Source organism: Spermophilus citellus, assembly GCF_964194105.1.
Source record: "Spermophilus citellus genome assembly, chromosome: 7".
Taxonomy (NCBI): domain Eukaryota; kingdom Metazoa; phylum Chordata; class Mammalia; order Rodentia; family Sciuridae; genus Spermophilus; species Spermophilus citellus.
The window spans coordinates 55,777,319-55,849,407 of NC_138188.1; the positions used below are offsets into that span (position 1 = coordinate 55,777,319).

General features: G+C 37.9%; 1 pseudogene across 1 annotated transcript; it reads left to right on the forward strand.

The window, feature by feature from the left end:
• Window positions 1-8,708: 8,708 nt before the first annotated feature.
• LOC308653289 (ferritin heavy chain-like) lies at window positions 8,709-57,920 on the forward strand (annotated as a pseudogene). Its single transcript has 3 exons — window positions 8,709-8,961; window positions 48,353-48,412; window positions 57,225-57,920. The product of its transcript is annotated as a ferritin heavy chain-like (transcript).
• The last annotated feature ends 14,169 nt before the right edge of the window (window positions 57,921-72,089 follow it).

A 72,089-nucleotide genomic window follows, 5' to 3' on the forward strand; every position in this document is an offset into this window, starting at 1 on the left:
AAGTTAAAAGAATTTGCAGCCAGAAAACCAGCATTGCAAAGCATTTTGAGCAAAACACTACACAAGGAAGAAATGAAAAACAATAACCAAAACCATCAGTGGGAAGTGCCTCAGTAAAGACAGAGGGCGAGGGGAAAGATAATCATGGAGAAACAAACTAAATTTTTTCAAAAAAGGATAAACATTCAAACATGGATGGAAGTTCAAACCATATATCAATAGTAACTCTGAATGTTAATGCCTTAAACTCTCCAATAAAGCGACATAGGCTTGTATCATGGATTAAAAAAACAAATCCAACAATATGCTGCCTCCAGGAGACACACCTGATTGGAAAAGACATACACAGGCTGAAGGTGAAAGGAGAGGAAAAAATATACCACGCACACGGTCTGCATAAGCAAGCAGGGGTGGCCATCCTCATATCCAATAAAATCGACTTCAAGACTAAGTTAATCAAAAGGGATAAAGAAGGTCATTATATACTGTTAAAAGGAACAATTCACCAACAAGACATAACAATTATCAATATTTATGCACCAAATAATGGTGCTGCGACATTCATAAAACAAATTCTCCTCAAGTTCAAGAATCAAATAGACCACTACACAATAATTATGGGTGACTTCAACACACCTCTCTCACCATTGGACAGATCCTCCAAACAAAAGTTGAATAAAGAAACTATAGAACTCAATATCACAATCAATAACCTAGACTTAACTGACATATATAGAATATATCAACCATCATCAAAAGGATATACTTTTTTCTCAGCAGCACATGGATCCTTCTCAAAAATAGACCAAATATTATGCCATAGGGCAACCCTCAGTAAATATAAAGGGGTAGAGATCATACCATGCACTTGATCAGATCATAATGGAATGAAACTGGAAATCAATGATAAAAGAAGGAAGGAAAAATCCTACATCTCATGGAAAATGAACAATATGTTACTGAATGATCAGTGGGTTACAGAAGACATATAAGAGGAAATCAAAAAATTCTTAGAGATAAATGAAAAAACAGACACAACCTATCGGAATCTATGGGACACAATGAAAGCAGTTGTAAGAGGGAAATTCATCACCTGGTGGTCATTCCTCAAAAAAAGAAAAAACCAACAAATAAATGAGCTCACACTTCATCTCAAAGCCCTAGAAAAGGAATAGCAAAACAACAGCAAATATAGCAGAAGGCAAAAATAATTAAAATCAGAGCGAAAATCAATGAAATTGAAACAAAAGAAATTATTGGAAAAATTAACAAAACTAAAAGATGTTTCTTCGAAAAAATAAATAAGATCGACAGACCTTTAGCCATGCTAACGAAGAGAAGAACAGAGAGAACTCAAATTACTAACATACGGGATGAAAAAGGCAATATCACAACAGATGCTACAGAAATACAGAAGACAATTAGAAATTATTTTGAAAACCTATATTCCAATAAAATAGAAGATAGTGAAGACATCGATAAATTTCTTAAGTCATATGATTTGCCCAGAATGAGTCAGGAGGATACACACAATTTGAACAGACCAATATCAATGGATGAAATTGAAGAAGCCATCAAAAGACTACCAACCAAGAAAAGCCCAGGACCGGATGGGTATACAGCGGAGTTTTACAAAACCTTTAAAGACGAATTAATACCAATACTTTTCAAGTTATTTCAGGAAATAGAAAAAGAGGGAGCTCTTCCAAATTCATTCTATGAGGCCAACATCACCCTGATTCCGAAACCAGACAAAGACACCTCAAAGAAAGAAAACTACAGACCAATATCTCTAATGAACCTAGATGCAAAAATCCTCAATAAAATTCTAGCGAATCGAATACAAAAACTCATCAAAAAAATTGTGCACCATGATCAAGTAGGATTCATTCCTGGGATGCAAGGCTGGTTCAATATATGGAAACCAATAAATGTTATTCACCACATCAATAGACTTAAAGATAAGAACCATATGATCATCTCGATAGATGCAGAGAAAGCATTCGAGAAAGTACAGCATCCCTTTATGTTCAAAACATTAGAAAAACTAGGGATAACAGGAACTTACCTTGACATTGTAAAAGCTATCTATGCTAAGCCTCAGTCTAGCATCATTCTGAATGGACAAAAGTTAAAGGCATTCCCTCTAAAATCTGGAACAAGGCAGGGATGCCCTCTATCACCACTTCTATTCAATATAGTTCTCGAAACACTGGCCAGAGCAATTAGACAGACGAAAGAAATTAAAGGCATAAAAATAGGAAAAGAAGAACTTAAATTATCACTATTTGTGGATGACATGATTCTATACCTAGAAGACCCAAAAGGGTCTACTAGAACTAATAAATGAATTCAGCAAAGTGGCAGGATATAAAATCAACACGCATAAATCAAAGGCATTTCTGTATATCAGCAACAAAACTTCTGAAACAGAAATGAGGAAAAACATTCCATTCACAATATCCTCAAAAAAAATAAAATACTTGGGAATCAACCTAACAAAAGAGGTGAAAGATTTATACAATGAAAACTACAGAACCCTAAAGAGAGATGTAGAAGAAGATCTTAGAAGATGGAAAAATATACCCTGTTCATGGATAGGCAGAACTATCATCAAAATGGCAATATTACCAAAAGTTCTCTATAGGGTTAATGCAATGCCAATCAAAATCCCAACGGCATTTCTTGTAGAAATAGATAAAGCAATCATGAAATTCATATGGAAAAATAAAAGACCCAGAATAGCAAAAGCAATTCTAAACAGGAAGTGTGAATCAGGCGGTATAGCGATACCAGATTTCAAACTATATTACAGAGCAATAGTGACAAAAACAGCATGGTACTCCTACCAAAACAGGCAGGTGGACCAATGGTATAGAATAGAGGACACAGAGACTAATCCACAAAGTTACAACTATCTTATATTTGATAAAGGGGCTAAAAGCATGCAATGGAGGAAGGATAGCATCTTCAACAAATGGTGTTGGGAAAACTGGAAATCCATATGCAACAAAATGAAACTGAATCCCTTTCTCTCCCATGCACAAAAGTTAACTCAAAATGGATCAAGGAGACTGATATCAAATAAGAGTCTCTGCGTCTGATAGAAGAAAAAGTTGGCTCCGATCTACATATTGTGGGGTCGGGCTCCAAATTCCTTAATAGGACACCCATAGCACAAGAGTTAATAACAAGAATCAACAAATGGGACTTACTTAAACTAAAAAGTTTTTTCTCAGCAAGAGAAACAATAAGAGAGGTAAATAGGGAGCCTACATCCTGGGAACAAATTTTCACTCCTCACACTTCAGATAGAGCCCTAATATCCAGAGTATACAAAGAACTCAAAATATTAGACAATAAGATAACAAATAACCCAATCAGCCTGTGTATGTCTTTTCCAATCAGATGTGTCTCCTGGAGGCAGCATATTGTTGTATTTGTTTTTTTAATCCATGATACCAGCCTATATCGCTTTATTGGAGAGTTTAAGCCATTAACATTCAGAGTTACTATTGATATATGGTTTCTACTTCCATCCATGTTTGATTATTTATCCTTTTTTGAAAAAATTTAGTTTGTTTCTCTATGATTATCTTTCCCCTCGCCCTCTGTCTTTACCAAGGCACTTCCTACTGATGGTTTTGGTTATTGTTTTTCATTTCTTCCTTGTGTAGTGTTTTGCTCAAAATGCTTTGCAACGCTGGTTTTCTGGCTGCAAATTCTTTTAACTTTTGTTTATCATGAAAGATTTTTATTTCGTTGTCATACCTGAAGCTTAATTTTGCTGGATACAGAATTCTTGATTGGCATCCATTGTCTTTCAGTGTTTGAAATACATTGTTCCATGACCTTCTTGCTTTCAGTGTCTGTGATGAAAAATCCGTTGTTAACCTTATTGGTTTACCCCTGAATGTAATCTGTCTCCTTTCTCTTGTACCTTTAATATTTTCTCTTTGTTCTGTATATTGGATATCTTCATAACAATGTGTGTTGGCGTTGGTCTGCTGTGATTTTGTGTGCTCGGTGTCCTGTATGCATCTTCAATTTGTATATCTGTTTCCGTTTTTATTTCTGGAAAGTTTTCTGTAACTATTTCATTCAACAGGTTACTCATTCCCTTGGTTTGAATCTCTGTACCTTCTTCTATCCCGATGACTCGTAAGTTTGGTTTTTTTATGTTATCCCATAACTCTTGGATGTTTTTCTCGTGATCTTTTACCAGCATTTCTGAGTTGGCTAGACTCTTTTCAAGATGATATATTTTGTCTTCATTATCTGACGTTCTGGCTTCTACTTGCTCCACTCTGTTAGTGATACTCTCAATTGAGTTTTTAATTTGGTTTATCGTTTCCTTCATTTCTAGAATTATTGTTTGATTATTTTTATAATCTCTGTCTCCTGATAAAGATGCTTAACTTCTTCTTTTATCTGTTTATATAATTCATTGTCAATGTGTTCTTTCGCTGCTTGAATTTGCTGTCTTGTATCCTCTTTAAGGTTCCATTCCATCTGTCTAAGGTGTTCCTTGAGTTCTTTATATGACCATTTTTCTGATGACTCTAGGTCCTCCTGAATATTTAGGCTGTCCTGCATTGTTTGTACTCCTTTTCTTCCTTGCTTTTTGAAGCTGCTCATGTTACTTCTTGTTCTGTTTGACTGATGAGTTACTGTTTACTCCTATAAATTTATTAGATGCTTGGGAGGAAAGGTATTAGAAGGGAAGGGAAGAAGTCACTAAAGAGAATGAGAGTAAGCAGGTAGAATTCAAGGAAGGGGCAATAAGATAATTGAAAAGAAATGAAAAGACAAAAGAAGAAAAAATAGGAAATAAAAAAAGAAAAAAAAAATTTTTAAAAATAATGAAAAAAATTAAAATTAGAAGAAAAAAATTTTTTTTAAATTGTAAAAAAAAATTTAAAAAACAACAAGAAAGAAAAATGAAAATGAAAGAAAAACCCAAATCAAAAAAAAAGAGAAAAGAAAAAAGAAAAAAAAAACTAATAAATGCAATCTTAGAGTTTGATTAACTTCTCTTCCAGTAGGTGGCGCTGTGCCCACCAGGCCAAGTTTCTCCTGTCAATACGTGGGAACCAATCACTGTGCAGCAGCTCCTCCCAGACTGGGCGAGTCTCCAATCCTGAGTGCCTAGGGCCTCCTCTTGTGTTTAGTCACTTCCCACTTTTCCTCTAGCCAGGCCCCTCTCACGGGTGCTGCTCACCACAATACTGGCTACACACCAGGTCTGCTGATCCCGGGAGCCCTGTTTTCATGAACGACTGGGTTCACTCTTCCAGTTTGCCATTCCCTCAGACCGTAAGTTTGTAGAGCTTGGGGCTGAGAATCCTCAGCGAATTTTACTTGCCCTCCGTAGCCACGCCCCCGGTAGCTGGTGCAAGAGACCTCAGCTGTCAGCACTTGTGGGAGCGGTAGTTCCGCGCCGCGGGTCCCGCACCACCTCTGATTCCCTCGGTCTGGCTATCATGCTCATTGGAGAGCTGGGAGGGGCCCTTAAGGTTTGCCCGATGTGTGGAGAGGGAAGGCTAGGGAATTACACACCTGTAGCCGCAGGTTTCAATGAAGTTATCTTCTCCGCCGCAGTGTGATGACATCACTTCTCTGCCATGGTGGTATCTCTTGCAAATGGCGACAGTTTGTTTCCCTTTGCCGGGTGACCAATGCAACAGGTGGGTCCTTACTGTCTCTCCCAAGCCCTGTTTCAAACCTGTGGCCACTACCTATGAAGGCTCGGTAGGCATTTACCTCCATAGGATGAGTAGGGCTGACCAGTTGTTTCAGCCGGCTGGATTAGTGCTGAGTCACAGCTGTTTGTCTGCGGGAAGCAGGCGAACGGGAGCTTGAATTCAGCCAATCCGGGCTCAGTGTGTGTTCTGAGAGGCCCAGACTGTTCGCCCCAGATCCACGTCAGCTCAGCATTGCCTAGTGGTCCTGAGCAAACAGATTTAGGTTGTTTACGACTCCCTATGCCTGCTCAGCTGAAGAGGTCAGAGACTTGATCTCTCTGCACCCGCCGCCATGTTGGGATTGGCAGCCATTATGAAGTCCAACAACAACAAGTGCTGGAGAGGATGCGGGGAAAAGGGTACACTTGTTCATTGTTGGTGGGACTGCAAATTGGTGCAGCCAATTTGGAAAGCAGTATGGAGATTTCTTGGAAAGCTGGGAATGGAACCACCATTTGACCCAGCTATTCCCCTTCTCGGTCTATTCCCTAAAGACCTAATAAGAGCATGCTACAGGGACACTGCTACATCGGTGTTCATAGCAGCACAATTCATGATAGCAAGATTGTGGAACCAACCTAGATGCCCTTCAATAGATGAATGGATTAAAAAATGTGGCATTTATACACAATGGAGTATTACTCTGCATTAAAAAATGACAAAATCATAGAATTTGGAGGGAAATGGATGGCATTAGAGCAGATTATGCTAAGTGAAGCTAGCCAATCCTTAAAAAACAAATGCCAAATGACTGCTTTGATATAAGGGGAGTAACCAAGGACAGGGTAGGGACGAAGAGCTTGAGAAGAAGATTAACATTAAACAGGGATGAGAGGTGGGAGGGAAAGGGAGTGAGAAGGGAAATCGCATGGAAATGGAAGGTGATCCTCAGGGTTTTACAAAATTACATATAATAGGAAATGAGGGGTAAGAGAAGAATAATACAAGTGGAAGAAATGATTTACAGTAGAGGGGGTAGAGAGAGAAAAGGGGAGGGGAGGAGAGGAGAGGGGAGGGGGGATAGTAGAGAATAGGATAGACAGCCGAATACATCAGACACTAGAATGGCAATATGTAAATCAATGGAAGTGTAACTGATGTGATTCTGCAATCTGTATACGGGGTAAAAATGGGAGTTCATAACCCACTTGAATCAAACTGTGAAATATGATATATTAAGAACTATGTAATGTTTTGAACGACCAACAATAAAAAAAAGAAAACTGATCAAAGTATGTTCTGTGCATGGATGAATAAGTCACAATGAAACCCACTATTGTATATAATTATTACATACTGATTTTCTTAAAAGGATACATAACAGGGCTGAGGATGTGGCTCAATTGTTGAGCACTTATGTAGTATGCACAAGGCTATGTATTTTATCCCTAGCATTAAAAATAAAAGGACATATGACAAACTTCAAAATCTATACAACATATCACAATATATAAGATATAGTCTGATCTTACTTGACATGAAAAGTGAGAAAAATGTGAACTAGTCTCAAGGGAAAAAACTATCAGTGAAGATCATTTTCTGTATTACTTGATGCTTGAAGCAAACAGAAAAGAATTTTAAACCATCTTTATTAATTATGTTTAACAAAATAAAGGAATACATTTTCCCAATAAATGAAAAAATAAGAAACTCCAATAGAAATTTAAGAGAAATGTCAGAAAAGAATTAATGAAGATTCAAAAACAACATCTGAAATTTTAAAATCATTGGTAGAATAAAATTTTAAATTTACATTTCACAGCAAGTTAACAAACATGATTATTAATCATCAGAAATCATCCAACCTGGGAGAATAGAAAAAAATGCAAAAAATTAATAAAATCTTAGATCAAAGAAACAAACATGCTTTGGGACTCCCAGAAAGAAAAGAAAGAAAGTAATGGAAAAATATTTAAAGATCAAATGGGTAAAATGTTTTTCCAGATTTAGCAAAAAACAAACAGTTTCAACCATTTCAAAGAAATTCACACAAGATAAATATTAAGGAAGCTATACAGAGACACAGAATAATGAAACTGTTGAAAACCAGTGATACAAATAGCACATTACATGAGAACAATGATTGAAGTTTCTGATGATTTATGAATTCCGATGACCAGAGAGCAATGGAACAATATCTTAATGACACTGCAAGTAAAAACCAAAGCAAAGCTGTCAACCCAAAATTCCATCTCCAAAAAAATATCCCTTAAGAATTAAAGCAAAATGTAGTTTTAGAGCTGAATGTTGTGGTACACTCTTGTAATTTCACCTACTTGGGAGACTGAGGAAGGAGGACCACAAGTTTGAGGCCTACCTGAGCAACATTGTAAGATCCTGTCTAAAAGTACTGTAAAATGGACATGAATATAACTCAGTGGAAGAATGCTTGCCTGGCATGTGTGAGGCCCTGGGTTTAATTGCTAGTACCTCAAAAGTTTTTTTTTTCTTTTCAGCTAAAACAAAACAAAAACAAAAACAAAACAAAACAAGAAACCAGGCACAGTGGCACATGCCTGTAATCCCAGTGGCTCAGCAGCTGAAGCAGGAGGATCACAAATTTAACTAAGAAACTAAGAAAGATTCTGTCTCAAAAAATAAAAGAAAAAAGACTGAGGATATGGGCTATGGCTCCATGGTTAAATGCCCCTAGTTTCAATACCTGGTACAAAATAATAATAATAATAATAATAATAATTATTATTATTATTATTATTATTATTATTATTATTATTAATTGTTACCAGTAGACCTACACTATGAGAAATGCTAAATAGGTGACCCTGCTGGTGGAGACTGAAGGGCAATATCACACCCCTGCATCCCCACCACCAGAAAGAGGAACACTGCACCAGCTGTGGTTCCCTATTCACAAACAAGTGGCTCCACCCAAACCGCCTCCATCTTAGGACATTGCAGCCACGGCCATAGCCCTCCCTATGTGGTAATCTCCACCGTGGGGCAATGGACAGGGCCAGGAGGCAGCTGCCTGTTGTAGCACTGCATGCAACACTGCAGCATCACCAAATAGGCTGCCCAATGCAATCGCCCAGCCCATCCCTGCCAGCCCCACTTCTGAAAGTGCTTGCCTCCATTGCGGGACAACTCCACCACCATCTTGGGTTACCTCCACTGCCACCTCCACCATCTATCTGGGGCAGCTTCCACCTTTGGACACTTACTGGGGCCTTGAAGGCCAACATCAAGGTACCTACAGGTTTGACACTACTGTCACCACCAACTATGAACATGGCCATTTCCATCTAAGGACAACAACCGGGACCTGGAAGACCATTAGAAAAGTCTCTGTGGGCCGGATGCACCAGAAGTATCCCTATTAAGTGTGCTAACAGACTTCATCCTGTTGCAGAGGCAACAGGGAGCCTTGCATGGGGTCACCTCTCTTTCTTTTTTCTCCTGCTAACAGCTAACTTCTTTTGATTACTCTTTCACTAGTCCTATAACCTAATACCTCTATATTCTCACATTCTACCTCATAAACATCACAAGCTACACACACACACACACGCACACACACCATCACCCCATTCTTTCACCATTAGAAACTGTAAACCCCTATGAAAACCTACTGGTTATATGGGTAGAAGATAACTGAACTCATCATTTCTGTTTATAGCAACAAACTGTAATTGTCAAAATAAAAGCTACTTGATCTATGGTTGCATATTGGTTGCAATGGATGCTGTAAACATTGATATCCTCCTTAAAGGTGAGGTATTGGTAACGTGCAAAGACACTACAAGATTACAGGGTAGAAACTGCAATACTTCAGAGACGCACTGCAAGAGAGGAAGACACATAAACAACATGAAAAAACAAGAGAATAAAGTGCCTCAAACAAACCAAGATACTACAATAATAGAATTCATTGACAAAATGTCAGAGAAGGAGTTCAGAAAATACATAACTAAAATGACCTGCCAATTAAAGAATGACATAAGTGAGCAAATACAGGCAAAAATTGATCACTCCAACAAAGAGGTAAGAGAGTAAATATATGTAGCAAAAGATTACTTCAAGAAAGACAGAGATTCTGAAAACAAACAAAAATCCTTGAAATGAAGAAAATAATAAACCTAATTAAAACTCAATAGAAATCATCACCAACATACTAGATCACTTAGAAAAAAGAACCTTAGACAATAAAGACAAAATATACAATCTTGTTGAAGATGGTAAGACACCATAAACAGAACATCCAAGAATTATGAGATAGCATCAAAAGACCAAATCTAAGAATTATTGGGATAGAGGAAGGCGTAGAGATTTGAACCAAAAGAATGCACAATCTCTTCAGTGAAATAATGTCCAAAAATTTCCCAAACATGAAGAATGAATTGGAAAAATCAAATAAAAGAGGCTTACAGTACACCAAATGTACAAAATTACAACAGATCTACACCAAGACACAAATTATAATGAAAATACCTAGCCTACAGAATAAGGATAGAATTTTAAAGTCCACAAGAGAGAGGAATCAGAATACATATAGGGAGAGACAAATTCGGATCCCAGCACATTTTTCAACCCAGACCCTCAAAGCCAGGAAATCCTGGAACAACATATACAAACTGTGAAAGAAAATGGATGCCAACCAAGAACCTTATATCCAGCAAAATTAAGCTTCAGATTTGATGATAAAATAAAAAAAAATTTTCCATAAAAAACAAAAGTTAAATGAATTTACAGCAAGAAAAACTGCACTACAGAACATTCTTGGCAAGATATTTCATGAGGAGAAAATAAAAAACAACAATGAAAATATGCAAAAGAAGGAAAAAACAATCAAAGGAGAAACCAAGTCAAGTTAAAAACCAAAAATAAACCAACATGAACTGGAATACAAACCATGTCTCAATAATAACCCTGAATGTTAATGGCCTGAACTTATCAATAAAAAGACATAGACTGGAAGATTGGATTTTTCAAAAGGACCCAACAATATTCTGTCTTCAAGAGACTCATCTCACAGGAAACATATCCAACAGACTAAAGGTGAAAGGGTGGGAAAAAAACAGACCACTCATATGGACTATAGAAACAAGCAGGGATCTCCATTCTCATTTTAAATAAAGTAGACTTCAAGCCAAATCAAAAGGGATAAAAAGGACATCTCATACTTCATACACCAACGAGACATAACAATTATAAATATATGCTCCAAACAATGGAGCATCTACGTGTATCAAACAAACCCTTTTGAACTTCAAGAATAAAATAGACCATAACACAATAATACTGGGTGATTTTAACACATCTTTCTCACCACTGGACAGATCTTCCAAACAAAAACTAAAAAAGAAACTATAGAAATCAATAATACAATCAATAATTTGGACTTAACAGACATATATAGAATATTCCATCCATCTACAAGTGAATATCCCTTTTTCTCAGCAGCACATGGACAATTCTCTAAAACAGAACATATGTTATGCCACAAAGCAAGTCTTAGCAAATACAAAAAAATAGAGATAGTACCCTGTGTTCTATCTGACCATATTGGAATGAAATTAGAAATTAATGATAAAATAAAAAATAGAAGCTACTCCAACACCTGGAAAATAAATAATACACTATTGAATGATACATGGATAACAGAAGACATCATGGAGGAGATAAAAAAAAATTCTTAGAGGTAAATGAGAACTCCAATCCAACATATCAAAATCTCTGGGACACTATGAAGGAGTGCTAAGAGGAACGTTTATTGCATTAAGTTCATTCAATAAAAGAAGAAAAAATCAACAAATAAACAACTTGATATTACATATCAAAGCACTAGAAAAAAAAGTAAAAACCAGTACCAAAAGAAGTAGAAAACAGAAGGGGCAGTTGTTGTAGCTCAGTGGTAGAGTGTTCACCTAGCATGTGTGTGGAACTGGGTTCCTCATATAAAAATGAAAAAATAAATTCCATAAAAATTAATAAATAAAATAAAGGTATTGTATCCATCTACAACTAAAAAAATATTTTAAAAAAAGTAGAAGACACAAAATAAATTGAAACAAAAGAAAACAATTCAAAAAATTGACAAAAAAAGCTGGTTCTTTGAAAACATAAATAAAATTGCCAAACCCTTAGCCACACTAACACAAAGAATGAGAAAGAAAACTCAGATTAGTAAAATTCATGATGAAAAAGGAAATATCATGATCAGACACTATTGAAATACAGAAGATAATTAGAAACTATTTTAAAAATTTATACTCCAGTAAAATAGAAACCTTGAGGACACCAACAAATTTCTAGAGGCATATGACCTACCCAAACTGAACCAGGAGGACATACACAACTTAAACAAATCAATTTTGCAAGGAAATAGAAGACACCATTAAAAGCCTACCAACCAAGAAAAGGCCAGGACCACACAGCATTTCAGCCAAGTTCTACAAGACACACAATACTCCACAAATTATTCCATGAAATTGAAAAAGAGGAACTCTTCCAAACTCATTCTATGAGGCTAGTATAACCCTGATACCAAAACCAGACAGAGACACATCAAAGAAAGAAAATTTCAGATCAATATCCCTGATGAACATAGATGCAAAAAATTCTCAATAAAATTTTGACAAATCACATACAAAAACATATTTTTTAAAAAGTGCACAAATCACATACAAAAACATATTTAAAAAATAGTGCACCATGATCAAGTGGGGTTCATTCCAGGGATGCAAGTTTGGTTCAAAATTCAGAAATCACTAAATCACGTCTATAGACCAAAAGATAAGAATTATATGGTCATATCAATTGAAGCAGAGAAAGCATTTGACAAAATACAGCACACTTTCATATTCAAAACACTTGAAAAATCTTGAATAGAAGGAACATACCTCAATATTGTAAGTTATCTATGCTAAACATCCAAGGCCAACATCATTCTAAATGGAGAAAAATTGGAAGCATTCCCTCTAAAACCTGGAACAAGGAAGGGATGCCCTCTTTCATCACTTCTATTCAACATAGTTCTTGAAACTCTAGCCAGAGCAATTAGACAAGGAAATTAAAGGGAGACAAATAGGAAAAGAAGAACTCAAACTATCATTATTTGCTGATGACATTAGAGGATACAAAAACTCCACCAGAAAACTTCTAGAATTAATTAATGAATCCAGCAATGTAGCAGAATATAAAATCAATACCCATAAATAAAATGCATTTCTATACATCAGTGATGAATCCTCTGAAAGAGAAATTAGGACAACTACCCCATTCACAATAGCCTCAAAAAAAAAATACTTGGGAATCAACTTAATAAAAGAGATGAAAGTCTTCTACAATGAAAACTATAGGACACTAAAGAAAGAAATTAAAGAAGACCTAGGGAGGAAGCCACCCGGCGCCAGCCAAGCCAGACCAGAGGAGGAAGCCGCCATCGCCAAGCCAGACAGGAGGAGAAAGCCCGGCCCCGCCCCGTGTGCTAGTCCGGAGGAAGCCCATCAACCCTTAAAACCCATGAAAGCGGGTGTGGCTACCAGCACGGTTCTGCATCTGATCCAGGTACCCAGTTTCCAACTCCCCCACCCTTAGCTGTAATAACTCAAAATATTTCCCACAAGCTTTTGGGGGTTGTAGCTATCAACGCAAAATAACAACTGTATAGGCACCTGGTTTCTACCTCAGAGACTAGAGTAGGGAAGATACAGGTGGAAGCTCATTTCCTTTCACACTGGCTATACCCACCACCCTGAATACAGAGGCTCAAGCTAGGAATAGACAACGCCACCTGCTGGAAGCAAGGAAAACAGTGTTCTGAGAGACTTTTTTTTCTTTCTTTCTCTCTTTTCTTCTCTATCTTCCACAACTTCAACATATGTGAAACCAAGAACTGGGCATGAACAACCGAATTACCAAAGTAATATAATATAGAGGAATTGCATATACCCCACCTTTCCCCCATTTTTTTCTTTATTTCTATCTTACTTTCCTTTTCCTTCTCTCTTATTTCTTTTCTCTTCCTTGTTATTTTTTTTTCTTTTTTTTCATTCATATTCTCTCTATCCCACTTTCAATCTCCTAACTTTTGCTATCTATACATAGGGTAACTATCTAAATACAGATAGGAGGTTGAGTCTATACATTCTTCCATAAATTACCAGTCTATTGGTTAGAGTTCTCCAAAGGTGCTAAGTTAGTTTAACCTCATACCCTCACTCCTTTCCCTCTAAGCATAACATCCTTCATCTGAAATTAAGTTTTCTATATGCCACCAGATATGGTATGCCTTTTGTGAAACTAATGAATATATTCTTAAGTAATAATTAAAACCAATATCTATAGACTTAGAATCTAACTATAAATGTATTAATAATGAAAATTTGTGCTTAGATGATGTACTGTTGATATTGGGAACTGTTAACATTGTCTTTCTCCGCAAAAGAGGGATTTTGGAGCTATTCAAGAACAATACAAATATATAAGGGGAAAAACATTAACACAACAGTTTCACAAAGCTAGAAAGAATCATGAGCAGTATGAAAAGACAAGGAAAGAAAGGACCACAAACAATACAGGTCAATTCAATATTAGATGAGGTAATATCTGCAGCTGATGGAATGTCAGACAAAGAGTTCAGGATATACATGCTTCAGATGATCTGGAGTCTCAAGGAAGACATTATACAGCAAATTCAGACAATGAAAGATCACTTTGACAATGAATTACATAAACAAATCCAAGAAGCAAAAGATCAACTCTATAGGAAGATAGGGGATATAAAAAACAAACAGAAATCCTGGAAATGCAGGAAACAATAAACCTAATTAAAAACTCAAATGAGAGTATTACCAGCAGAGTAAAACACTTAGAAGATAGAACTTCATACAATGATGAAAAAGTTTTTCAACTTGAAAAGAACATAGACAACTCAATGAGAATGTAAAGAAATCATGAGCAGAACATCCAAGAATAATGGGATAACATAAAGAAACCAAACCTAAGAGTTATTGGGATACAAGAGGGTATAGAGGTCCAAACCAAGGGAATGAGCAATCTATTCAATGAAATAATACTAGAAAACTTCCCAGAATTAAAGAATGAAAAAGAAATCCAAATACTAGAAGCCTATAGGACACAAAATGTACAAAATCGTAAGAGATCCACACCAAGACACAAAATAATGAAGATGCCCAACATACAGAATAAGGAGAGAAACTTAAAAGCCACAAGAGAGAGGAAGCAGATTACATTTAGGGGTAAACCAATCAGGATAACTGCTGATCTTTCAACACAGACCCTGAAAGCTAGAAGATCCTGTAACAAATATTTCAAACACTGAAAGAAAAAAGGTTCCAACCAAGAATCATGTATCCAGCAAAATTAAGCTTCAGGATTGAAGATGAAATAAAAATCTTCCATGATAAACAATAGTTAAAAGAATTTGCAGCTAGAAAACCAGCTCTTCAAAACATCCTTGGCAAAACATTACAGGAAGAGGAAATGAAAAATAACAATGAAAACCAACAGCGGGAGGCAGTACAGTAAAGGAAAAACTCATCATAGAGGAAAAACAAATCATGTTAAGTAACATACATAATCAAATATGGCTGGAAATACAAACCATATCTCAAGAGTAACCCTAAATGTTAATGGCTTAAATGCACCAATCAAAAGACATAGGCTAGTAGAATGGATTTAAAAAAAAAGATCCAACAATATGCTGCCTACAGGAAACTCATCTGATAGAAAAAGACATACAGACTGAAGGTGAAAGATTGGGAAAAATCATATCACTCATACGGACCCCAGAAGCAAGCAGGGGTGTCCATACTTGTATCAAATAAAATAGACTTCAAGCCAAAGTTAATCAAAAGGGATAAACAAGGACACTGCATACTGCTCAACAAGACTTTACGATCATTAATATATACGCCCCAAACAATGGTGCAGCTACGTTCATCAAACAAATTCTTCTCAAGTTCAAGAGTCAAATAGACCACAACACAATAATCATGGGAGATTTTAACACACCTCTCTCACCACTGGACAGATCTTCCAAACAAAAGTTGAATAAAGAAACCATAGAACTCAATAATACAATTAATAGTTTAGACTTAATTGATATATACAGAATATACCACCCAACATCAAGTGGATACACTTTCTTCTCAGCAGCTCATGGATCCTTCTCAAAAATAGACCATATATTATGTCACAAGGAAAATCATATCAATTACAAAGGAGTAGAGATACTACCATGCATTTTATCTGATCATGATGGAATGAAATTGGAAATCAATAATAAAATGAGAAAGAAAAAATTTTACATCACATAGAGATTAAACAATATGCTACTGAATGAACAAAGGGTTACAGAAGACATCAAAGAGAAAATTAAAAAATTCTTAGAGGTAAATGAAAACTCAGACACAACATATCAAAATCTCTAGGACACTATGAAAGCAGTACTAAGAGGAAAATTCATTTTATGGAGTTCATTCCTTAAAAGAAGGAAAAGCCAACAAATAAATGACCTCACACTACACCTCGAAGCCTTAGAAAAAGAAGAAAAAATCAGCAGCAAATACAGTAGAAGGCAAGAAATAATTAAAATTAGAGCTGAAATCAATGAAATCGAAACAAAAGAAACAATCGAAAAAAATTGACAAAACTAAAAGTTGGTTCTTTGAAAAAATAAATAAGATTGATAGACCACTAGCCATGCTAACAAAGAGAAGAAGAGAGAGAACCCAAATTACTAGCTTACGGGATGAAAAAGGCAACATCACAACAGACATAATTAGAAATTATTTTGAAACCCTATACTCTAATAAAATAGAAGATAGTGAAGGCATTGATAAATTCCTTAAGACATATGAACTACCCAGATTGAGTCAGGACAATATAAACAACCTAAACAGACTAATATCAAGTGAGGAAATAGAAGAAGACATCAAAAGACTACCAACCAAGAAAAGCCCAGGACCGGATGGATATACAGAAGAGTTTTACAAGAACTTTAAAGAAGAACTAATACCAATACTCTACAATCTATTTCAGGAGATAGAAAAAGAGGGAGAACTTCCAAATTCATTCTATGAGGCCAATATCACCCTGATTCCCAAACCAGATAAAGACACCTCAAAGAAAGAAAACTACAGACCAATATCCCTAATGAATTTAGATGCAAAAATCCTCAATAAAATTCTGGCAAATCAGATACAAAAACATATCAAAAAGATCGTGCACCATGATCAAGTAGGATTCATCCCTGGGATGCAAGGCTGGTTCAATATACGGAAATCAATAAACGTTATTCACCACATCAATAGACTTAAAGATAAGGACCATATGATCATCTCGATAGATGCAGAGAAAGCATTCGACAAAGTACAGCATCCCTTTATGTTCAAAACACTAGAAAAACTAGGGATAACAGGAGGATATACAATCAATCAATAAGTACATGAAAAAATGCTCACCATCTCTAGCAGTCAGAGAAATGCAAATCAAAACCACCCTAAAATACCATCTCACTCCAGTAAGATTGGCAGCCATTATGAAGTCAAACAACAACAAGTGCTAGCAAGGATGTGGGGAAAAGGGTACACTTGTACATTGCTAGTGGGACTGCAAATTGGTGCGGCCAATTTGGAAAGCAGTATGGAGATTTCTGGGAAAGCTTGGAATGGAACCACCATTTGACCCAGCTATTGCCCTTCTCAGACTATTCCCTGAAGACCTTAAAAGAGCATACTATAGGGATACTGCTACATCAATGTACGTAGCAGCACAATTCACAATAGCTAGACTATGGAACCAACTTAGATGCCCTTCAATAGATGAATGGATTTAAAAAATGTAGCATTTATACACAATGGAGTATTACTCAGCACTAAAAAAATGACAAAATCATGGAATTTGCAGGGAAATGGATGGCATTAGAGCAGATTATGCTAAGTGAAGCTAGCCAATCCCTAAAAAACAAATACCAAATGTCTTCTTTGATATAAGGAGAGCAACTAAAAACAGAGCAGGGAGGAAGAGCGTGAGAAAATATTAACATTAAACAGGGATGAGAGGTGGGTGGGAAAGGGAGAGAGAAGGGAAATTGTATGGAAATGGAAGGAGACCTTCATTGTTATACAAAATTACATATAAGAAGATATGAGGGGAAAGGGAAAAAATCAAGGGAGAGAAATGAATTATAGTAGATGGGGTAGAGAGAGAAGATGGGAGGGGAGGGGAGGGGGGATAGTAGAGGATAGGAAAGGTAGCAGAATACAACAGTCATTAGTATGGCAATATGTAAAAACGTGGATGTGTAACCGATGTGATTCTGCAATTTGTATACGGGGTAAAAATGGGAGTTCATAACCCACTTGAATCAAATGTATGAAATAGGATATGTCAAGAGCTTTGTAATGTTTTGAAAAACCAATAAAAAAATAAAATAAATAAAAAATTTAAAAAAAAATAAAGAAGACCTTAGAAGATGGAAATATCTCCCATGTCTAAGACCGGAAAAATTAATATTGTCAAAATGGCCATACTACCCAAAGTGCTATACAGATTCAATGTGATTCCAATTAAAGTCCCAACATCATTCCTTATAGAAATAGAAAAGGCAATCATGAAATTCATTTGGAAAAGCAAGAGAATGAGAATATCCAAAGCAATCCTTAGCAAGAAGAGTAAAGCAGGAGGCACCACAATAACAGAACTTAAACTATACTACAGAGCTATAGTAACAGAAACAGCATACTAATGGCACCAAAATAGATATGTAGACCAATGGTACAGAATAGAAGACACAGAGACAAACTCACATAAATTTACAGTTATCCCAGACTAGACAAAGGCACCAAAAACATGCATTGAAGAAAACATAGCCTCTTTGACAAATGGTTCTAGGAGAACTGGAAATCCATGTGCAGCAAAATGAAAATAAACCCCTATCTCTCACCATGCACAAAACTCAACTCAAAGTGGATCAAGGACCTAGGAATTAGTCCAGAGATCCTGCACCTAATAGAGGAAAAAGTAGGCCCAAATCTTCATCATGTCAGATGACTTTCTCAACAAGACTCCTAAAGTGCAAGAAATAAACTCAAGAATTAATAAATGGGATGGACTCAAACTAAAAAGCTTCTTCTCAGAAAAAGAAACAATCAATGAGGTGAAGAGAAACTCTACGTTTTGGGAGCAAAATTTTGCCACATGCATGTCAGATAGAGCACTAATCTCCAGGATATATAAAGAACTCAAAAAACTTAACACCAAACAAACAAAAAAGCCCAATCAATAAATGGGATAAGGAGCTGAGCAAATACTTCTCAGAAGAAGATATACATTCGATCAATAAATATATGAAAAAAATGTTCAACATCTCTAGTAACTAGAGAAATTCCAATCAAAACTACTACAAAATTTCATCTCACAACAGTTAGAATGGTAGTTATCAAGAATACAAACAACAATAAGTGTTGGTAAGGATGTCGGGGAAAAGGCACACTTATACATTGCTGATGGGACACAAAATTGGTGCAAGCAATCTGGAAAGAAGTATGGAGATTACTTAGAAAACTTGGAATGGAACTACCATTTTACCCAGCTATCCCACTCCTCAGTTTACACCCAAAGGACTTAAGATCAACATACCATAGTAACACAGCCACATCAATGTTCATAGCAGCTCAAATCACAATAGCTAAACTGTAGAAGCCACCAAGATTCCCTTCAATAAATGAATGGATAAAGAAATTATGGTACATATACACAATGGAATATTATTCAGCATGAAAAGAAATTGAAATTATAGCATTTACAGGTAAATGGATGGAGTTGGAGAATATCATGCTAAGCAAAGTATGCCAATCCCAAAAAAACAAAAGCCAATTGTTCTCTCTAATAAGTAGATGTTGATCCATAATTGGGAGGGGGAAGGCATGGGGAAAATGGAGGAATTTTGATTAGGATAAAGGGAGGGAGGGTGGTTAGGGAACATGGGGCAGGAAAGATGGTGGAATGAGATGAACATCATTACCCTAGGTACATGTACGACTGCACATATGGTGCAATGTTACATCGTGTAAAACCAGAGAAATAAAAACTTATGCTGCAGAATAGCCAACTGTGAGACCGGAGATCCAGGCTGACTGATTGGTGCGGCCTGCCCCGTGGCTACAGAAGGCAGGGCGCCACAGAGAAGCGATTAATTAGCAAGCAGGGAGAAAAATGGCTGCGATTCGGTGGAATCCCGCTGGCTGAGCCCGCACTGACCCCCGGGCTGAGTATGGGATTTCAGATGGGGAAGGAAGCAGTACAGTCCTATCCCCCACAATGGAAACAAAACAATAGAGTGCCAGGGTTCCCAATAGCCACCCTCCACACCCAACAAACGGCAGGCCCAGAGTACAGTTTGAACTGCCGAGAGCCATCACTAAGGGGAAATCTGGTCTAGCAGGAGAAACCAAGACTAGCAGAAGAAACCAGGGGACTAGAGGCCAGGCCCTCTCGACTGGGCGGCTGGAAACCGAAGGCCCGCCAGCGACAGTTCACCCACTGCCCGCGTAACTGGGCGGTAGGAGAACGCCCGCCTGCCGGCTACCGACAGCACGACTGGATGGCTAGAGATCGCCCGCCCACCGGCGACAGCCAGCCCGCTGCCCGCGCAACTGGGTGGCTGGAGTCCACCCCCCCGCTGGCGACCAATCACCCACCCGCTGCCTATGATACTGGGCAGCTGGAGACCGCCCGCCTGCTGCGACCGGGAGCTGAAACCAAACAGAGACAGTCCAGTCACACCCCCCATTAGGACACCCCGGCAAGGAGCCTGGGGCCCGTCATAGCATAGTAGTGATGTCACTGGAGCTCGGCCCTCAGAATTCCTTCCCAGTGGAATCCTCGTTAGCAGGCATAGTTTAACAACACAACGGAGAGACAACAGAGTAATACAGAACCAAAACAAATCTATAGAAGAGAGCAGAAACATGGCAATCAAATAGAGCTGGAAAGTAACGTGAACAACATGAGAAAACAAGAGAAAAAAGGAGTACAAACAATGCAGGACAACTTAATTCTACAGGAGGACATAGAAACATCAGAAGCAGGGATAGGGAAAGAACTCAAGGCATACCTAACTCGAATGGAAAGGAATATTAGAGAAGACATGAGACAGCAAGTCCAAGCAATAAAAGTATATTTTGAAAATGAATTAAACAAACAAATTCAAATGGCAAAGAATGAGCTCTACCAGGAGATAGAGATCTTAAAAAAAATCAAACAATAATCCTAGAATTGCAGGAAACTATAAACCAAATTAAAAACTCAAACGAGAATATTACAAATAGACTTGATCAAGTAGAAGTCAGAACATCAGATAATGAAGACAAGGTTTATCAACTTGAAAAGAATATAGTCAACACAGAAAAGAAGCTTAAATCCCACGAGCCATCTATTCAAGAGATATGGGATGTCATAAAAAAACAAATTTGAGAGTCATCGGGATAGAAGAAGGCACAGAGATTCAAACCAAAGGAATGGACAGCATATTAAATGAAATAATTCTAGAAAACTTCCCAGAGATGAAAGATGAAATGGACTGCCAAATCCTGGAAGCCTACAGGACCCCAAACATTCAAAACCATAATAGACCAACTCCAAGACATATAATTATGAAGATAGCCAATGTACAGAACAAGGAGAGAATATTAAAAGCTACGAGAGAAAGGAGGCAGATTACATTCAGGGGTAAACCAATTAGGTTAAAGAGGGATTTCTCATCACAGACTTTGAAAGCAAGAAGATCCTGGAACAATGTATTTCAAACACTGAAAAATAATGGATTCCAACCAAGAATACTGTATCCAGCAAAATTAAGCTTCAGATTTGACAATGAAATTAAAATCTTTCACGATAAACAAAAGCTAAAAGAATTCGTGGCAAGAAAACCAGCTCTGCAAAGCATTTTGAGCAAAATACTACAAGAAGAGGAATTGAAAAATAGTGCCCAAAACTAACAGCAGGAGGTATCTCAGTAAAGGGGGAGGAAAATAACCAAAAAGCAAAACTAGCCAAACTAAAATAAATAAATAAAGAAGCATGACTGGAAGTACAAATCATATCTCAATTGTAACCTTAAATGTTAATGGCCTAAACTCACCAATCAAGAGACATAGGCTAGTAACCTGGATCAAAAAACAAATCCAACAATATGCTGCCTTCAGGAGACTCATATGATAGGAAAAGACATACATAGGCTGAAGGTAAAAGGTTGGGAAAAATCATACCACTCACATGGTCCTCGGAAGCAAGCAGGAGTGGCCATACTCATATCGAATAAAATCAACTTCAAACCTAAGTTAATCAAGAAGGATAAAGAAGGACACTATATACTGTTAAAAAGAACCATCCACCAACAAGACTTAACAATTATCAATTTGTATGCACCAAACAATGGAGCTGCAACATTCATAAAACAAACTCTCCTCAAGTTCAAGAGTCAAATAGACCACAACACAATAATTATGGGTGACTTCAACACACCACTCTCGCCATTAGACACATCCTCTACACAAAAACTGAACAAAGAAACTATAGAACTCAACAGCACAATCAATAACCTAGACTTAACCAACATATATAGAATATATCAACCATCATCAAGTGGATACACGTTCTTCTCAGCAGCACATGGATTCTACTCAAAGATAGACCATATGCCACAAGGCAACTCTTAGTAAGTATAAAGGCGTGGAGATAATACCATGCACCATATCTGATCATAATGGAATGAAATTGGAAATCAATGATAAAAGAAGGAAGGAAAAATCCTATATCACATGGAAAATGAATAATATGTTACTGAATGATCAGTGGGTTAGAGAAGACATAAAGGAGGAGTTGAAAAAATTCTTAGAGATAAATGATAATACAGACATAACATACCGGGATCTATGGGACACAATGAAAGCAGTTTTAAGAGGGAAATTCATTTCTTGGAGTTCTTTCCTCAAAAAAAGAAAAAAACCAACAAATAAATGAACTCACACTACACCTCAAAAACCTAGAAAAGGAAGAGCAAAACAACAGCAAATGTAGTAGAAGACAAGAAATAATTAAAATCAGAGGAGAAATCAACGAAATTGAAACAAAAAAAACATTGAAAAAATTGATAAAACTAAAAGTTGGTTCTTTGAAAAAATAAATAAGATAGATAGGCCCTTAGCCATGCTAACGAAGAGAAGAAGAGAGAGAACTCAAATTACTAACATACGGGAGGAAAAAGGCAATATCACAACAGACACTACAGAAATACAGAAGATAATTAGAAAGTATTTTGAAACCCTATATTCCAATAAAATAGAAGATAGTGAAGATATCGATAAATTTCTTAAGGCATATGATCTGCCCAGATTGAGACAGGAAGACACACACAATTTAAACAACCAATAACAAAGGAAGAAATAGAAGAAGCCATCAAAAGACTACCAACCAAGAAAAGCCCTGGACCGGATGGGTATACAGCGGAGTTCTACAAAACCTTTAAAGAAGAATTAATACCAATACTTTTCAAGCTATTTCAAGAAATAGAAAAAGAAGGAGCTCTTCCAAATTCATTCTATGAGGCCAACATCACTCTGATCCCGAAACCAGACAAAGACACTTCAAAGAAAGAAAACTACAGACCAATATCTCTAATGAACCTGGATGCAAAAATTCTCAATAAAATTCTGGCGAATCGAATACAAAAACATATCAAAAAACTTGTGCACCATGATCAAGTAGGATTCATCCCTGGGATACAAGGCTGGTTCAATATACGGAAATCAATAAATGCTATTCACCACATCAATAGGCTTAAAGAAAAGAACCATATGATCATCTCGATAGATGCAGAAAAAGCATTTGACAAAGTACAGCATCCCTTTATGTTCAAAACACTAGAAAAACTAGGGATAACAGGAACTTACCTCAACATTGTAAAAGCTATATATGCTAAACCTCAGGCTAGCATCATCCTAAACGGAGAAAAACTGAAGGTATACCCTCTAAAATCTGGAACAAGACAGGGATGCCCTCTATCACCACTTCTATTCAATTTAGTTCTCGAAGTACTAGCCAGAGCAATTAGACAGACAAAAGAAATTAAAGGCATAAAAATAGGAAAAGAAGAAATTAAATTATCGCTATTTGTGGATGACATGATAATATACTTAACAGACCCAAAAGGCTCTACAAAGAAGCTGCTAGAGTTAATAAATGAATTCAGCAAAGTGGCAGGTTATAAAATCAACATGCATAAATCAAAGGCATTCCTGTATATCAGCAACAAAACCTCTGAAATGGAAATAAGGAAAACCACTCCATTCACAATATCCTCAAAGAAAATAAGATACTTGGGGATCAACCTAACAAAAGAGGTGAAAGATTTATACAATGAAAACTACAGAACCCTAAAGAGAGAGATAGAAGATCTCAGAAGATGGAAAAATATACCCTGTTCATGGATAGGCAGAACTAACATCATCAAAATGGCGATATTACCAAAAGTTCTCTATAGGTTTAATGCAATGCCAATCAAAATCCCAACGGCATTTCTTGTAGAAATAGATAAAGCAATCATGAAATTCATATGGAAAAACAAAAGACCCAGAATAGCAAAAGAAATTCTAAGCAGGAAGTGTGAATCTGGAGGTATAGCGATACCAGAGTTCAAACTGTACTACAAAGCAATAGTAACAAAAACAGCATGGTACTGGTACCAAAACAGGCAGGTGGACCAATGGTACAGAATAGAGGACACAGAGACTAATCCACAAAGTTACAAATATCTTATATTTGATAAAGGGGCTAGAAACATGCAATGGAGGAAGGATAGCATCTTCAACAAATGGTGCTGGGAAAACTGGAAATCCATATGCAACAAAATGAAACTGAATCCCTTTCTCTCGCCATGCACAAAAGTTAACTCAAAATGGATCAAGGAGCTTGATATCAAATCAGAGACTCTGCGTCTGATAGAAGAAAAAGTTGGCTCCAATCTACATATTGTGGGGTCAGGCTCCAAATTCCTTAATAGGACGCCCATAGCCCAAGATTTAATAACAAGAATAAACAAATGGGACTTACTTAAACTAAAAAGTTTTTTCTCAGCAAGAGAAACAATAAAAGAGGTAAATAGAGAGCCTACATCCTGGGAACAAATTTTTACCCCTCACACCTCAGATAGAGCCCTAATGTCCAGAATATACAAAGAACTCAAAAAATTAAACAATAATAACAAATAACCCAATCAACAAATGGGCCAAGGACCTGAACAGACACTTCTCAGAGGAGGATATACAATCAATCAACAAATACATGAAAAAATGCTCACCATCTCTAGCAGTCAGAGAAATGCAAATCAAAACCACCGTAAGATACCATCTCACTCCAGTAAGATTGGCAGCCATTATGAAGTCAAACAACAATAAGTGTTGGTGAGGATGTGGAGAAAAGGGTATACTTGTACATTGCTGGTGGGACTGCAAATTGGTGAGGCCAATTTGGAAAGCAGTATGGAGATTCCTGGGAAAGCTGGGAATGGATCCACCATTTGACCCAGTTATCGCCCTTCTCGGACTATTCCCTGAGGACCTTAAAAGAGCGCACTATAGGGATACGGCCACATCAATGATTATAGCGGCACAATTCACAATAGCTAGACTGTGGAACCAACCTAGATGCCCTTCAATAGATGAATGGATAAAAAAAATGTGGCATTTATACACAATGGAGTATTATGCAGCACTAAGAAATGACAAAATCATAGAATTTGCAGGGAAATGGATGGCATTAGAGCAGATTATGCTAAGTGAAGCTGGCCAAGCCCTAAAAACAAATGCCAAATGTCTTCTTTGATATAAAGAGAGCAACTAAGAACAGAACAGGAAGGAAGAGCATGAGGAAAAGACTAACAGTAAACAAAGACGAATTGGGGGAGAGAAAGGGAGAGAGAAGGGAAAGCATATGGAAATGGTAGGAGACCTTCAATGATACACAAAATTATAAGAGGTTGTGAGGGGCAAGGGGGAGGGGAAAAAGGGGGGAGAGAATTGAACAACAGCAGAGGAGGTAGAGAGGGAAGATGGGAGGGGAGGGGAGGGGAGGGGGGATAGTAGGGGATAGGGATGGTAGCAGAATACAACAGTCACTAATATGCCATTATGTAAAAATGTGAGTGTGTAACAGATGTGATTCTGCAATCTGTATTTGGGGTAAAAATGGGAGTTCAAAACCCAATTGAGTCAAATGTATGAAAGATGATATATCATGAGTTCTGTAATGTTTTGAACAATCAATAAAAAAATTTTAAAAAAACATGCTGCAATTGTGTACAATGAATCAAGATTCATACTGCTATCATATGTACCTAATTAAAATAAATCGATTAATTAATTTTTTAAAAGAATTTGTAGAAACTTGAGACAAACTGGTGATTGTGGAAGGAAGTTTCTAGAATCTTCAATATGGATGAAAACTCCCTACTCTGAAAATGATGCCTGAAAGGACTGTAATTCATAATAAGGCCAAGTCAATGCCAGGTTTCAAAGTTTTAAGTACAGAATAACAGTGTTAATTATGGGAAATGTTTCAGGTTACAAACAGAAATAATTTGTAACCTAGAACAATAAGAACCCACGGCTGTCATGAATATAAATAAACAAATGCTGCCAGGGTACCACAGGAGCAATTAGAAGTCATGGATAACACAGGTCCTCTTCCAAGATGTCCTCATAAACTGCTGTGCCAGCAAAATGGAAAAGTTTTATAATATAATATATCATTCAAGATTTTGTTTATTGTTGATAACACTTCCTTAATGCTCCTTTTCTTGGTAATCTTCATCCCAATGGTAAAGTGATATTTCTCCTCCAAATACTACCTCTTCAGCCCAACCAATAGATTAGTATTATAGCAGCTTTCATGGTCTACCTCTTGAGAAGGACCTTTGCCCAGGCTGTTGCTTTAATTGAAGAAGACACCAAGAAGGTAATAATGCAACTCTGGCAGGATAATAATATCTATGACTTCATAAAACACTGCTTGGGTTTGGGTGATGTCACCAAATGGTTTATGAATAACATCTGGAAAAACACACTCAACTGATTTGCACTTGACTCCAAGGATTTGCCAAGAAGAGACTACAAAACTCAACAAGGCTATGTGGGTAAGGAGAATATTGGGAAACTCCTCAAAGTGGTTCCTGAGGGATTAACTAATGAGGAACTGTTAAAACTGGAATGGGGAGGCATAGTTAAAGAAAAAGAAAATTCATGGTGAAGTAATTATCAAATACTTTGAAGATCTCAACAAGCTCCCCCCAAAATGTTTGTAAAACAGTGATATTGATGATACTAACACTATGTAGACCTAGGCTAGTATGTATATTTGTGTCTTTGTTTTTAACAAAAAAAGTTTTAAAAATTAAAAAAATTTTAAAACAGAAAAAAGTTTATAGAATGAGGACAGAAAGAATATAGTTTTGTAATCCTGTACAATGTGTTAAGCTTCTTGTTATTAAGACTAAAGAGCCAAAATGTTCAAAAAGTTTAAAAGCATTTAAAGTAAAAAAGTTACTGTTAACTAAGGTTAATTTATTATTGAAAAAAGAAAAACATTTTTATAAGTTTAGTATATACTAAGTATACAATGTTCATAAAGTCTATAGTGTAACATATAGTAAGGTCCCAGGCCTTCACATTTATTCACCACTTACTTACTGGCTAATTCACAGCAATTTTTTAAGCTCTATTCCTGATAAGTGCTTTATACAGTTTTTCCATTTTTTATCCTTTATACTATATTTTTACTGTACCTTCCCTATATTCAGGTACATTTAGATACACAAATACTTACCATTATGTTAATAATGGCCTAAAGTATTCAGTACAGTGATCTGCTATTCAGATTTATAACCTAGAAGTAATATACCATACAACCTCTATGTGTAGTAGGCTGCAAGATCTAGTTGTGTATAAGCACTCTGTGATGTTCACACAGTGATGAAATCATCCAATGACACATTTCTGAAAACATGTCCCTGTTGTTAGATGATGTATGATCACATATAAACTTACATAAATTGTATCGAAATCAATGGTAATAAATACTAAAAAACCATCACTCCCTAATTATTTGCTACATCTTATTATCATCTGCACCCTGAGGTTATTGCATTTATTGCACACTTATGGTAGAAATACCATATAGCACTATGTTATTATACATCTTTTTCAAACTCCTATTGGGTGATATTGAAAGGTTAATAAAATAGGTACTTGTCACTCCGTTTTTCTATATGCTTAACAAAACACTGTTTGCTAATCTTGTTCCCAGGATGTGCTGTCCCCAACTGTGAACTGTTTGCTAATCTTGTTCCCAGAATGAGCTGTCCCCAACTGCCAAACTACAAAATGTAACTTCTCTCCCTGCCCTCTCCAAGGAAAGTATATAAGCTCTGCTTAAGCTGTTCTCAGGGCTCTATCTCTCTTTGTTATAGAGAGCTGTGGGCCCTAGCATGCTGGAAACCAAATAAACCCTCCCTTCTGCTGTTGCATAAGACAGTCTCTTGTGGTCTCTTCCTCTGACGTTTCGCCGGACCCTTACAATATCAGGTTGGTAGCTTGATCTTGGCAATGCTGAGCAGTTAATTTTTTACCAAACCCAGAGCCTCCAGCCTGCTCTACCACTGAACTATATCATGTAAATGGGCAAAAACTACAGGTGGTTTGTTAAACATTTACTAGCACCCCACTGGCATTAGGTAACTCAACAAATCTCTAGACAGGTTGAAGGACCAGGTTTAGATTCCTTGGTCAGGATCAAGAGCCAAAATCAACATCAACTCAATGCCACATTTGGCAGGTCCCTTGTTTAAATTTTATTAAGAATCTAAAGACAGCAACACAAAACATTATAGCAAATGTGGGGCCCTTCTCAAAGCTGGGTACTTGGAACTATACAAGTTGCAGGCCCATGAAGTAAAAAACCTTTCTATACCCAAAGCCACACTGTAAACCCAAAGTTTTGATTGACTTGCCTGCTGTGATTAAGACTAAAATCTCCAAGCTGGAAGTGTAGCTCAGAAGTAGAGTACTTGCCTAACAAGGCAAGTGAGGCCCTGGATTTAATCCCCAGGACTAAAAATAGAATAAAAACCTTCAGCCTTCTCCATCACGTATACACTCCTCACTAGACACATTTTAGAGCCACTGCTCCTTTGCTTATAACTCCTTCCACGTATTATCAACCACAAGCATGAAGTTAAGGGTAGAGAATATCTAAAAGGGCAGAAACAGGGATGCAGCCCATGGAGGTTTAAGTCTAGGCTCAAGATACCCTGAACAACATTGCCAGCCCTAACCAGTCTCAGGCAACAGAGAGGACTTAGAAAATTCCAAGGAAGGCATTCCAGACACAAAATGCCCCTGAGGAAGAGGACTGGGTGGAAGAGGAGAACCAAAAGGTGTGTCTAATGAGCAGAGTCCAGGATGTGTCCCTATATCCTGACTGAAAGAGACGCTGGGAAATAACTGTCTGGCATCCTTAGATTCTAACAAAATAAAAAAAAAATACACAAAATAAAAAACACATCACTCCCTTGATACACTTCTGTTTCATCCTGCACATCTCTAACACATCTTTAATTATCCTCCTTTCTGCTTTCTGTATCAGAAGACATTTCTCTATTACTTTGTCAACTATATATCTCCTTAGCATTCTTGATCTCATCCTCTGCCTCTCAAAATTTCAAGGTATCAAATGTGTTCACTCTTCAAATTTCAATGGGGGGAGGGGCTTTTTCTCTAAAATCTCTAGAATATAGGTTTTCCCTAGCCCAGGCCAGCCTCAAACATTTTTGGGACCTGGGTCAGAAAAACAAGTAGAAGCCCATATTCCATGTCTAAATAATTCAAACATATCATTTTTTCAAGATTAAAAAACTTCAAAATAAAATATGTTCTATCCCCTTGACAATGTATTCATCACCAGAGACCAAGCTTAAAGGTACAGATTGTGCTGTGCCTGTCATAAACCCTGGATCCCAGTGACTCAGGCACCCATATATAGATTTCTGAAATTGCTTTTATAAATTTATTTTGAAATAGAACAAATAAGTCCAAAATATTCATTTTTCTAAAAATCCCTGTCTACTTGGCCAATTGTTGCAGAGATGTCCTTTGTAACAAGAGGATCCAACCTAGGATTTCAGCTGCCATGCCTCTCTGGGAAGCTCTAATCTGGAGGTAGTCTTCAGTTTTGTTTTGTTTTGTTTTTTTAATTTCACACCATTGACATTTTAAAAGTTTTAAGGCAGTCATTTCTTAAAGTGTGTTATGTAAACAAGCCAATAGTTATTTATATTTTGGCCCCTACGTTGTTTATTTCTTTACAACAGGATGTTACTAGTTCAAAAAGCCTGCTGGTGCCTAACCAAATTTATGTATATTTAATCATTTTCAACATTTCCCAAATAAGCAGGGATTTAGCCATTTAGACCCTACCTGCTTTGCATACACTGTGAAATTGCATCTAATACCTGACAAACATAACTAAAATAAACTCTATAGATTTAAAAGATCCCAAACTACTTAAGCCCTTCGGAGCTCTCTGATACAAGAATTCCCATATTGTTGAGCAACGTCATATAGATACCTAAGCCTCCTGTCCAACCCCTGCTTCTGTGGGAGTTCCTCCCCTTCTGCTGGCCACCAGCAGAGGGCCTGATTCTGTGACAGGCTTTCCCCCATGTGAAAACCTGCCAAAACGTTGTCCAATAAAGCATGTGTGCTAATATCACCTCTCAGTCACATCTTTTTCCTTGATCAATCTCTAAAAATCTCTTAAATACGCTGTCTCTGTAATGGGACACTTGTAGGATGTTTCCTTGTTACACTGAGGTTAATTATCTTTGGCAAGAATGTCACAGGAATGATTCTGTTTTTCTCACTGAATCCTTTCAGATGGTAGATGATGATGATCTGTCCCATAATGTGTAGTGTTAACATTGATCATTCCATTGAGATTGTGTCTGCAGGTTTCCCCACTATCAAGATACTTTCCCCCCTTTGTAATTAATAAGCCTTTTATATGGAGATACTTAACAACTGCATAAATAACTCCTTCTGTATCCTATTTTTAGCATCCTTTGATGTTTCTTTCCTGGATTAATAATTACTATAATGTTTGCCACACTGTAATTTGTTTTTAAACTTCAACGTTCCTCTGTGCTTGTTAGTTCACATTCTACTATAATGAAAAAATTTCTCTTCTCGCCACTTATTTATTCCTGTGTTTATTTAGGTACAGAAGTAAGCAAACTATAACCCATAGGCCAAATCTGGCCTCCTGCCAGTTTTTTGGAACACAGCCATTCTTTCACTTACATATTGTCTATGGCTGGTTTGTTGTTGTTGTTTGCCACAACAGAGTTTAATAGTGTGACAGAGAATTTATAGCTAAACCATTTATTATCTGGTACTTTATGAGATAATCCAATCTTCATATGGACTCATGGATTCTTATTTTAGTCTATCATTATTTATTTCGATACTCAAATTATCCTAGATTTGTCTATTGGAAGTCCCTTCAAGATGGTTTCTATGTCCTTTTAATAAATTTCCATTGGCCTTTGAATTCTTCCTTACTTCTGGTACAATAAGATGTTTTAGGTTTATTCATTACTTTCCCTGCTTCTGCCACGGATTCATTCATTTCTAAAAGGAAACTTAATGGTATTAAAAAGTCAGTGTCTGGGCACCAGCTGGTCATTGCCTCTGGAATAACACTGGAAGACATGAGGCCATATTTCTAAAACTGGAAATCATTAGCAAATAAAGGTATGGGACTAGGTAAGATCACTCAAGGAAGACAGCAAAATGGGCTCAGAGTAGACACAGGCTCTCTAATATTATAAGAAAATAATATGGGAACAATATATTTATAATAATATGGTTCAGGATTTTAATATTTGTATCTACAGAGAGCTTATGTAAGTATATATGACCCAATTAAGAAACCCCAATGAGATAAGGGTCATGTCAGACCAGTCACATAATTAAAATAGAAATAATCAAAACAACATGAAGGAAAATATTCAGTCTCATTTGTTAAAGAAATTCAAATCAAAGCAAATTACAGTTTGGGTGATTATCTTGGTTTTTGTCACCTTTTTAGTTGGATAATTCTTAGAAAATAACTAGTACGTACCTATCTTATATACCTGTCTTTGTTCATTTTGTACTACTGTAACAGAATTACCTAAGATTAGGTAATTCATAATTAACAGAAATTTATTGACTTATTGTTCTGGAGTCTGGGAAGTCCAATGTAAAGGCCTTCTTGCTGGGTCATAATATGATACGAAGACAAAAGGAGAGTGAGAGATAGACAAAAGGGAGCCAAATTCTTCCTTTTATGAGAAATCCAGTCCTGTGATAACCAACCCACTCCCATGATAATGGCATTAGTCCTTTTATAAGGGCAGAACCCAAGTGGCCTAATTAAGATCCCATCTCTTAAAGGTAAATTTAAAAATTAGTTTGGAAGTTGACAAATATTCAAGCCATAGTAATACCCATATATAATCCAAAAATTATTAACATTTTACTACTTTTCATCCTTCTTTCAACACAGACACATTTTTTTTTTCTGCTGAATCATTTGAAAGTAAATTGTGGTTAGCATGACACTTCATTTATAAAAAATACTTCAACATGCATTGCTTAAGAATTTTCTAAATAGCCAAAATACCATTATCATAGCTCAGAATATTAATTTTTAACAATTTTTTTAAAGTTTGAATTGGGAGGGGGGATACTCATAAAATCTACCATGGGTGTAGTTCAATGGCAGAGTGCTTTCAAACCTTGGACTTTAAAAAAATAGTTCAGTAACATTAAGTATATTTATATTATTGTGTGACAGGTCTCCAGAACAAAAATTTACTATTTTTCATTCCTATGTCTGTCAGCTTTTTATCACTGTGAAAAATACCTTTGAAAAAACAGCTTAAAGAGGGAAAGATTTATCACAGTTCATCATTTCAGAGGGTTCAGTCCACAGTTGGCTGGCTCCAAGGTAGAAACATCATTGTAGATGGGTATAGTGGAGAAAAGCTGAGAAACAGAGAAAAGAGAGAAAGAGGGAGGGGCTAGGGACTAGATATAGTCCCCCAGGAAATGTCCCCAAGGACCTACTCCCTCAACAGGTCCCATTTCCCAGTAGTCCATTTGGCTCTCAGTGGATTAATCCACTGGTGAGTTCAGAGCCCTCATGATCCAATCACTTTCCAAAAACCCATCTCTGGACATCGCTGTAATGGGGAATCAAGTCTTCCATTCATGAACTTTCAAGGGCTATTACAGATCCAAACTATAACACATTCCTCCAGAAAATTAATTTCAATTCAATAATATTATATAATATTCAGCTTATATTCAAATTTCCGGGCTGGAGATGTGGCTCAATCGGTATTGCACTCACCTGGCATGCGTGCGGCCTGGGTTCGATCCTCAGCACCACATACAAACAAAGATGTTGTGTCCTCCAAAAACTGAAAAATAAATATCAAAAAGTTCTCGTTCTCTCTCTCTCTCTCTCTCTCTCTCTCCTTTTTCTTTAAAAAAAACAAATTTCCTCAGTTGTCCCTGAAATAGTTTATAGCTGTTCCTTTTTAATTTAATTGGGTGTTTTTAGACATACATGACAGTAGAGTGTATTTTGACATATTACACACACATAGAGTACAACCATTCTAATGAGGATCTCATTCTTATGGTTGTACATGATGTGGAGTTACACTATTCATGTATTCATATATAAGCATAGGAAAGTTATGTCCAATTCATTCTACTGTCTTTACTATTCCCATTTCCCTCCCTTCCCTTCATTCCCCTTTATTTAATCCAATGAACTTCTACTTTTCACCTCCCCACCCTCACTTGTTGTGGGCTAGCAACCACATATCAGAACATTCAGCGTTTGGTTTTGGGTGATATTTTCCAGTTCCATCCATTTACTGGAAAATGCCATAATTGCTTTCTAAGCATGATATTTTCCAGTTCCATCCATTTACTGAAAAATGCCATAATTGCTTTCTAAGCATGATATTTTCAAGTTCCATCCATTTACTGGAAAATGCCATAATTGCTTTCTTCATTATGGCTGAGTATTATTCCATTGTGTATATATGCGTATATCCCATTTTCTTTTTTCCATTCATCCATTGAAGGGCATCCGGGTTAGTTCCATAGCTTGGCTATTGTGAATTGAGCTGTTATAGCAGTCTCTTCAACTGCCATGTCTCTTACTCTTTTCTTAGTCTTTTTTATTTTATGTTGGTCCTCCTACTCTATTTTTGTTTTTTGAGATATTGATTTTATGTAAGAATCCAGTAGTCTTGTAGAGAGTCACATATTCTGGATTGGTTCTGTTTCCCTATTACTATATGATTACATATTTTTGGCAAGAATAGGTAAGGGATGTACTTTTTTTTTCAAATTTATAGCTCTTTACTGCTCTTCAGAACATACAAGTAAGGGTGTACTTTTAATTGTCTCATATCAGGAAGAATACAATGTTCTTTGTTGGCGGTACTAATTTTGAGCATTTGGTTAATGTTGATGGCCAGATCTCTCCTTTATAAATATGCTTCTCCCCTTTGGAATGAAAAAGCAATCTGTGGTTATCCTGCCAGACCTAATGAATATTCTAGCCCCCAACAGCCTTTTCACATAATTGTTAAATTCAAGGTTACAATATAGTGATTTTATAATGCCTGAATTTATCATCTGGCCTTTAACTGTAAAGAAAAGCTTTTCCTTCACCATTCACCTCCTCCCAATTCCACACTTTTTTGTTTTATTTTCTGTTGTGTTTCTTTGTGGTGTAAGGGATCAAATCCAGGGCCTAACACATGCCAGGCAAGCACTCTACCACTGAACAACACCCAGACCCTTTTTCTTACTCATTAATTACTGTGATGGTTAATCCAAATGGTCAAATTGGTTTAATTAAGAGATGCCTAAGATTAAAAGATTTCTGCATGTGTTAATTTCTAGGAATGATAGGCAAACTGAGGGAAAGACCCACTCTAAATGTGGGTAGCACAGTCCAATAGGTTGGGGTCCTGGATGGAACAAAAAGGTGGAAGAGCTAGGAAACAGGAACAGATGCCAGCTCAATTCTTCTTGAGTGGGTGCTTCAAGTGCTGCTGTAATCACCTGAAGACATCAGACTCTAGCTCTTCCAAAGTGGACTCTGAGTAGTGACTCTCCAGAGATTTTTCCAGGCCTTTAGTCCTAGATTAACATCATTGATCCCTCTTTTTCAGAGGCTCCACCTTCTTGGACTGAGCAGTTACTGGTTCCTTCAGCTCTTCAGCCTGCAAAAGACCATTGTGGGACTATCCAGCTTCTGATCTTGTAAGTCAATCATATAAATCTCCATTTTATAATCATATTTACATATGCATCCTGATGGTTATGTTCCTCTAGAGAACTCTGATAAATACAATTATTACTATACCCTCACATATTTTGTATTCCCTAGGTTATTACCCACTACTGTCATTATTCTTTCTATGCTCTTATTGTCAGATATGACCTGTGAGAACTCCTTCACACTGTGCTTTTTGGCATGACCCCCATTAGTCTTTGAGAATTTCATTACTTTCTAAATCAACAGAATTTTCCAGGCTTATCTTGCATTTTCTTTACCACTGACATAGAAGCAGCCATTTTTCTAAGGAACCATGATTCTTGTTAGTGGGAAATAGTATTCAGAAATCAAGAACTGGGTCCTAAGTGTGCTCATTTCTATAAGTGCATCACTGTTTCTAGACCTTTAAAGAAAACAGACTAGGAAAGAGTCACTCATTCACACTCACACCCTCCTCCACACACCTGGGTTTATTCTGATACCTCAATGCAAATCCAAAAGCAAAAGTTCTTTCTCACCTTCTAACAATTCCTTGTTTGTATCTCTTTATTCACCAGTAATTAAAACCCTGGGTCACAAAAATATTTATAAGTTCATTAATTTGAAGTATCCCATAATACACACAAAATTGTGCTCAAAATTATCTGATTTATTTTTTTTCTTTCTTAAGTTATCATTTTAGTATAGTCAGTTTCATTTATCTCTGTTTTTATTTAATAAAAACAGATAAATCTTAACCCCATCCCTTCTCCTTCCATACCATTTGATTCTGCACCCTGGGTGGAACAATGCTTAATTGTTTCTGGCTAATCCATCTGTGTTTATTTATGAAAAAAAATGAATTTAATGTGAAATCCTCTTTTTATAGCATTCATATATAAGCTCTGGATTCTTAACCATAATGTATACAAGTAGTACCCTTACTGACCAGTCAGGGACAGCTCCCCTGTTAACGGATAGAGAGAACCAAGCAGGTTATTGAAACTCTTCAAAGTCTCAATTTCCTTGGCTACAAAGTAGGCATGATAATACTCACCTTGTATCCCCTAGCCAATAGGACATAAGAGTTTTGTGAAGATTGAAGTAGATAGAAAGTGCCTTCTCCAAGACTATTCCATAAATGGAGAACCATTTTGAGTATTGATCATATAAATAGTTACCATGTATCAAGTATTGATGATGTGTTCAGGTAGCTCTAGGTGTTAAACTGATATGATTCCCTGAATTCTTACAACTTACTTATTAAATGATGCCAATGAATGTCCTTCTAGTTCACAAATTGAAAGTTAAAGTAAGGAAGCATTTGAGCTCAGATGTGGAATGGGACATTCTGGTGGCATAGCCCAGACCCTCACAGACTATGTGGAACTGGCTTTCTAATCATAAATGGAATCCCACCACAACTGGGACCACATTGATCTCTTCCCTCAGATCCATTTTCTTTACTCTCCACCACCAGGAAACCAACAGGGCACATGAAAAATGGTACACACCTCTGATTGGCATGCTTTGGTATGACCAAATTTTCTTTGTTTACCAATTATTACTCTAATAATAAAATGCTACTTAGTCTTATTTTGTAACCAAAAATTTAACATTATTCAAGTATAGGCAGACGCATCTAGCAACTTGCCCAACTGAAACACTTGCAAGATCTGCAAAGAAATATGAAAAAAAAAATTTATTGTGATCCTTTTTATATTGAAATATTGGGAAAAACCCAAAAATCCTTTAATAATCTACAAATTCTTAACAGCGCTTATGCAGAAGGAGTCATTGACAATGTCTTAAATTATACATTTCTAGATTGTTTGAATTATTTACAAGCACTTATTCACTTTTGATGTCAGAAGAAAACAATATATTGTTTAAGTAAGCAGAAGAAGCAGAGCCTGTCAGAAATGGAGCAGAGAAGGATGCAGCCTGCTGTGTGGCTCTCTTCCCCCACTCCGTTAACTGCTGCCTCAGTTTCTGGCAGTAGGGTTTTATGACTGGTTGGCTCGAGATGCATCCTCCTGCCAGCAGGACATTGGTAAGAGAGGATGCTAGAAATCTTCCTTGAGATAATTCTAACAAAAGCCTGAGACATTACCCCTTGGAAATATGGCCAGAGGGAAGAAATCCATAAAAACACTCATCTCCCAAGTCTGTATCCCTGGTAGGAAATGTAGCCATTAAGCCAATGAAAAAAATTAGGACCGTTATGAAATCACACTGGTTTGGCTGCAGAGAAAATGAGAAACCGTTAAGCGCAATTCATCTTCAGAGAACTCCTTTCCCATCAGGCCTCAGGACCCACATGGCCATAAAAACAACAGAGTAATATAAGTAATCACTAGGATGGATGACATTTTTACAGTGACCCACAAATTTCAGAGTCGTTCACATAGATTTTATATGACATTGCTTGTCTGCCTCTTTTAGAAGATCTGGGAAGCAGAAAATTCAGATTAGGAGGCCACTGGTAAGTGACACAGCAGAAATCAGAGTGCACAAGTTCTTGTGTCCACTAGCAAAGAGAATTGGTTTTGATATTATCCTGGAATTAGTTAGAATAATGATGAGGACAATTCATTTTTATTTATTTTTTTTCTTTTTTTTATTGATTATTTAAAGCATTACATAGCTCATGATATATCATCTTTCATAAATTTGACTCAAATTGTGTTTTGAACTCCCATTTTCACCCCAAATACAGATTGCAGAATCACATCTGTTACATATTCACATTTTTACATAATGCCATATTAGTGACTGTTGTATTCTGCTACTTTTCCTATCCCCTACTATCCCCCCTCCACTCCCCTCCCCTCCCATCTTCCCTCTCTACCTCCCCTGCTGTTGTTCAATTCTCTCCCTTTTTTTCCCTCCCCCTTGCCCCTCATAACCTCTTATAATTTTATGTATCATTGAAGGTCTCCTACTATTTCCATGTGCTTTCCCTTCTCTCTCCCTTTCTCTCCCCCCATTCGTCTTTGTTTACTGTTAGTCTTTTCCTCATGCTCTTCCTTCCTGTTCTGTTCTTAGTTGTTCTCTTTATATCAAAGCAGACATTTGGCATTTGTTTTTTAGGGCTTGGCTAGCTTCGCTTAGCATAATCTGCTCTAATGCCATCCATTTCCCTGCAAATTCTATGATTTTGTCATTTCTTAGTGCTGCATAATACTCCATTGTGTATAGATGCCACATTTTTTTAATCCATTCATCTATTGAGGGGCATCTAGATTGGTTCCACAGTCTAGCTATTGTGAATTGTGCCACTATAATCATTGATGCAGCCGTATCCCTATACAGCGCTTTTTTAAGGTCCTCAGGGAATAGTCCAAGAAGTGCGATAGCTGGGTCAAATGGTGGATCCATTCCCAGCTTTCCCAGGAATCTCCATACTGCTTTCCAAATTGGCCTCACCAATTTGCAGTCCCACCAGCAGTGTACAAGTGTACCCTTTTCCCCACATCCCCGCCAACACTTATTGTTGTTTGACTTCATAATGGCTGCCAATCTTACTGGAGTGAGATGGTATCTTACGGTGGTTTTGATTTGCATTTCTCTGATTGCTAGAGATGGTGAGCATTTTTTCATGTACTTGTTGATTGATTCTATGTCCTCCTCTGAGAAGTGTCTGTTCAGGTCCTTGGCCCATTTGTTAATTGGGTTATTTGTTATCTTATTGTTTAATTTTTTGAGTTCTTTGTACATTCTGGATATTAGGGCTCTATCGGAGGTGTGGGGGGTAAAAATTTGTTCCCAGGATGTAGGCTCTCTATTTACCTCTTTTATTGTTTCTCTTGCTGAGAAAAAACTTTTTAGTTTAAGTAAGTCCCATTTGTTTATTCTTGTTGTTAACTCTTGGGCTATAGGTGTCCTATTAAGGAATTTGGAGCCCGACCCCACAATATGTAGATCGTAGCCAACTTTTTCTTCTATCAGACGCAGTGTCTCTGATTTGATATCCAGCTCCTTGATCCATTTTGAGTTAACTTTTGTGCATGGTGAGAGAAAGGGATTCAGTTTCATTTTGTTGCATATGGATTTCCAATTTTCCCAGCACCATTTGTTGAAGATGCTATCCTTCCTCCATTGCATGCTTTTAGCCCCTTTATCAAATATAAGATAGTTGTAACTTTGTGGATTAGTCTCTGTGTCTTCTATTCTGTACCATTGGTCCACCTGCCTGTTTTGGTACCAGTACCATGCTGTTTTTGTTACTATTGCTTTGTAGTACAGTTTGACCTCTGGTATCGCTATACCTCCAGATTCACACTTCCTGCTTAGAATTGCTTTTGCTATTCTGGGTCTTTTGTTTTTCCATATGATTTTAATGCTTGCTTTGTCTATTTCTACAAGAAATGTCGTTGGGATTTTGATTGGCATCGCATTAAACCTGTAGAGAACTTTGGGTAATATCGCCATTTTGATGATGTTACTTCTGCCTATCCATGAACAGGGTACATTTTTCCATCTTCTGAGATCTTCTATCTCTCTCTTTAGGGTTCTGTAGTTTTCATTGTATAAATCTTTCACCTCTTTTGTTAGGATGATTCCCAAGTATCTTATTTTCTTTGAGGATATTGTGAATGGAGTGGTTTTCCTTATTTCCATTTCAGAGGTTTTGTTGCTGATATACAGGAATGCCTTTGATTTATGCGTGTTGATTTTATAACCTGCCACTTTGCTGAATTCATTTATTAACTCTAGCAGCTTCTTTGTAGACTCTTTTGGGTCTGTTAAGTATATTATCATGTCATCCACAAATAGCGATAGTTTAATTTCTTCTTTTCCTATTTTTATGCCTTTAATTTCTTTTGTCTGTCTAATTGCTCTGGCTAGTACTTCGAGAACTAAATTGAATAGAAGTGGTGATAGAGGGCATCCCTGTCTTGTTCCAGATTTTAGAGGAAATGCCTTCAGTTTTTCTCCATTTAGGATGATGCTAGCCTGAAGTTTAGCATATATAGCTTTTACAATGTTGAGGTAAGTTCCTGTTATCCCTAGTTTTTCTAGTGTTTTGAACATAAAGGGATGCTGTACTTTGTCAAATGCTTTTTCTGCATCCATCGAGATGATCATGTGGTTCTTGTCTTTAAGTCTATTGATGTGGTGAATAGCATTTATTGATTTCCGTATATTGAACCAGCCTTGCATCCCAGGAATGAATCCTACTTGATCATGGTGCACAAGTTTTCTGATATGTTTTTGTATTCGATTCGCCAGAATTTTATTGAGAATTTTTGCATCCAGGTTCATTAGAGATATTGGTCTGTAGTTTTCTTTCTTTGAAGTGTCTTTGTCTGGTTTCGGGATCAGAGTGATGTTGGCCTCATAGAATGAATTTGGAAGAGCTCCTTCTTTTTCTATTTCTTGAAATAGCTTGAAAAGTATTGGTATTAATTCTTCTTTGAAGGTTTTGTAGAACTCCGCTGTATACCCATCCAGTCCAGGGCTTTTCTTGGTTGGTAGTCTTTTGATGGCTTCTTCTATTTCTTCTTTTGTTATTGGTCTGTTTAAATTGTGTGTGTCTTCCTGTCTCAATCTGGGCAAATCATATGCCTTAAGAAATTTATCGATATCTTCATTATCTTCTATTTTATTGGAATATAGGGTTTCAAAATACTTTCTAATTATCTTCTGTATTTCTGTAGTGTCTGTTGTGATATTGCCTTTTTCCTCCCGTATGTTAGTAATTTGAGTTCGCTCTCTTCTTCTTTTCATTAGCATGGCTAAGGGCTTGTCTATCTTATTTATTTTTTCAAAGAACCAACTTTTAGTTTTATCAATTTTTTCAATGTTTTTTTTTTGTTTCAATTTCGTTGATTTCTGCTCTAATTTTAATTATTTCTTGTCTTCTACTACATTTGCTGTTGTTTTGCTCTTCCTTTTCTAGGTTTTTGAGGTGTTGCGTGAGTTCATTTATTTGTTGGTTTTTTCTTTTTTTGAGGTAAGAACTCCAAGAAATGAATTTCCCTCTTAAAACTGCTTTCATTGTGTCCCATAGATTCCGGTATGTTGTGTCTGTGTTATCATTTGATTCTAAGAATTTTTTCATCTCCTCCTTTATGTCTTCTATAAACCATTGATCATTCAATAACATATTGTTCATTTTCCATGAGATGTAGGATTTTTCCTTCCTTCTTTTATCATTGATTTCCAATTTCATTCCATTATGATCAGATATGGTGCATGGTATTATCTCCACGCCTTTATATTTACTAAGAGTTGCCTTATGGCATAATATATGGTCTATCTTTGAGTAGGATCCATGTGCTGCTGAGAAGAACGTGTATCCACTTGATGATGGTTGATATATTCTATATATGTCGGTTAAGTCTAGATTATTGATTGTGCTGTTGAGTTCTATAGTTTCTTTATTCAGCTTTTGTCTAGAGGATCTGTCTAATGGCGAGAGCGGTGTGTTGAAGTCACCCATAATTATTGTGTTGTGGTCTATTTGACTCTTGAACTTGAGGAGAGTTTTTTTTATGAACGTTGCAGCTCCATTGTTTGGTGCATACAAATTGATGATTGTTATGTCTTGTTGGTGGATGGTTCCTTTTAACAGTATATAGTGACCTTCTTTATCCTTCTTGATTAACTTAGGTTTGAAGTTGATTTTATTCGATATGAGTATGGCCACTCCTGCTTGCTTCCGAGGGCCATGTGAGTGGTATGATTTTTCCCAACCTTTTACCTTCAGCCTGTGTATGTCTTTTCCTATCATATGAGTCTCCTGAAGGCAGCATATTGTTGGATTTGTTTTTTTGATCCAGGTTACTAGCCTATGTCTCTTGATTGGTGAGTTTAGGCCATTAACATTTAAGGTTACAATTGAGATATGATTTGTACTTCCAGTCATGCTTCTTTATTTATTTATTTTAGTTTGGCTAGTTTTGCTTTTTGGTTATTTTCCTCCCCCTTTACTGAGATACCTCCTGCTGTTAGTTTTGGACACTATTTTTCAATTCCTCTTCTTGTAGTGTTTTGTTCAAAATACTTTGCAGAGCTGGTTTTCTTGCTGCAAATTCTTTTAGCTTTTGTTTATCGTGAAAGATTTTAATTTCATTGTCAAATTTGAAGCTCAATTTTGCTGGATACAGTATTCTTGGTTGGAATCCATTATTTTTCAGCGTTTGAAATACATTATTCCAGGATCTTCTCGCTTTCAAAGTTTGTGATGAGAAATTGGTCGTTAACCTAATTGGTTTACCCCTGAATGTAATCTGCCTCTTTTCTCTCATAGCTTTTAGTATTCTCTCCTTGTTCTGTACGTTGGCTATCTTCATAATTATATGTCTTGGAGTTGGTCTATTATGGTTTTGAATGTTTGGGGTCCTGTAGGCTTCCAGGATTTGGCAATCCATTCCATCTTTCATCTCTGGGAATTTTTCTAGAATTATTTCATTTAATATGCTGTCCATTCCTTTGGTTTGAATCTCTGTGCCTTCTTCTATCCCTATGACTCTCAGATTTGGTTTTTTTATGACATCCCATATCTCTTGAATAGATTGCTCGTGGGATTTAAGCATCTTTTCTGTGTTGACTATATTCTTTTCAAGTTGATAAACCTTGTCTTCATTATCTGATGTTCTGACTTCTACTTGATCAAGTCTATTTGTAATATTCTCTTTGAGTTTTTAACTTGGTTTATAGTTTCCTGCAATTCTAGGATTGTTGTTTGATTTTTTTTTAAGATCTCTATCTCCTGGTAGAGCTCGTTCTTTGCCATTTGAATTTGTTTGTTTAATTCATTTTCAAAATATACTTTTATTTCTTGGACTTGCTGTCTCATGTCTTCTCTAATATTCCTTTCCATTCAAGTTAGGTATGCCTTGAGTTCTTTCCCTATCCCTGTTTCTGATGTTTCTATGTCCTCCTGTAGAATTGAGTTGTCATGCATTGTTTGTACTCCTTTTTTCCCTTGTTTTCTCATGTTGTTCACGTTACTTTCCAGCTCTATTTGATTGCCGTGTTTCTGGTCTCTTCTATAGATTTGTTTTGTTTCTGTATTACTCTGATGTCTCTCCTTTGTGTTGTTAAACTATGCCTGCTAACGTGGATTCCACTGGAAAGGAATTCCAACGTCCGAGCTCCAGTGACGACACTACTCTGCTATGACGGGCCCCAGTCTCCTTGCCGGGGTGCCCTAATGGGGGGATGTGACTGGACTGTCTCTGTTTGGTTTCAGCTCCCGGTCGTGGCAGGCGGGCAGTCTCCAGCCACCCAGTATCACAGGCCGCAGGCAGGTGATCAGTCGCCAGCAGGTGGGCGTTCTCCTACTGCCCAGTTACGCGGGCAGTGGGTGAACTGTCGCCGGCAGGCCTGCAGTTTACAGCTGCCCAGTCGTGAGGGCCTTGCCTCTAGTCTCCTGGTTTCTCTTGCTAGTCTTGGTTTCTCCTGTTTTGTTGTTGCAATCTGTCGGAGAGTGGCGGTGGATACTTTAGCTCTCCAAGATGGTGGCCGCTGGTTGCCTTAGTGGAGTGTCCCTTATGGGGGATGGGGCTGTACCGCTTCCTTCCCCGTCTGCAATCCCGAACTCAGCCCGGGGGTCAGTGCGGGCTTGGCTGGTGGGATACCACCGTGTCGCAGCCACTTATCTTCCTGCTTACCAGTTAATCCCTTCTCTGCGGCGCCACGCCTTCTGTAGCCGCGGGGCAGGCCGCGCGAATCATACAGCCTGGATCTCCGGGGTCACACTGTTGGCTTTTGGGATCCCCGGCACTCTATGGTTTTGATTTTTTCTGCTTGCCCCTCCCCCAGCGCTGGCTAGACAGGTTTTGTTTTGGCTGCTGATGGGAGGGGGGGTTGAAGGTCAGGTGCCTCTAGTTCTGCTTTAGTCTTTATGCAAGCTCACTGTGATACTCCCTTCCCCTGAAAGTCTAGGAGAGATTTTATGCGAAATCCCCCTATGTATGGGGGCTGAACTGAGTGACACACACCTGTTTTGTTGTTGCAATCTGTCTGAGAGTGGCGGTGGATACTTCAGCTCTCCAAGATGGTGGCCGCTGGTTGCCTTAGTGGAGTGTCCCTTCGACAATTCATTTTTAAGCAAATGTGTCTCCGCCTGAAAAGCTAGATAATTGAGATACATATTTTTTTTAAAAAATGTAGGTGAACAATGCAGAAAATGCGAAGGAAATGGAGGCCTTGTAATGAAGCCCTCCTTGAGGGGGAGCACATTTGGCCCATCTTCCCCATGTATCAGGGGGTAGTTCAGAATTGATTTGAGTGTGGTAATAGTGCTCTGCAAGCTCTTGGCCCTGTGGGCACACAGTAGGGTCCCTTTTTCCTTCTGTCCCCAAACCAGCTTATATTGCCATAGCACCACCAAAATGTCCTGATATGCAGTGTCAAGGCAGAGGACTCTGGGAAAAAAGTTCCTCCTTATCCCAATCTCATTTGAAGGGCTGAATCCTCTTGCCCTGGGAGCCTCCCATAAAATGGCATACATGGCACTGTTTTTTGTGAAATTGTAATGTCCTGAGACTTGCTGCAGACAACTCCCAAAAGCAAATCCAAATAACAAAATTTCAAACGTTTTTTTTTTTTTTTATTTAGTCAAGCTATCATCTTCTCTCATCTCTCATATTTCCCCTCTGTTTGCTATAGGCTTGTTTACTTTTTACGAGAAGTTTGCTATTCTCTAAATGCTAGAGTTTTCTTTGAATTTGTCCACAGAATAATTTACTTTTGGGTTGTCAGACACCACATCCAAATGTTAATCAGCATAGGGTTAAATTTAAACTATGGCATTCAGTTCTGTTGTTCACATTTGGTTAAAAAAGTGATTCAGAGAGTTTTTTCAGATTAAAAAAAAAAGATGAGTAGGTAAATCCTTTCATCTTACTAAATTTCAAGAAATCTGAAAATATCAATTTATCCTTTACTTTTCATATACAATACAGATGTATGTAAAAGGATTTTAGCCTTGTTGGTAACAACAAAATATTGTTCACAATAATATGGAACTGGTTAAATAAATTATTATACTTTCAAATACACAATAAATTGTTATGCAGCTATTAAAAATATGGGGCAAGCTCAGTGGTAGAGTGCTTGCCTCACAAGCATGAGGCAATGGGTTTGATCCTCAGCACCATGTAAAAAATGTAAATAAATAAAAATAAAGATATTATGTCCGCCTACAACTAATAATAATATTTAAAATGATAAAATAAATAAATAAAAGAGATTGAGAGCTCTGAAACTATGAGTGCTAAATAAAATTTAAAAAAATATATGGAATGAGCCAGGCGCTTCGGCACATGCCTGTAATTTTACTTACTCAGGAGACTGAGGCAGAAGAAACACAAATTTGAGTCCAGCCTAGGAAACTTTAGTGAGATGCTGTATCAAAATAAAAAGGACTGGGGCCAGGCAGAGTGGTGCACACCTATAATCCAAGAGGATAATGAGTTCAAAGCCAGTCTCAGCAAAGGCAAGGCACTAAGTAACTCAGTGAGAACCTGTCTCTAAATAATTATAAAATAGGGCTGAGGATGTGGTTCAGTATTTGAGTGTCCCTGAGTTCAATCCCCAGTACCCAAAAGTTGGGGTAGAGAGGGTAGCTGGGATGTAACTCAGTGGTAGAGCACCCATGGGTTCAATCCTCAGTGCCACAAAAATAAATAAATACATACATACATAAATACATAAATAAATAAGTAAAACAGAACTAAATTTGTAGAAGTTTGTGTAAAATTAACCTTCAGGATAACTAAGTAAAAGAAAAGGGAAAATGTAGAAAACAAACATATTGTTCTTTTGTAATTTGTTCTTAAATATATATGTATATGTATACATATAACATATAAACATATATGTTTATGTATCTAAGCATAAATACACAAGATTAATTAAGAGTATTTACTTGAGAGGGAAGTGAATTGGGAGATTTGGGGATTTGCCCTGGTAAAGAGATTAACTTTTCATTATACATTCTTTAATATCATTGGAAGGTTTGCCATATATATTATTATCCATAAAAAATTGTTTCATGTTTTACACCTTTAACTCTACACTTGGTAAGCCTAGCTTTATCAAAAGTTTTTTTTCAAAAGCAATTCAAATACTCTAACAATGTTTGTATAACTATAATAATAGCATGTGATAACAACTCTAACCAAATTTTAATAAAGTTTAATTAGAAAGCTATTTTGAGACTTTAAATTATCTATACCTGAAACAGAGAAATTATTATGAAACTGATGAGTAATATTTGTAAGATTTGTACATAAATCATATGTGGAATCATTGAGATGAAATTTTGCAGGAATAGCTCACTCTTGGATGTAAACAAACTTGAGTTCAACTTCAAAAATAACAATAGGTCTCTGTGTACTAAACATTTCTTCCTTACTCATCATTGGATCATTCAGATTGAATTAGACTTGACTTATGGTGATCAATTATGTCTTTTTGTATTACAGGACTTAATTCATTATCAGATCCTTGGGGACTAAGTTTAGCACTAAAATATGTTTGCAGCAGCAGACAAATTCATAACCTGCCTGTCAATTCATTCCACTGCCTAGTCATTCTTCTGCCTCTACAATTATTTTAACTGAAGAAACAGTAATAAACATATCTAAAAATTATGATGGCACTTTAAGTTCACAAAACACTTTTATATCTTTTATTGCATTAGACTCTTTTTACATCCTTGATAGGGGAGGTAAGACAGATATTATGTCTATCTTACCAATGGTGATAACTAGACCACCTAATCAAGAAGTGGAGAGCTAAGATTAGAAGCAGAGTTCCCATTTTCCCACTCCATTAGTTACACATATTTTACAGTATCTATGTGAAAGTTCAGAAAGTGTTGTGTTCATATATAAAAAATATTTTGTTAAATATGAACATAAGGATGATGTGCCAACTTCATAATTTTTAATTTTTCTGAATGGAATTCAAATAGACATTGTTTTATTTGCAATTTGAACCTGCCTTGGTAATACCTAAATTCACATGGGTAGCCAAAAAGTGTTCTTGTATGATGGGAACCATTCATTTTCCTAGTCTCATTTATGACTCATAGATTTGTGTGGGAGTTCAAAAAAAATCTAAAGAAAGAGGAACAGGAAAAGATTTTTTTCTATATTTAAGTATAAATAATAGAAAGAGGCTGAGCTAAGCTATAAATAACAGTGAAGTGAAATGTTCTCTGGAAATTCCATGGCAATAGCTTTACTGCAGCCTGAAAAATGTCACTACTTATAATCTGGTTCAGAAAACCTGCTCATGATAAAATAAATGTTTTTTTATTGTTGTTATCTCATCAAGTCATATTCCTAAATTTTCACAGACTTACAAATATATGTATGTTTAAAAATATGTATCATGTGTTAAGAAGAGCAGGCCAAGCGTGGTGGTACATGTCTGTAATCTCAGCAACTCCGGAGGCTAAGGCAAAACAATCTCAAGTTTAAGACCAACTTCAGCAACTTAATGAGACTGTTTCAAAATTTAAAATAAATAAATAAAGAGCAACTCAAGCCATTTGGTGTGCTTTTGCAACAATGTTTAGACACATTTATTTCTTTTTTTATACTGATCAGTTCTTGTAATGACAAGAAAAATATTATTAGATTCAAATTATCATCATGAATATTCTTACACACATGCATTAACAAAAACATTAAATGACATTCTCAAAACCAAAGTCTGGTAACTTTGACAATATCCATGGCATTGATGTATTCTTCAAATTAAAGAAAGTTAAGTAATTGTTAGCTCTGGGGCATTATCCAACTTGTTAGGAGAAAAAAAATAACCTAATCTGGGAAGGAAAATATCACAAACTTGTATAAGTGCTTAAACTGTCTTCATAGCTTAAAAGGAAATACTTGCTCACAGCAGAAGGTTTCTCATCCCTTTTGTTTGGTTCCAACTTGCAGAGTCATCCTGCTTCTAAAATGGTTTCAGAGCCAGAAGCAGGAGGTTTCCAAATCAGAAAGAAATTCCCCTTGTCTTTGAAGATGTGCCTCTTCAGAATGTGAACCCAGAGAGTCAATTGTGTAACTATGTTTTAAATTTTTAAAAGTTTTTATCCAATATATTTAGCATGTTGTAAGCATCCATTTGAAGACTCCACTGGAGTGATTCTACTAATCATATAGTTATTCATAGTGTTATTAAGTAATTTCCTCCTCCTCTTACAGATGCTCAGGATGCTCCAGATTCCATATTGGTGAAAAACACAGTTGATGGCAAGGAAGGAGGTAAAAGGACATCTAAGGTGGACCCATTAGAATGCAAATGAATTTCTAGTTTGGTTTCTGTTTTTCAAGATAGATTTAGCTAACCCATGCTAAAAGAAAACTTATTACCTTATGTTCAAGTTAATTTAACTTGAGAGTGTAGGTTGCATACAGAAAATATTTACCCATCTCTGACACTAACATTTATTAGCCTATTATTGAACATTTACCAAATACATTTGTGGTTCATTGCATGTGGTTTTTATCCTCAGTAATGGATTATAGGGAAAAGGGCAACTCCAGGGAAATGTTAGCATTGAAACAAACAAGCAAACAAATAGGCAATCATATGAAAATATAAATTATCAGAGCTGCATCATTCGAAAGAGCACAGAAGCAAGTACACACCCGTAAAAGAGCATGCTGTTATTGACAGCCAAGTGGAATGGAAGATCAATTAAACCGTAACTTCAAGGGAATTCAGATACTAGAAATCTAGACACAAAGGTCTGAAAGCCAGACTGTAGCTAAGTATAAACCAAGGCCCACATGAGTAGAGCAGAGACTATGGATCAATTTCTGAGACAAAATTTCATAGATGCTTCCACTAGGATGGGAAATATCTCACTCAAAATCCATGGACTTTTAACCATCATGTCAATTTATGATCACCTAAATTAATTTAGTTTCCAGAAAAAGTTGTTAATGCATTATGATTGTTCTTCTGTGACTTTAAGCTCTGTTGTCCCTCTTGGCTGGGAACAAATGGGCAAATTTAGACATGGACACAGCTGTTTGGTGTTTAAAGGTCAGGAGATAAGCATTCCACCCACACCTGGGGTGGAATCAAGGTGCCTGAGTGCTTGACTTGCACAAACCTAAGGAGGTTGCTATAGAAATGTTATTGTATGGCTAGGATGGTTGGAGTCCTAATAGAACTTGAATTTTAAAGTTCACAGGAAGCATGATTAGAAAGGGCTTTCCTTGGCTGCTGTGTATTTATGAGGCAGCTATTTACAAGGCATGTGTATTTGCATGTGGCTTGCTACCTCTGAGAACCTGAGTAAGGAGGAGACCATGACACTGGTGCTTTCTCGCTGAGGAGGAAAGGTCTGGGATCTGGGGATATTGCTCAGTGACAGAAAGCTTGCCTAGTATATGCAAGGCCAGTACCCAGTACCACAAAAGAAAAAAACTAAAAAAGAAGGGATCTGGATCTACTTTGATGGAATATAAGGAAAAGTTGGGGGGAGGGGTCTCACAGACACAGTTTTTGTTCTCTGTCTATGGGCAATGCCATTGATTCCATCTGTCATCATGGGCTTATGATTAGAGCAGGGCTCACCCTGCAGATTTCAGGTTGAGAAATGTTGAACACTAAGGGGGAAGGAAGGGTTATCAGAGGTGAGAAGAACTGGGGGAGAAGGAGTTGGAAAGTTAAGAAATCATTCTGCTGAAATTCACAGAAATGCCAAGCTCTGAGGGCTAAAATAATTAGGGAGTTATTTTTCTTACCTAACATGATGTCTGAAGATAGGCAGCTGCTGGCAGTGGTGTAGAGGTTCCATGAATTCAGAGACTGAATCTCTGATTCTCTGAAACTTCTTGCTGGTCACAAGATGGCTGCTATAGCTGCAAACTCACATCTGTGATATGGAACCACCACCACCACCACCACCCCCTGCCCCCCAGCTGCAACAAAAGCTAGGAAAGCAAACATTTAGTCTCTCTAGTACATACAGTAGACCTAGGCAAGGGAGTAAAGGCTAGACAGAACTTAAACCTGAGAAGGCAGATGTCCATGTGTTCCATGCTTGATTCCCCAAGGCAGGCATTACTAATCAACCAAGCCTACTTTCCACTCAGCTTGGACATGGCCTTGAAACTCTTGACAGAGGTTTCTAAGAAAGTACTACCAATTAATACAAACTGGCTCCTGGTATGGAATCTATTTGCTATTTACAAGATGGCTGATAACCAGCTGATATGATTCTTTTCAGCTTTCACAGCAGTTTTGAGGTATGACAAGGAAACTCTTTTAACAAAAATAGATTCAAATCATAAGATACACAGAAATAGTTAGCATGGTCTTTGGTCATTATTCTTCATTTTGTAACTGGGGAATGGAAACCCAGAGTGGCTAGGGGTCTTAACCTTGAGCATATACAACCAGCTAGTAGAATGTGGCCCCTTCCAAAGTAGTGCTCATTCTGATATAGCTAACACTGCTCAAAACATTTCTGTAGCTCCTCTTAAAAGCTCCTGTTAGAATTTCTTTCATTTAGTTAATGAGAAAACTTAGCCCATTTTGTAGATGCTTTCTCACACACACACACACACACACACAAACACAGAGAGAGAGAGAGAGAGAGAGAGAGAGAGAGAGAGAGAGAGATACTACCCAGATCACTCATTTCTTTATTCAACAAAAAAGTTTTGAACATGAGTGTAGCAGAACTTGGCTCCAATGACTCTGGATTGTTCTGAAAAATCACATCCACTCTTGGCCCCATATGGCTCATTTCCTGGAGAAGCCCACCACCCATCTCACCCATTATGCTAAGGCTACTTTGCCGCAGTCTTGGCTGGGCACAGAATCACGAGCCACCACAGCTTTATAGATTCAAACAGCAATTCTTTATTCCCGAACTCACACCGGCCTCTACACACACGTTCTGGGGAAATCCAAGTTCTGCCGCACAATTCACGTCCCAAATACTTTCTCAATTCCACGAGAACTCAACGGAAACTCAGGCAGCAGGATACGCCCTATTCCCAGCAGCAATAACCTTAAACCTGGAACTTCCCTAAACCCAGATTGTCTTAAACCGGGAACGCCTTAAACCCAAATTATCCTAAACCGGGATACTTCCTAAAACCTGCAGGATACACCCTAAACCTGGATCCACCCTCGTCCTTGAGCAGGGTCACCTTTCTCAAACACACATGCAATGTCACAGCGAATTTCCAAGGCTGTGACATGGGGTACGCTGGCAAGGAAATTTCGATGCATCATTCCTACTTGGCAATGGCCCTCAGCACTACTTAATGAAAAAAGCTGCCTGCTATAAGTAACTGTTCTGTAACTGATACATCACAAGTAAAATTTCTTGTGATGATGTAACTGTTCTACAATCTATGTCATTCAGTACAATAGTCACTAGTCTCATGTGGCTATTTAATATTTGAAATGTGGCTAATGTAACTAAGGAACTGAAATTTTAATTTTGTTTTATTTTAAGCCTTTAAATTTTAAATAACTATTCATGGCCACTACTACCATATTGGACAAACCCAGTTCTCAACCCCTCTTCCATTTTCTCCCAAACTCATTCTTTATCTCCCAATGCCTGTCTCAATCACAAGTTGGATATAAAGTTCTCCTCTCTTTTCAGAACACTCATAGGCTTGCTTGAACCTCATTTCTTCTCTGGCTCAACTTCACTTTCTAGTCAGGGAAGACTTGTAATTTTGGACAGAATGTGATACACACTTGGAAGTCTAACCTGCCATGTAAGAAGTCCAGCTTTTCTGAGGCTACCATGCCATAAGGAAGCGCAAGCCAATGAAGAAGATGATGTAATGCTTCAGCTGACAGTTACAGTGTTCACAACCTCCCAGTACAAGCATCTAGCATGAGAGTGGCAGGCTCAGATCACCCTTTGTCTCTTAGTCTTCCTAGCTGAGGCAGAGAAAATCCATCCCTTTGTGCCTGTCTCAAATTGTTGGCCTATAAAATCCGTGAGCATGCCATTAAGTGTGGGGTAGTTTGTTATGTAGGTCCCACACAATAGATCAGGGGATTGGTGACAACAGCCATCAGAAACCAAACCTCAGTGCAGGCTATTACTTAGGGAGATGACTTTGGTCCTCAGAAGAAGCATAAGGTAGAGGGCAGTGGGGGTGGGGGTGCATTGCAAAAGAAGCAGACCACTCCATCTGCCACATTCCAAACCCACAGAACCACTGGTTTAGCCTGAATCTGGGAAAGGAAAAAGAATTTGGATCAAATATGAAACTGGAGGGTTTTTTTATTATTACTTTTTCTTTTGTGGTGCTGGGGATCAAACTCAGGGCCTCACTTGTGCCAGATTACCACTCAACCACCACATGACATTACCAGCCTTGAAACTGGAGCTTGAAAATGAATGGGACTGAGTTTTAATAACTGGTATTTTGATAACTGAAATGATACAGAATCATAATAGAATTGAATTGAGGTGATATTAAGAAGGACTTTGACACAGCAACAGACTATAGATAGGAACTATTATGGTTTGGATGTGAAATGTCCCCGAAAAGCTCATGCAGGAACATCAGAGGTGAAATCATTGGGTTATGACAGCCTTAACCCAATCACCGAATTAATCCCCTGATAGGGATTAACTGAGTGGTAATGTTACCATCTAGGGGTGATGGGTTCATTGTCTCCATTCAGCAAAGAACTGAAGAACAGGACACAGAGACAGCAAGCAAGAAGTAGGTTTACTGAAAAAAAGAGATATAGAGATAGAATTCTCTGAAGAGAAGGGGCTCCCAAGCTGGGAATCCAGTGGGGAGTTTCGGCCTATTCTTTTTATGGTCTCTGGAATTTCCTCCTTTCTTAATCTCTTCCCCTGTCCACGTGCTCCTCACTATTATCGATTGGTGCCTTCTCTGTCCATGGTCTGTTTTAGATCTTCTATTGGACCCCCCTCTTAGGAGAACAAGTATAGAAGTATCTGTCAAATTGGGTCTCCCATGGGTGTATCAAACTGGTTGCACACTTATTGATCATCCAGCAGAGAGTGTAGTGGTTGGGGTACAGGTTCTGGTTTTACCACCTGGGTTTGAATACTGAATGGACCAGTTGTGTGACCTTCATCCTATCATGTGAACTCAGTCTGTTTCCTGTTTTTAAAGTGGGGGTAATAGATGCTATGTCACACAGTTCTGATATATAAATTAAATTATATCTGTATACATTCAAAAAATAGAAAAGAGCTGTTTTTATTCACAGCATATCTCTTTTCCTCCCCTTCATGTGTACTCTGGTAAGAACTCATGTGTCTTAGTTCTCTAGGTAACACTACCCCGCCCCCATCTGTGGCTATGCGGAGCCACTGATAATGATAACGTGAAGTTCTTTCCTACTTAGAGGTCCTCCTAGGGCTGTTTGATTCCACACTGCATCCACGTTTCTTGCAACCCCTCAGCAGTGATCATCAGAGGCATCTTCTTTCTACCTGAACAACTTTTTCTTTTAACCCTCTCGCCTAGGGACTGCCCATTTCCCTTAAGAATCTCAAAACAAGTCTGCTCCAGAACTTCATCTTCCCTCAACTCTTTTCAGCAATGGTAAACTGGAACAGCAGGACTCAGTCAGCTGCACAGTGCCCTGGTGGCAGATTTTTTTTTTTAATGAGGCATAAATCTGTAGTAAAGAGTACAGTTTTTAATGTAAAGCTTAATGAATTTCACCCACATATATACTTCTGTAAATTGCCCAGATCAAGATTTAGAAAAATTTCATCACCCCAAAGCCTTTCTTATATTCAAATACCTATTTTGTTTATTTCTTTCCCAGTCAATAACCTCTTCTCTTATAGGTAATCAACACTCTGACTTTTAACAGTGCAGATTTGTTTCACTTGCTTTTGAACTTCATATACATACAGTCACATCATAGGAATATTAAATATTGGGTTTATTTTGCTCAACATAATGTCTTTGAGATTCATCCATGATATTGCATGTATCAGAGTTTGTTCCTTTCAATTGCTGAGTGTACTCTGTTGTATGGATATACTACAATTTATGTGTTCAAAGTCACTTTGTTTCCAGTTTGGGGCAATAAAGATGCTATCAATATTCACATACATGTGCTTTTATGAACATTTGTACTGAGTTATCTTGGGTAAATACCCAAGAGTTAAACATTAAACAGGTGGATCAGGATAGATGCCTATTTAGGTTTTAGTAGAAACAGTGGGCATTTAAATCAATACTGTGTTAGAATAAATAAATAACTTGTGCCATTATTAGCTTTTAAACACTAATACATTCATACGAATTGGGGGGTTTACAAAAAAAGGTTTATTTCAAATAAATTACTTAAGACTTTGTGGCCAATGTTTTAGGACAGACCTTTGGCTTTGAGGCACAAGAAGAAAGAGAGACTTGAACAACAGACCACTGGGAAGAGGTAAGTTACAGCTAGAATGAGATGGGGGACTGATCTTGAGGTTTCACTCTATGCTGGGAGCAGAGGCCAAGCAGAGACACATGACACACATAACAGTAGTGCCCACAAAGAAGGACATGGTGTGTGCTTCCAGGGGATTCTCCATCCTATTTCCTAACTGGTTGCCTTCGCCTTGGGAGTCTTCAGTCATAAAATATTTAGCTGCCAAAACATTATCAATTGAGCAGTATGGATAATGTATCAGCAATGTAATCCACAATTAGTGCAGTTGTCAGTGAAGAATCACCCTGGGGAACACAATAGACCCAAAGCCCTGCCCCCTCCCTTGCTGTTCTAGCTTCCCCTCCAGACCCAGATTGTTATACCCACAGCCTTTCTACTTTCTCCATGCCCTAGGGCCTGCTCTCAAATCCCTTAGTTATTGCTAGAGTGCTGCAGTGTTGGAAACCCTCCCCAGGAGTTCTGGAGAATTTTCAACCTATCAACAGGGAAATGTAGGAAGAGTAAAAGGATTACACCTTGTGGTGGAATTTTAGACATCAGAGGCAGGGGGAAATGAGGAAAGAGTCATGGAGACATCACAATCTCCAAAATCTCACCTGCTTTGCCTTCCCATGTGATGGAAATGCTGATAATACAGCTGTGTCCCTCTGGCATTACTATTAGGCTCAAATTCAAAGCTCTTATTCTGCCCTAAACAGACCTTATTTACCTCCTTGCCTTTGTCTACCCTCTCTTTTTTTTAAAGAGAGGGTGACAGAGAGAGAAAATTTTTTAATATTTATTTTTTAGTTATCGGCAGACACAACATCTTTGATTGTATGAGGTGCTGAGGATCGAACCCGGGCCACACGCATGCCAGGCAAGCGCGCTACCGCTTGAGCCACATCCCCAGCCCCCTCTCTTCACCTCATTCCAGCCACACCACCCTTCTCTCTGCTCTTCTCCAAGTTCCTTGTCTCAGGCCTCTGCAAACATAGCTCTAGCCTGCTTACATACACACACACACACACACACACACACACACACACACACTCCTTCTCTTGCTGATTCTTTTTATTCCTTCTCACGAGTGTCATTCCTGACCCACCATTCTGTCTGAAGTTCACCTCAGAGATATGTGTCCTTCCTAAATCCCAGGGTACTTGGTTTTTTAAAAAGACTTTATATTTTTTAGAGAAGTTTTAGGTTCATAGCACAATGAAGAAGACAGCATAGATGCATATGCATAGTCTCGTACCCATTTTCAATATCCCTCACCAGAATGATACATGTTTTATTATTTGGTGGATCTATACGACATGTCATAATAGCCCAAAGTCTATAGTTTACATTAGGATTCATTCTTGGTGTTGTACATTCTATGGTCTTAGACAAATTTATAATAGCACATATCCACCATTTTAGTATCATACAAAGTAGTTTCACTTCCCTAAATGTCCTTGGTGCTCTGGTTCTTGGTCCTATTCATCTCTCCCACTATCCAACCCCTAAAAAATCATTTATTTTTTAAACTGTTTTCATAGTTTTGCCTTTTCCAGAATGTCATATAGTTGGAATTATACATTGTGTAGCCTTTTCAGAATAACTTCTCTCAATAATATGCATTTATGTTTTCTCCATGTCTTTTTATTATTTCATCACTTCCTTTAAGCACTGAATAACGCTTCCTTTTTCTGGATGTACAAAAATTTATTTTTCCATTCACCTATAGAAGGACATCTTGGTTACTTCTAAGTATAGGCAATTGTGGATAAAGATGCTATAAACATCTATGGTTAGGTTTTTGTGTAGACATAAATTTTCAATTCCTCTAGGGTAAATACCAAGTAATACAATTGCCAGAGCTTATGCTAAGAGTATGTTTAGTTTTGTAAGAAAGAGCCAAATTGTCTTTCAACATGTCTAAACCATTTGCATCCTCACCAGTAGAGAATGAGGAGAGTTGCTGTTGCTTCACATCCTCATCAGCATTTGGTATTGTCAGTGTTCCAGAATTTGGCCATTCTCATAGATGTAAAATAGCACCTTATTATTTTAATTTATATTTCCTTGATAACCTAAGATTTTAAGCATATTTTTATATGATTATTGGCTATCTGTATACTATTTTGGTGAGGTGTCTATTATGGTATTTCACCCATTTTTAAATCAGGTTATTTATTTTCTTATTGTTGAGTTTTAAGATTTTTTTGTGTATAATTTGTATATTTTGAATAACAGTTCTTTGTCAGATTAGTCTTTTAAAAATATATTCTCCCTAGTCTGTGTCTTGTCTTCTCATTCTCTTGACACTGTATTTTGCAGAGCAGAAATCTTTGATTTAATGAAGTGTACAGCTTATTAATTCTTTCTTGCATGGATCATGCCTTTAGTGTCATATCTAATAAGTCATCATCAAATTCAAGCTCATCTAGGTTTTCACCTATGCTATCTTCTAGGACATTTTACATGTAGGTTTATGACCCATTTTGAATCTATTTTTATGAAGCATGTAAAGTCTGTGTCTAGATGCATGTTTTGCACATAGATATCCACTTGTACCAGATCCTTTGTTGAAAAGACCACATATGTTTCCACTTGCTGTTTTGAAAGTTACCTGAGAGACGTTCTTCGCAGAGTCCTCGCGGTGGTTTCCCGCTTCAACAGTGCTTGGACGGAACCCAGCGCTCGACCTCCACCCCGGCAGGCTGCTCAGAGGCAGCAGCCCTTCGCCGCCACTTCGCAGCGCCCTCAGACGGCCCCCGGCCTCCGCCCGGCTGCCTGTCCGCAGCCTGTCCGCAGCCTCCCGTCACGACCACCACGCCCCCTCGCAGGTGTGCCAGAACTACCACCAGGACTCGGGGGCCGCCATCAACCGCCAGATCAACCTGGAGCTCTACGCCTCCTACGTCTGTCTGTCCGTGTCCTACTACTTTGACCGCGATGATGTGGCTTTGAAGAACCTTGCCAGATATTTTCTGCACCAGTCTCAGGAGGAGAGGGAACATGCCGAGAAACTGATGAAGCTGCAGAACCAAGGAGGTGGCCGAATCTTCCTTCAGGATATCAAGAAACCAGACCGCGACGACTGGGAGAGTGGGCTCAATGCCATGGAGTGTGCTTTGCATTTGGAGAAAAATGTGAACCAGTCACTTCTGAAACTGCACCGAACTGGCCACTGACAAAAATGACCCCCACTTGTGTGACTTCATTGAGACTCATTACCTGGATGAGCAGATGAAATCCATCAAAGAATTGGGTGACCACGTAACCACCTTGCGCAAGATGGGAGCCCCAGAATCGGGCATGGCAGAGTATCTCTTTGAGAAGCACACCCTGGGAGACAGTGATAACAAGAGCTAAACCTTAGGCTGACTTTCCCAAGGCCATGGAAGTGACTTCCCTGGTCACCAAGGTAGTGCATGCAAGTTGGGGTTACCTTTACCTTTTCTATAAGTTGTACCAAAACATCCACTTATGTTCTTTAATTTGTACCATTCCTTCAAATAAAGACATTTGGTAACCCCCCAAAAAAAATTACTTTAATGAGACTTGACTGATGTCTGCTTCCCCACTGGAATATAAACCACATTCAGATAATTTCTGGGTTTTCACTGCCTAGCTCAGGGGTTGACACATAATAAATGCTTTATCCCAACCTGTGGTATCAAGGCAATGAACAAATGGTATTTATTCAACCCTATACCTTTCATTATGCCTGTCACTTTATAGTGGAACATCATTATCATCATTACTATTAATAATGGGCTGAATTCTTCAGTTGCACCATTTTTTTGTATGATATCTAGGATTTACTTCAAAATAGTCTGGCAGTATAGAGTCATTAGTGGTATATATGAAACAAGACTGGACATACATTAATATTTATTGTTGAGTAATGGGTACATCTGGTTTATTATATTTGTCTCTGCTTTTCTATGCATTTGGAAATTTTCAAAATACAAAATTATAACAATCATAAAAATTCTTCCTTTTTCTCTAATAATTGCCTTAAAGTCTAATATTTCAGTTTAGAATTACAATACTGGCTTTCACTTGGTATACAGTCTATTTTTTCAACTTTTTTTTAATGGTACTGAGGATTAAACCCAGGGGTACTCTACCACTGAACTACATCCCCAACCCTTTAAAAAAAAATTGTAGTTGTAGATGGACAGAATGCCTTCATTTTATATGTTTATTATTATTTTTTATGTGGTGTTAAGGATCAAACCCAGTGCTTCACACGTGCTGGGCAGGTGCTCTGCCACTGAGCTACAGCCCCAGCTTGGTCCCAAACCCCTTTTATGTTTTATTTTGTGACAGGGTCTCACTAGTTTGCCAAAGCTGAGCTCAAACTTGAGTCTCCTGCTTCAGCTTCCCAAGTTGCTGGATTGCACTTGAAATTTCTTACACCTTTTTCAGTTGCACCATTTAAACTGCTTGAATTTGGGGGATTAAAATTTTGGGAGTAAAATGATGCTAGGACTGTCTCTTATCTTTGGAAAAACATATTTTAAAAAAATGAAACAGAAAAGGTGATTTTGCCCAAGCACTGAAATTAGCTCCTTAACCGTTGGGTCCAGCTCTGATTTCCAATATTGAAACCAGAAATTGACTCCATTAAGTCTAATAATACAGTTTGTGGATCATTCAGCTCCTTAGCTTTCCTTTTTTGTCTCAACACCTGCCTTCAGTGATGTTTGTTATCACTGAAGCTTCCATGACAAGGAAGGTCACGGAACCTCTCATTCCTCCAAAGTGCTCAATCCACACACAGCACATCATGCAGGCAGGAAGGAGCACTGTAAAAAAATGACTCTTGCACCCCTCCTGGGTTTTCCTACTCTGGGCCCTGGAATATGTAGGTCCTCTTTTAGACAGGTTTATAAGTGGCTTGGGAATAGAGGTAAACAATCCTTGGGTATAGTCCCTGCTTTGCCACTGACTGGTGGTGTGATCTAGTTAAGATGCTTCAGCCTCAGCTGACCTCTATGAGCAATAGATGTTTACTTTAAAAAACTGTTAAGTGGAAGGAAGCTGGTGGACCAGAGGAAGGCAACATTCTGAGTCACTCTGTGATCCAGATCTCACCTAGTCAGAATACTGCATCTCTGAGAGTGTGAGAGGACCCCTATGCAGCTGATTTCCGAAGAAATCACCAGCACTGTAACCCTGCGCAGGGCTCCGAGCCTCAGCATTCAATAGGACTCCGGACTCCTGGCTCCCAAAACTCAAAGCTTGCAGTTCTAGCCCACTCATGACTCATAAGTGCCTTAGCAAAATCACCTATCAGCACCTCTGCAAAACTCCAGACCGCGCTCCACTCCCATGCAGGTCACTCGGCTACTACCTACCCACAGTACAATGCCATCGTCTGGCTCCCCCCACCTCACCAGACACCCTGGCGCTGGAAGCAGACCACCTCTATCTTGGATAACCTTTCTCATCACATTTGGTAGGGGCAGCTCCCAAGTACCAGGTATCCAACTCCCCCCACCCCCCAGTGGTGATAACTCAACACAGTAACCACCCAACACAAAAACAGCTCTCAGTTGGGTGCGTGTACAGTGTGACCAGGCGCTGCCCACCTGGTGTGAGCCTTGGTGGGAAAGGTCCCGCAGTTGGGAACTGCTAAGGGAGAGGGAGATGGAGCTAAAGTTAGGAGCCTAACACAGAGACCAGGAACTGGGAAATCTCCAAGAAAGAGAGGGAGATAGTACCAGACACTCAAATCATACGAGCAGTCCCAAATAGAGACCTATGAAGTCCATCTTTCTGCAGGGACTGGCAGGTGGCACTTCCCGCTTCCAGATGCCCTACACCAGGACCAGTCTTCCCACAATGATAACCTTCACCATCCTGAGGGCAGAGGCACCAGCTTACAACAGACAACCCCACCTATTGGATGAGAAGAGAAGCAGAAAAGATATGGATCTCTAAAACTAGCAACAACCCTGGTTTCTTCCTTCGAGTATTTTTTTTTTCAGTTTTTTTCTCTTTCTTTTCTACCCCGGCCCTCATATCCCCAAATATGTGAAACCAAGAACTTTGCATGAAACAGGATTTTGAGGCTTGAGTAATTGGAATAATATTATATAAAGGTGTTGTGTATGCCCTTTTCTCTCTCTTTTTTCTTCTTTCACTTTTCTTTCCCCCTCCAAATTTTGCTATTTTAACATATGTATTTTTCTAAATACATGTGTGTTTGTTTTATGTACTCTACTGTCATCTCACGTACTTGTTTACCCTAAATTACTTCCTGTCTATTCTCTTGCTACTAACCCTCTTCATTAGATTTCTCTTTCACACTTCCTAAGATACATTAACTCTATATCCTCACATCCTACCTCCTCAGCATATCGTCCTACGCCCACCCCCAGTTTATTGTCCACCGTCAGAAACTGAAAACATTTTTACAAAACTACTGATTATATTTTAGATAATAATTGAATCCAACACTTCTGTTCATTGATAGTAAACTGTAAACATATTAATAATTAAAAATTGTTCATAGGTGGTATATTGTTGATATTGGGATCTGATAACATTTTCCTTCCCCACAAAGAAGAGGTCTTGGAACTCTACAAGAGCACTACCAACCTATAGGGTAAAAAAAATAACACCCCAGACCACAGAGTTGGAAAAGAAGACACATGAGCAACATGAAAAGACAAGGGAAGAAAATGCCCCAAACAAATCAAGATGCCATATCATTAGAAACATTGGCAGCTACAACAGAAAAGAATTACAGAGAAAGAGTTTAGGATGTACATGATTAAAATATTCTTTGAACTCAAGGAAGATATAAGAGAGCAAATACAGGCAGTGAAAGATCACTTTGACAAGGAGCTACATAAACAAATACAGGAAGCAAAAGATCAACTCAACAGGAAGATAGAGGTTCTAAAAAGAAAAACAAACAGAAATCCTTGAAATGAAAGAAATAATAAACTAAATTAAAAGCTCAAAAGAAAGCATCACCAACAGAGTAGGCCACTTGGAAGATAGGACATCAACAGTGAAGATAAAATATATAATCTTGAAAAGAACATAGACTACACAGTGGTAATGGTAGGAAACTACAAGGAGAACATTCAAGAAATATGGGATAGCATAAAAAGACCAAATTTAAGAGCTATTGGGATAGAGGAAGGCATAGAGGTCCAAACCAAAAGAATGAACAACCTATTCAATGATAATATCAGAAAACTTTCCAAACATGAATAATGAATTGAAAGAAAAGTTCCTGGGTTCAACAGAAGTGCCAGCCTGCACCATCAAGAGAAGTGCACTTGGTGAGAACCAATGGAAAGGAGCCTGAGCTATAGTTGGTGAAAGCAAATCAAACAAAAAATATCTGAACCATAAAAATGTTTATCTTAATTGAAAGCATGGTGTCCTTGCTCCTAAAGAAATATTTAAAGAAAAGTATTGAGATGCATGATGATGATGATTTTACAGCACTGTTAAGATTTGCTTTCCTCTCCTTAAAATATGAGATTAAAGTACTCTGTGAGATTAAAGTACTCTTCTTGGGTCCTGGTATATAAGTAAGAGGTTAATAACTGGCAGCTGTTGTTTTTGTGAACATCATAATGGTTACATAGTACCTGAAGAGGTCATCTTTTTTTACTTTGTTTGCCATGCTGGGGAGCAAACCCAGAAGTTTTTAAAAAATTTTTTTATTTGTTCTTTTTAGATATTCATGATAGTAGAGTGTATTTTTGACATTTTATACATACATCTAGGGTCTTGATCATGGTAAACAAGCACTCTACCACTGAGCTATATCTCTAGCCCATGAAAGGATTCTTTAGCAAAAATATCAAAATGATATTTTGGAAATGTTTGAACTCACACTCTATATATTGAAGTTAATAGACAAATCACAAGGTAAAATGTAAACAAAGAAGTGTCACAAATCTAACATTGGTCTCTGATTCCTCTCGTTAAGCATCATCCCTAGCCAGGAGTGTTTGGGTGAATAGTCCCATTTCTCATCCTGGCAAATTAGCACATGGTGGGCTCACACTGCCCTGATACCAAGCAGGCTGTTAATATCTTGGTTTGGAGCCCCTGAAGCTGAGTTTTTCACATCACTCAAAATTCTGGCCAGGGAACATTCTGGGGAAGGTTGGGCTTTACATAGTGGAGGAAAAGAGGCTAGAGAGGAACCACTTTGCCCAGTATGTGCCCCGTGCATGGCCTGTTGAGCTGCCTCTGCTCTGTCAACAGAGCTCTCTCCCAGGACAAGTGAGACATGGGGGTTTCAGAGCTCTTCTGGGAGTGGGGACAGGGGAGGATGTTGTTTTGAGTTTGCCCCAGAAAGTAATCCTCCATTTAAACCACAACAAGATGCTCCCTGTGACTAGAAAGCTCTTCCCAGAAGCAGACCCTGTAATAGCTCAAGGAAGCGAGTTTCTACTCATCACTGTGTAGTTAGTTTGTGTCCAAAATCTGGGGTAGAGCATCCTATCTGGTCCTACTGCAGCTGTGTGAGTAACACAGAATAATTATAAAGCTTATCAGATTTTTGTGTGTGTATGGTGCTGGAGATTGAACCCAGGCCCTTGTGCATGCGAGGCAAGCACTAAACCAACTGAGCTATATCCCCAGCCCTAAAGCTTATCAATTTTACAGGTAAAATTTATACTCCATGTATGTATATATGTCAAAATACATTCTACTGTCATGTATAATTAAAAAGAACAAATAAAGAAAAATTACAGGTAAGGTAACTAAAACAGGAAGTGTCTTTTGCGTAGGGACAGCCAGCTAGTAAGCAGAGAATCCGAGTCTCAAGTCCTCTTTCTCTAAGTCTAAAGTCATTTCTCTTTCCTCTGGGACCTGCATCATGGTCCCATGGTCATTGGCTTATGTTGACCACTACAGATATAGCCCACTTCACAATGCCCCTACCCAATTCACCAGGGCATTGAACCATCCTCCTTCCTCAGATAAACCAGCTGTCTCCTACCTCTGGGCCATTGTGCCCCTGTGCTCCCTTTGCTTAGAAAGTGCTTCCATATCTTTGGATCTCCTTGTAGATGTCACCACCTCCAAAAGGTCTTCCCTGATCACTCTGAAGTAGTATTCACAGATACTCTGTATCACATCACCCAGTTTAATACCCTAATACCCCTTTTACCAGTCATTTACACTAGCTTATTTTTTCCTCATTAAGGCGAGAGTCACAGGAGTTTTATTCATTGTTTCCTCCCCATATTTGGCACAGAGCACCCTCCAAATACTGGGACAGCTGGAGCCCCTGATCTGAACCCTGACATTTTGCTTAGAGGGTTAGAGGGTCTGAGAGTCCCCTGAGTTGTGGCCTCCCCATGGGATTAGGAGTCCACAAGGCCAAGGGGATATTCCTCCTCAATGCCCACTGCCCACTTCTACACGACACTGTAGATATCTAGGGGTCAGAAATTCCATGACCAAATGGCCCCAAATCCACTTCTAGGGCCCATGTAGGTCTCTTATTTTCGCAAAGGCAAATCACATGCCACTGTGAGACTCGAGGCCCAGTGGGTTACCAAGGGACAGAACATGCAAGTAAGAGGTTCCTCAGAATGCTGAACAGACAGAGTAGAGTGGATGAGGGGAAAGAGGGTTTCTGTGTGAGGTCTAGGAGCCAGGGGATAGAGAGCTGTCTACACACCACTGTTAATGCAGAACACCCTGGAAGTTTACATTTGAAACTGACCTTCCAACATTTTAAACAGTTTTGTTTGATATGTAACTGAAAATATAGACATTTGGTATGCAAGCCTCCAATCATTCGGTAGCTCAGAACCTGACAAATGTTAGGTGTAGACATCTGGTCAACCACTAACTACTAGCTAAATAAAGGTATAAATGAATGAAAAATGCACAGAAGAATGAATAAAGTTTAAGCCCACACATCAGACCTCCTATCATGGCAGCTCTGGGGTGGTTTCTACAGATAGTAAAGTAGAATCTCTCACTCAGTCTGGATTTGCACGAACCTAAGTGACAAGCTTGTTTCATGATGAGTTGAAGCAGGCTGCCCCAGGGATTGCTGTAGAGCAGTTAGCCTCTGTCACAAGGTTAAGTTAGATCTGTGGCTAAAATAACCACCATTTTTGAAGGTGGTCAAGAAGGCATTTGGGAGCTTTTCCATGGATTTAATCCCCTTTCTCCCACTACTCTTCAACCATTGACTGCATGAGTGCTTATGGCATTAAGGAATGCCATGGTGAATAGCTGGCTTCATCCTATTTTTCTAGAAACTATGAAGCTTATGGATAGGCCCCAGCAAGATAATACAACAAAAGAAGGAAAAAAAGAGTTAATTCCATAAAATGCAGTAACTGCTAAGTCAACTCCTTTTAAAACATTCTAGAGATTTTAAGGTAAAGAATTAATGGTCCACTTACTTCAAAAGAATCAATTTATTTCTTCAGCATTCATTTTCAGAATCAATCATTTTGCGTCACCTAGAGAACTTAAGAAATTGAACTTTGAGAGCACATTACCGTAAAACACTCATCAGTCTATGTATGACTTCCAGCTACCACAAGTCTTTTTCACATAAATTCCAAAGATAGTTGATTTTTTGTTGCTTTGCTTGAAATGTAATAGCTGATAATAATGTAGTCCTCTATAGGCGTTCTAAATAATGGGTAGCAAAGCAAAGGGCTTACAGGGATTAAGTCAGACTAGCAACTATCTAGAGAGAACCCACACGGGTCAGGCAGATGCTAGGTGCTTCCAGGGGATTCCAGTGTAATTCAGCAATGCCAGCAGCAATTCAGAAAAATGCATAAAATTATTTACTTTTCCCTCTGCTACTGAGTTACTCCTGCAAGATGGGTTTGTTTGGTGTCCTGAATTAAATATTTATTCTGAAAAATTAGAGGGCAATAATTAAGCACTACTGTCTCTTTGGTTATATTTATTACATTTCAGCTTTGTAATATCACCCAAGTGATTTAACCTAAAGGCTGACACTATTACCCAAAGCTGCAATTCATAGATTGGGTGACCTTGGACAAGTCACTTCACCTTCCCAAGTTTCAGTTTGAACAGATGATCCATAAGGCATTTTCCAGTGCTAACAGTCTGGAAAATTCCATGTTAATTGACACCACCAGGGACTCAGGCAGACCAGCTGTTTGACCTCAGAAGACAAACCTTCCCATTAAGTGTCCAGCTTGTTGTCAGCTGTACAATCAGTAACTAATGTCAGGAGTTGATTAGTTAGGGAGCCTCAGGTAGACAGAGCCATGGTAATCCAAGCCCTTGAGCATCCTACTTACTAAGAAGTAGCTCTGAATTAAGTAGACATCTAAATTACACATCCCAAATTAGATTTCAGGTTGAGCATCATTACTGGAGTAGAGGAGAGACAGCTACAGTCCAAGGCTACCTGCTCTCCTCAACCTTCAGTACTAATTGGATAAAGGTTAAATTGATCTAAAGATCATGTATTTCACATTGCATTTGCCTGAATGTAACAGCAATCTTAGCAGGGACCAGCAGTATTTGCAGGGAACTAGGGGAGGGATCTTGCTCTCCCACCCCAAAACCTTCACTGACTACAAACTCAACCTGAAGCAATTCTTTTCTTATGATCACTAAGGTCCTGCCCACCTCTAATATTTTATAATGCATCACTTGTACCTAACAAGAATCAGGTCAAAATTAATACCCTGGGCAGCCTTGACTGCATAATGGAATCTCCTCAGAATCTTTAGAAATGACAAATGTTGTATCCTACCAAGAGATTCTAATTTAATTTGTCAAAGGGTCACCTGAGATTTAATTTCAAATTCTCTCCAGGGTACAAATGGACATTCAGGTTGCTTCTAAGGGAAGGGTATATGGTGTGCTAGCACACAGGCTACCCAAAAGTCATCTATAGCCTGATTTTTTTTATTTTCTCATAAAAGGCCAGGAAACTGGCCTTTACCTCCCTTGTAGCTAAGATTTCCATTACTTCTGACCAGTAAGATATATGTGGAATTCATTGGACAGTGATTTCCCTAGAAAGATTTTTATAGGAGACCAGCTTGGCCAGCATGTCCTTCAGTATTTTGTCCTTTGCTTTATTTACACCTGAATTATAGATGTCATTCCTGAACCTGCAGCAGCCATATTACAATCATGTGAACAAGTATCAAACACTAAAAATGGTAGAAAAGGAAAAAAGAGAAAGGCCTGAATCCTTGGAGAACCATGACCTGTGGTATCTGTCCTGTTGCCTCCTTAAACTATGTGGTAAATAATCTCCTTCAGCCACTACCAGTCACCTTTCCTGTTGCATGCTGCCCAACACCATCCTTAAATGAAACAGAAGATACAAGGTGTTAATGATAAATGCCTCACCTTCTTAAGATCACCTCAGCCTCATGACATGGACCCAGAGTGAGGGACAAATTCCCTAGATGAAAAATATCCATCACACCTAAAATATATTTGTACTTAAACTAAGAGGGCATTTTTTGTTTGTTTGTTTGTTTTTGTTTTCTTTTTTTATTGTTGCAAGGGGTTCCTTAAAGGGCCCATACATTGACAGAAACATCTGGAGCCAAATTACTTGGTTAAGCTTATGGTTCTTGAAGAACTGTAATACTCAACTTCAGTCCTGATGCCAGTCTTATTTCTATTACTTTACTGCATTATTTACTTATAATGCACTCAAGGATGCAAGAGTAGGGAACTGAAAGCAGATTTGTGCAGAAAACGGGTTTGAATAGTCTCAGAGTATGTCTAAACAAGATGATTCTCAAAAGCATGATCCTACCAGGCATTTAAATATAGTGCAGAGAATCTGTGTTACTGGGATGGAGGTGCAATGGGAATGTGGGTAGTTAGCCTCTCTTGTTACCTTGGCTTCCTTCCTTCTCCCCTAAGTCTCCTTTCTATACCCACATTCCCATGCTCACAGAGGAGAAACAAGTGTTGGCCATTCTTATGTCCCCTGCACTTAGCAGGGTATCTGGCAGATAGTAGGTGCTCACTTGTTGAAATGAACATTAATCCTCACACTCTGTTCACACTCATCTACATGTACCTACCACCATTTTTTTTCTCCCTGTGCAGTGATAAATCTAATCTGTTGCAGTTACTAAATTGTGTTTTAGTCTTAAAGTCACCATAATGCCATTCCCACCCACATCAGGATGTTAGTGTTAAGAAAGAAAAGACAGGAAAACAGTAGGAGAGACATGTGGGTCAGAGGAGATGGTTTTTGTTTCTGGGGAAATGTCAGTCTGATGGCAGTAGCCTGGTTACAAGTGGAGGGTTGGTCTTTGGGAAGAGGAGGGACAATTACTCTACTCAAACAGGAGAGAAGACAGGCTCTATGAGTTCAGTTTCTGTTTTCCTAATACTATGGAAAAGTGAGACCCTTAACTGAGAATAACAGTAGAGGTAAATTTATAGAAAGTGGAGAAAAAGAAGCAGGTATTGACCTACCCTGTGCCTTCCTCTTTTCCTTTTCTTCTTTAGGGACCTCTACCATGGCCTGCTAGCAGGCTTATGACAACTAGTATAGTGACCGAACTTGGCTTTCTTGGCCTGGTTTCTGAGATCCAAACAATATTTCAAAATGTCTTACTTTTATGAGACCAACTCATGCAGAGAATGGGTATGAAAAAACATCTAGTGTTTTTCTTTCACTAGATCAAACTAAATTCCTATAATTGCTCCCTGACACCTCAGCATCAGCCATTCTACCCTTTTCCTGGTGACGGCAATAGAAGGATAGGCAGAGTCAATTTTAGTCTATATCAGGTAAAATTTGAGAAATTCAGTGAAATAAAAACAAAACAAGTTATCCAGATCCTAAAATATTGTGCTTGAGAAACGAAGATTTTGTAAATATTTCTGAGGTCTCTGGACATCCTTTTGGCACTTCAAAGCTTCCAGGGATTCTACAAGACTTACAATAGGAATGATATCTTAACACATCCTAAGAGTATTGTAACCTTATCTTAGTTATCCTCAATCCATTCTACATAATAACATTGAGATGTCCTAAAAGATGGGTATGGGAGTATAGGTGGTTGGGAAGAAACTATAGAAAGATGGGAAGTAAAACTTTTCCTTAATTTGAGCACCATAAAATTCTTCAGGAACACCTCCTGTCATGTATCCAGAATCCTACACAAGGCAAGAAAACAGAGCCATCTCCAAAGAGAGAATATATAGGAATTGTGCACCATCTTCCTGGAACCAAGAATGGGGAGGAGCCCAACCACCCATCTGGTCCTAGAGAACCACAGGTTGTATCTTCAATGGAGAAAGCAGAAATGAGGCCAGGGACGTTGTGTAAAAGTTGAAGAAAAACATTGAGCAATATTATTGAGCAATATTATTGAGCAGTATTATTTACTAGTCCCTGTTAATCCCCCCACTCCAATTCCCATCATCTTTTTCCTTTCATTTAGGCTTCTTCCAATGGAGTCTTCATTCTCTAACTCCTCATAGTCAGAATTTCCTATCATCTTTCTTTTTCTCAAAGTGATTTTCAGGAGGGAAAATCCATATAACAACTTTCAATGAAAGTTTCAAATATTAGACCATACCTTGTCTTCTGTCAAAGTAACCAACACTTATATCACTAAAAATTTGGAACTGTGAAGACTTATGTGAAGATTCAGAGATTCCTCAGTGTATTCATTATCAGTAATACAAGGGAAAGCAATCTAAGAGGAGTGTCTTTGCAAAGCAGTGACTTTAACATTATGTAATTTTGCCCACATGAAAAGGCTGCTATTTGTTGAGGAATTGAGATTAATAACTAATCATGTTCTTATAATGATAAAGGGGATAGATGATTTTGCAAACCATATTCAACTTTTTTTCTATTAAAAATATATAATCATGTGAGAGCATCTGGATGGTCCCAAAGCAATAGCTGTCCAGAGTATGGGGCTCAGTGTGTATCGAGAGAAAGCTCACTTTTTTTAAAAGGCAAAATAAAAAGAAGGATGTTGGAGTATAGAAATAGTTGAGAAATTTTGCCTAGATTGACCCAATATTGTAAGAAATATCCAAGTTCATTTTGGTAGATATTGTATAGTGCTTCTTCCATGAGGGTGTTGGGAGACAATTCTAAGAAATTTAATTAAATACATAAAAGAAAAGGGAAATAAGTAAAAAGCAGAGAGAGAAAATAGCAAAAGATGTTGAGACTATAAACATATATGCTCTTGGGTTATAATTACTTCCACCATTGGGCTTCTGACCACACCACCCTAGTAGACATTCATCTTTGTTGGCCTTTGGCTCCCCAGTGATTTCCAATGACTTTTGGGTTTAGTCCTAAGAGACTTGTTCAGTGGTCTTCAATCAAGATCACAATGAAAGACAAGCTAAGAATCCCATTTGCTCTTACTCTGGAGTTACATCCACCAGCTTTCCATTAATGCCCCTGACTTTAGATTCCCGGATAATAAGCATAAGATGAAAGTGCCTGTTACTGAGCATACTGAAGAACTCTTTCTTATCACCAGGATCTGAATTATGTGCTGTCCCATTTGTAAACTCATTAGTCTCTGTTTTCCAGTGAGAGCTGTACAATGACAAAGAGCTACTTGTTGGAGGTCTCTAATAGCTGTCCATCCATGGCATCATTGGGCCACAGGCACACTGGCCTGAGTGGAATGGGAAAGTAAATGGTAGAAGGCAGGGGTTGACTAATCAAAGTACAAGGCTTGTTTAGAATTTATTTATGTGTTGTTAAATGTGTTGCAGCTTTTCCTAGTACGATGGTTGATTTATTGATTTTTTTTAAAAAAAGCTTTCAATATTGTGGTTAGCTTATCATAGAAGTTTGCATTGTTGAAGTTGACCTCAAATTTGATGTAATTAACTGGTTTTAGTTTGCTCTGTTTAATTGGTGTTAAGGTACAGACCAAAAAAAATAGTATTGGGGTAATTTTCTAGTTAGTTGAATGTAGATTTTGGCTTTTAGAGCCTTCTGGTTACTCAAATAACGACTTTACAAATATTAGCTCTACTCTGATTATTAGTTTTATGATGATTACTTTGCCATTATGGCTAATTAACAGCTCTGCGGAAACTCATTTTAATCATATTTTTCCTGCCTAGAAATTAGCAAATGAAAAGGATAATTACTACCAAATTACTTGATTTATGATAGTCCTCTTCCTGTCAAAAACAAAAACTTAAAATATAACACTTTTATTTCTTCTTTTTAAACAGTGTAAACTTAAGGTCTTTTTTTAAAAAAAAATTCTATCTGAACACTGGGAATGAGTTGCCCATTCCTCTATCAAGTAATATGTGAAACCTACATAAATTTATATGGACTATATTTTTAACCATTGTTAAACTGTTATTTGTTATCAGTATGATATTTTGGGGGATCATAAGATCACTGAGATATAAAGACCAGTACTTACTTGCACAGTTGGTCCTTAATAGCATTGTACACTTATGATTTCACTGTGGAAGACTTATGTGAAGACTCAGAGATTCCTCAGTGTATTCAATATCAGTAATACAAGGGAAACAACAACCATTCATAACCTTTCAGTCACTGTATGAAGTCAGAAGTGTTTCTTTTTGGATTTTATTGCACATCACACCCTCTCCCAAATTTTGTGTCATAGCAAGTATCAGAAGACAGTGCCTTGAGCAGTTCTGGTACTTCAGGAGGGGAGTGTTAACAGTAATGGAGGACTGTCGTAAGGGAATTGGAAGCTTTTCTGAGAGGCCTGTGGATATTAGGAATTCAAACAACCTTACTTCTAAATCTCAGTTCTGCCACCACTGACTCTGTGAAACCCTGCTGTTTTCTATTTCCATTGAAATGAGAGGCTTGGTTTTGGTCAGTGGTTTTAAACTTCTTTGGAGCCATGTCCCTTTGGAATTTCTAGAAGCTAGGGCTCTTCTCCCCTGAAATATGTATATGTGCACCTGCACCCCCAATCTACAGATTCAGTGGATTAAGGGGTCTCTATCAGCCATTCCAGTCCTAGCCTTTATTGAAAGTTATGATGCCTCTTACACATAGCCAACAAATACGTCAAAAACGTTCAACATGTCTAGCTATTAGTGAAATGCAAATCAAAACTAATTTGAGATTTCTTCTCACTCCAGTTAAGAAGGCAACCATCAAGATATAATAAATGCTGGAGAGGATGCAAAGAAAAAGGAATCCTTATACTGTTAATGGGCTTATAAATTGGAAATCAGTATGGAGACTCCTCAAAAAGACAAGGAATGGAACCAGCATACATGACCCACCTATGCCACTCTGCAGTATTCATCCAAAACTCTGCATAATGAAGGGTTACATGAACATCCATGTATATAATAGCACAATTCACAATGTACAAGTTATGGAACCAACCTAGAAATTGTGGTATATATACAGAATGGAGGTGTATTCACTATGGCATTTGCAGGTAAATGGATGGAGTTAGAGAAGATAATGCTAAGTGAAGTTAGTCAATCCCAAAAAAACCAAATGCCAATGTTTTCTCTGATATAAGGAGGCTGATTCATAGTGGGGTACGGAGGGGGAGC